A 72,089-nucleotide genomic window follows, 5' to 3' on the forward strand; every position below is an offset into this window, starting at 1 on the left:
ATACTATTAGAATCCATATTTAGCTAGTCTCTTTTGATCATTAAATTAATTCCAAATTAATTCTTGATCAATACTAATTAAATAATATGATTTCATATTAATATATTATAACTTATAATATATTAATAAACCATAAACATACTCTTCTCAAAAAAAACTATCCATACAAATTGTTCTGGTGAAGTCCAACAGTCTCCCACTTGGATAAGTCTGATAACTATAGTTGCAAGTATGACTTCAGAAACTGACCAACAATCGTAGTTGTTAAAACTCTGTCGAACTATGAAGTGCCATTTTAGATAAGTGATCATATACTCCTCCGTTCTCAAGATATCATCTGGACAAATACATGGAACAACATCGTACTTACTGTCCAGCAGTTTTTTTCCCGATTTCCAATTTGTTTGACATAGAACTTAATCGAACACATCAATTCAGTTTTGATCGGGCCCGGTACATAGGTCAAAACAAAATCATCTAGGGGTCCAAGATATCGCTTTTAATCCTCCAAGGACTAAAAGGAACAGATAAACTTCAACTCATATGATTTCACTAACTACTCGCTGAATAATACAAAATAGCACGATTTATAACATCATGTTACTGATGCGTTTTCATACTATCAATGTACAAGCAACTCATAGTCAACAACTCGTATCTCTAGGTTTAAAGACTTACATGATATTACCGTCTCACGATCACTCGAGATAAATTCCATGAAGTGATACAAGTGAGCGTGGGTTGAATCCAATACTCAGAACTTATGAGTACTCATGAATGTTGTAGCAACCATTGCTATGTCTAATACAACTCAGGCAAATCTACAAACCCAATTCATGACAGTCTTATTTCAATACTTACTTCCAAAGTATGATTGACTGTAGAAAGTTAGAATAATATAATTATTCTGGAAGTCAACACATGCAAAGTTGAAACAATAGTAAATGATTGACACAAGATAGTAACCTTACTTATAAATAAATAACAAATTTTATTTAATCATCGAATGTCAATTACATTTTACAAGTTTTAGAAATAGTTATCTAATTATTAAAACTAATATTGTCCTTCAGCCCGATGCTCCTGGCATGCTGCAAGTGCTTAACCCTAGTCAGTCCCTTCGTGAGGAGATCTACTGGGTTATCTTCTGACGATAGCCTCTTTGCCACGAGGAGTCCTTCTTCTATCTTGTGTATTATGAAGTGATACTTTTTGTCAATTTACCTGGATATGCCATGATCTCTTGGTTCCTTGGTTAAGGAATTCGTACTAGTGTTGTCACAGAATATCTCCATAGGCTCCTTTATAGCTGGTACAACTCCAATGTCTCCAATGAAGTTCTTCAGCTATATCGCCTCCTTCACCGCTTCACTTGCTGTTACGTACTCTGATTCACAAGTTGATCAGCTACTGTCTCCTTCTTGGAACTTTTCCAAGTAATTGCTCCTCCATTCAGGGTAAATACCCAACCCGACTGATAGCGGAAATTAGCTCTGTCGGTCTGAAAATTGGCATCATTGTACCCTATTACTCTCAATCCACCACTCCCACCAAAGTTAAGGACCTAGTCCTTAGTTATTCGCACGTACTTGAGAATATTATTTACCGCAGTCCAGCGGGCTTTGCCAGGGTTCCCCTGATATCTGCTAACCATGCTCAAAGCAAAGGCCACATCAGGGCGAGTACCAGTTATAGCATACATGATCGAGCCAACAGATGAAGCATATGGTAATCGACTCATCTCAGCTATCTCAGCCTCTATACTCGGGCCCTGAGTCTTACTCAGTCTGGCATTACTCTGTATCGGTAAGTCTCCTTTCTTGGAATTCTGCATGTTGAACCTCTTCAACACCTTGTCCAAGTAAGTTCTTTGACTAAGTCTAATTAATCTTTTACTCTTATCTCTTAATATCCTTATCCCTAGGATATAGGCAACTTCTCCAAGGTCCTTCATAGCGAAACACTTCCCAAGCTAGGACTTAACCTCCTGCAAGGTTGGGATGTCATTTCCTATTAGTAGTATGTCATCCACATATAGTACCAAAAAGCTAACTATACTCCCACTGGCTCTGATGTATACACAAGACTCAACTTTGTTTCTCGAAAAACCAAACTTTTTGACCTTCTCATCAAAACAAAGATTCCATCTGCGATATTCTTGTTTCAATCCATAAATGGATTTCTCAAGCTTACACACTCTATTAGGGTGCTTTGCATCGACAAAACCCTCTGGCTGACTCATGTAAACATCCTCAGCCCACTTTCCATTAAGGAAAGCGGTTTTGACATTCATTTGGATCTCGGTGTCCATAGCCTCTTTCCATTTAGCAAACTCAGGGCCTGCCATGGCTTCCTCAAAGTTGTTAGGTTCATCCAGATTTACCAGTGTACTATCACTAATAAATGTATCACCTTCCGCAGTAATATGGAAATGATAGTAATGCTCAGTTGGATTCCTAACTCTGGTGGAACGCCTCAGAGGTACAAACTCGTCAGCAGGTTCAACAGGAGTTTCCTCCTCAAGTTGATTGCTAGGGTTCGAGGTTCCTTCACCTCTTGACTCTTGAAGCTCTTCAAGGTCAATTTGCCGCCTACTGTTTCCTTGGCTTATGAATTCTCTCTCACTAAAGACTCCTATCCTTGCCACAAAGACCATATTTTCACTGGGTCTGTAGAAGAGGTAACCAAAGGATTTATGTGGGTAGTCGATGAAAATACACCGCTCACTATGAGGTTCGAGATTATAGTGAGTCCTGCGCCTCACAAAAGCCTCACAACCCCAAATCTTGATTTGGTCTAAAGTGGGAGCTTTCCCAATCCACATCTCGTGAGGTATTTTGACAACCTTTTTAGTTGGGACTAGATTAAGGATATGGGCGGCAGTCTCGAAGGAATACCCTTAAATGGAGATTGGTAACAAAGCTCAACTCATCATGAAACGAGCCATATCCAACAAGGTTCGATTGTGCCTCTTGGCTACACCATTAAGTTATGGTGTCCTAGGAGGTGTCAATTGTGAAACAACTCCACATTCCTTAAAATAGTCAAGGAACTCTATGCTAAGATACTCACCACCTCGATCGGATTGAAGCATCTTAATGTTCCTGCCCAGCTGATTCTCCACTTCTTATTTAAACACTTTGAACTTTTCAAAGGTCTCTGACTTATGCTTGATTAATTAGATATAGCCATATCTACTATAATCATTAGTAAAAGTCACATAGAAGCGGTTAGCATCCCTAGTGGCAGTTTTGAAGGGTCCACACACATCTGTGTGTATGAGATCCAACAAATCCTCACCCCTTACACAAGTACCAGTGAAGGGTGACTTTGTCATTTTTCCAAGCTAATAATACTCGCAAATATCATCCGAATTTAAGTCAAATGATTCCAAGACTCCATACTTTTGGAGTTGGCCTATGCGCTTCTTGTTGACATGTCCAAGATGACAATGCCACAAGGATTCCTTATCCAAACTAGTGGAAGGATCAATATGCAATACGTTATTTCCTAAGTTATCTACAACATTCACAGCTTCATATACACCATTGCAAGGTAATGCTTTAAATTAAAACACATCATCATAAAAAACATTAATAGCACCACATTCATTATCAAATGAAAAACTATAACCTTGTTTGTACAAGCCATGAAAAGAAATAATATTTCTCGCCATTTCAGATGAGTAACAACATTTATTCAAATCTAATGTTAACCCACTACTTAGCAATAAAAAGTAAACTCCAATCTTGGTGACAGGTGATGCTTTCCTATTTCCCATGATTAAGTTTATCTTCCCGTGCTCCACTTCCTTACTTCTTTTTAGTCCCTACAAATCAGAACAAATGTGAATTCCACACCCTGTATCAAGGACCCAAGAATTACTATGTGGTGAGTTATTCGACAATATAGTGTAAATACCTACAAAGGAGGGCTTGATCTTCCCATCCTTTGTATCTAACAAGTACTTCGGGCAGCTCCGCTTCCAGTGCCCCTTTTCCTGATAATAGAAACATTATGCATCTTTTGGGTTGGAAGAGGGAGTATCAGAACCACCTTTGGTTCCACTTGAAGAGGGGCCATCAAGAGACTTTCCCTTGGTTCCCTTTGAAGGGATCTTCCACTTTTTCTTTTTTCCTTGCCCGATTTCCAGAACAAGGGCAGTAGTAGGAGTAGTAACAACATTATTACTTTTGAGACTACTTTCAGTAGTTCTCAAAAGTCCCTGAAGTTTTCTAAGCGTGACTTCCTCTTTGTTCATATGATAAGTCATACGAAACCAATCATAACAAGAGGGTAAGGAGTGTAGAATATGTCTATTGCTAACTCCTCATCAAAGTTAACATTCAGCTAAGCAACCGGTCCACAAATCTTTGCATTTTCTGCAGGTGGCCCACAATGGACTCTCCATCCTTCATCTTAGTTGGTATCATGGAGGTAATGATTTCATACCTCTCTTGACGAGCACTCTGATGGTACTTTTCCATCAGATCCCGGTACATCTCATAGGGGTAGAAATCCTCATAGGATTTTTGGAGTTTTGTTGTCATGGTCGACAACATGATGCAGGATACCTTAGTGGCATCCTTCTCATGAGTAGTGTACTCAGCAATCTCCTCTGGAGTAGTAGAAGACTCATCAATAACTTTCAGCTCCTTGTCAAGGACATATCCTTGGCCTTATAACGAGTGACCATTCTGATGTTCCTAATCCAGTCATTACAATTAGTTCCATCAAAAATGACTCTCCCACAAAGGTTCATGAGAGATAATGAGCCTGAAGGGTTTTAGCTAGAAGCGTTGTTGGAAGACATCTGAAAAGAAGAAAAGATAAGTTTAGATTAGATCAAGATTCCTTAATAAGACACCCAAATGCAATATAAACGCTAGGACCCAACACAATATATTATAACTTGGAAGAGGGATGTCGTAATCCAAGCTACAAAATATTTGAACATAGATAAATGATGATTTACAAATTTCCACCATGAAAAACGAAAACATAGATTATTAAGTTTTGAATGAATTAAAATTCCTATATTCTTTTGAGATTCATTGAACTTTTCAATGGGATGTTTAAATCTCGATTGTGCCATTCAAGTTTGTGACTGGGATGCCGAGGATCACAAAACAAGGTGTGAATAATCATGCAAATTAACTTGATACTCTTAACTTTATCACCTAATCAATGTGCTGGTTAACCACACGCGCTCCACCAATCTATGATAAACATTAAGCTATCCTTTGACACTCTTACTAGTCCATGTTAGTGTGTCGGTTAACCACACACGCTCCACTAACGACTTGGTAAGGTACAAAGTGTAATTTCATGGGTTAGCACCAAATTCACATTTTCCTAAAATAACTAAGATTGGGAATTTATAAAACATTTAGTTACTTTATAGTAATCATTATACTTAATGAGATTTAGTGTCCTATCCTACCCGTTCGGCTAACGACCCTCCACCAGTCAAGGAAATGGTAGGTGAGAGTGGACACCCATTAAGCTGCCATTTTATAGGAAACAACCTTATACCCCCCTTATAGGCAGGCTTCGTGAATGAGGCCTACTAACGGTAAAACTAACTTATCTTATATATATATATATATATATATATATATATATATATATATATATATATATATATATATATATATATATATATATGTATATATATAATTAAACTTTTCATATTATAATAGTATAAGGGTTGAATTTTAAACTTTTAAAATTCTAGGGATTGGAATTAAAGTATTACTGTGTGAGACTTTAAAAATTCCAAAACTTGAGGGAAAGTTTTGAAACTCTTCAAAACTTTTCAACTTCATAACTTGTGAGTTTCATGGCCTATTAAAAATGAGGACTCTTCGTTTCTATAACCTATGAGTTCTTAACTACTCTTTTAAAGAAAAGACTTTTGGTAATCCATAACTTGATATGCACTCCATCAAAACACATGATCATATTCGAACTCATAGAACAAAGAAATTCATATCATCAATCTTCAAGACATTTAAGCATAATCATATTAACTAATTCTTGAAATTATGACAATTACCTTGTAATTAGATTAGGATAAACATTACCATATCATAAAAGACAGTTCAAATGATTAAAAACAGTTATAGGTAATGATCATAACCCAATTATGGCCAAAAAACTCAAAAAGCTTGATGTCCGCTCATTAGACTCGCTGAGTGCAAGTCCAGACTTGCTGAGTCCAAGGCTAAAAGCATCAACTCGTCGAGTCTGTTCATGGACTCGCTGAGTTGAGCAGTCAGACAACAAGTCCAGCTTTACAAAATCACATATAAGAAACAATATAGTAGAAAACAGGCCTAGTCTCTGATACCACTGAAGGGTTTTAAGCATCCTAACAACCTTGAGGTGCATATACAACCCTAGATACTTTGGAACTATGTTTTCTCTATTAATAATCCAAAATTAATTTCCAAAGCATTGTCCTATCTAGCATGTTATCATATCATAGGTACTTGTACAAATAAAACTAGATAGAAATACATACCTCTTATTGTAGTTGATTTCTTTGAGCTTTAAGAGCCTAACACCAATAATGTGAATGCCTCAAGTGGAATCCCAAATCACCACAACAACTTGGAAGACTTGAGATAATATGATGCCCTCTTAGAAATCGACTATCCTTCCTTATCTCACACAATAGTGCCAATTTCTAGAGCCTTGGACTTCTTTATATAGTATGGAGGATTAGGTTTACATCCATGTAAACCTTAATACCCATGACCTTTCACATACCTAGGATCCATGTGTCAAAAGCTCCATGGACTATCCATGGACTTCCATGCAAGCTTAGCCCATCCTAAATATTCAATTGGCCCATACTATTAGAATCCATATTTAACTAGTCTCTTTTGATCATTAAATTAACTCTAAATTAATTCTTGATCAATACTAATTAAATTATATGATTTCATATTAATATATTATAACTTATAATATAATAATAAACCATAAACATACTCTTCTCATAAAACTATCCATACAAATTGTTCCGGTGAAGTGAAACCCAAATGGACCATGTCAGGTCGGGTCAAGTACATACCAAATATATTTATGGACTTAGACACCTTATCCAACACTCCCAAGTATCCATCACATAGGCCATAAACCCAAAACATCCTTGCTGAAGATAACGCCTGGCCCTGGCTGGCGAATAGAAAGTCATCCCATATAAAGCACCCTCACTGTGGATCAGCAACTCTCCCCCACTTTGGGTCCGAACACATACCAATTGTAGCCTGCAATCAATCATCTCCGCATTGGGTCTCAACAAATCCATCACCACAATGACCTTGCTCCTGTACAGGGGAATCAGAACCAAATCAATCAGATATTTCTCACTAAATAACTCCAAAGTACATCCCCAGTGAACCTTCGACACTCACATCAGACGTTCATCGACAATCTTAACCTCTAGTGGATCATCCAACTCTCCTGTAACATCATCAAATCTCTTGCTAAGCGCAAGGGATACAAAAGATAGGGTAACCCCTAAATCGAATAAGACTAATGTAGGAATATCGTTCACAAGGAATAACCCTAAACATCAATACAAACACAAAAGCATAACACATAACATAAAGAAGAAGGTAAGGATAAGATACATACCAGTGACTACATCAGGTGTTACACGAGCCTCCTCAGTTGTCAGCTGAAATGACCTACTCTGAATCACTGGCGCCTCTGCCTTGCCCTGGTGATCACCAGTGATCCTTAGAGTCGCTGAAGCAGGTGCTTCTACTAGTCCTCTTGATGCTAAACTTGGGTAGTTGTCCTTCTTCTGGATCCTCTAGTTGAAATGGAAGCAAATCAAATATGATGTTTGGGTGGTGGTGGTAGTAGCAGTGTAGTCCCTGCTGAAAATCCCCCATCTTTCCGCACTTCTATCAGCTCGAACCACCCACTTTGCATACCCCACCATGTGCCTTGCCGCACTTACCACAATGGATTTGTCCTTACTAGCCCTTCTATCTATAATCGAACCCTTGGGTTTTTTCGCCAAAACCCCAGTCGTATGCATGTGCTCTACTTTCATCTTCCCTATGTGCTCCAAATCAATCTCCTATTCCCAGAACCTGGATATCATATCGTCCAAATTTGGGCAGGTGGAAAAACTAACAAACTCTCTGATATCATATCTTAGCATGTAATGGTATCGGCTCTTCCTCATCCCCTTATCTGCCATATATTGGGTTACCAATAGATTTCTCTCTTTGAACTTGGTGGTGATCTCCGCCACGGTATCAATCGACTATCTCATATCCAGAAACTCCCTAGCTAGTTGTTATACCTCAACAGCTAGTGCAAACTCTGCTCGAAACCGGGTCACAAAATCCAACTAGTTCATGGCTTCAATGGTTGGGGCTCCCAAGCTATATCCAAACTCCTCCCACCAATCCTGATCTCGCTCCCTCAGATATCTTGTAGTGAACCTCACCTTCGACCCCTCAAGGCAGAAGCTCATCATCTAGACACACTTAATATCTACTAGCCAACGCCTGGCAGAAATGGGGCCCTTCACCCCGAAGAATTCTGGTACCCTTACATCCACTAAAATCCTTGAAGGAGAAAGCGCAGGCCCCAGATAGGCTAGCGGCCAAATCAACTCTGAAGATACGAAGGCGATCCTCCATCAACTCCATGATTGACCCAAACGTCACCGAGGTCGCGTCAAGGATGCCTCTAGTAACCTCTGAAGCATTGAACTCACGTAATCCCTCATCAACTGGTTCGGTTCCCATGCCCGAACTAGATCCAGATCCTAAACCCCCTTCTCCATTGCGTGTCACCACCATGCTAAAACATAACCACATAAATAATCAGTAAATACACAAAGAGGTTTACACTCTCGAGCTTCCCAGAATCATCGTGGTCTTCTTGGTCTCGGGTATAAATCATGTGCTTTTAGTAGTACGGGCCCAATACTACCTTTAACACCTATCTATGCCTTACTCAAGGAATACACCGACTCCACCAAGTCACTCCTTCATATCTAATCTTCTCCTCATAGTCTAAGGCCTCCTACATACCAATACATATTACAAGGACTTCCTTGGGTTCCTTTCCTCACCATTCTCTGCTATCAGTTGCAGAAGGAACTCCTACTAATACCATCTAACCACCGCACGAATACAATTATATACTATCAGTACTAGATAATTCATTGAATGAAAGATCCCACACTACTATGGTTGGACTCAAGCAAGAGTTGCGCAATAGAGTTAAACTTATCCTTCTAAAATGTTCTAATCCCAAGAATATGTAATCAAACACATTCATCCACTAGTCATATGGTACTATTAAAATTCCTAAAAGCATAAAGCACGCAACATTTGAGCATCAAGCAACTCAAATCAGAACAAAACCTGAATAGGCCATCCTATTAGATAACTGATCTCATACTAGCATGTAATCTATAAGCTCATACGATAGGAAAAAAAGTCATCTCTCCTAGCATTCTATCATGCAATAATAAGCATATCCTTAGACCTAATCTAGCATGTAATTCTTATATCATAGCGTAAAACATATAACATCTATGGGTATTGTGGGAAGACTTGCTTGAGCTTGGCTAATTGCACGCATCACACCCCTTTCTTTAATTTAATATTCCTTAATTAAAATCTTTCTTTTTATAGAAAATCTGTCAAATCCTCAATTTGAGTTCGGGCATACCCGAGAGTATGCACGAATCCCTCAAACCAAAGCTTTGATACCAACTTGTAACATCCCAAAAATTAAGATAAAATTTTTGTTTTAAAATTCATTCCAATCGTACATTAATCACATCAAACTGTCAAAAGTATGTCATAATAAAATATTATCAGAGTACAAAATCACATGATACAGAAAAACATAGGTGGATGTAGTGCGATCAGGCCAGACACTTCCCTTTCGAAGTGAAAGTATCTGAAACATAAACTAAAAACCGTAAGCACGGTGCTTAGTGAGTTCCCCAAAAATACCCCATACCATACATATATAATAGTCAAAAACATATTGGGTCTATTTCACCCCCTTTGGTATCTTTCAACCGGTACTAGGTCTATTTCACCCCCTTTGGTATCTTTCAACCGGTACTAGGTCTATTTCACCCCCCTTCGGTATCTATCAACCGATACTAGGTCTATTTCACCCTCTTCAGTATCTTTCAACCGGTATCAAATCTATTTCACCCCTACCACTAACATATATAATCATAACAATGAGTCATAGAGACATCAAGCAGATACAGACATAACAGGTAATTATCATACTACAAACATAATCTAGTGGGCCAACATTTGTGCCTTCGACCCACAGATATAGTGAAGTAAACTCACCTAAAACTAAAGATATCGAATCACACTCAAGCTTTTGACTCGTGAAATCCTCTTACTAAATCACAAGTAAAGAAACCCTAATTATAACTTAGGTTAATAATCCAACCTGCAAGTCCAAACCCTAAATCCCGACTTCAAATGTAAAAAGGATGCTTAATCCTTGCCTTATTGGGCCTAACCCACCAAGTCCCAAATACAATTAGTCCCAAAGCCCAAAAGATAGACCATATCTAAAATGGGCCCAAGATCAACAAGGCCCATTACTGAAAAGCTTGTGGCCCAACAAAGGCCCAAGTCCATAAGTCTGAAATGGCCTAAGGCTAAAAATCCCAAAATCCTATCTGATGAGTACGCTCAGCGTACCAATAGTACGCCTGACGTACTTACAACCCTTGTACAGTCGGGACCTCAGACGCGTACATGTAGTGCACGTCTAGGAACGACCGGCGTATGTTGCAGCTGGCCAAATCCACCTTCTAAGGTCTTAATCAATTAAGACCTAACATCCAATTTTAGATCCAAGTTTATTAGAGTGTATTAAGCCATAAATTTGAAACTTTATGGCTTAATGCACTCCAATTTTAGATCCAAGTTCATTAGAGTACATTAAGCCATAAAGTTACAAACTTTATGCTTTTGCATGACTTAATGGGACTCAAACCATGAATTAAGCCTTTTATCTCCCTTAGGTGGTCACCAACTCATGCATGGTTGAGTTGTAACCTCCAATATCTGATTTTTATAACTTCATGCACCCCTAAGAGCCCAAAAAGACAGCTCAAATGGTTTGGAATAGTCCATACTCCATGAGACCAAAGTTATGGGACCAAAATATGCTAAGTTCTACTCCAAACTTAGATCTAGACTTAGAATGAACAAGTTTCAGACTTTATACCTCCAATTAGCTAAAATGATGAACAACCTCTGGATCTACAAGCACCTTCTTGTCCAATTCTTCTCCTCAAGATTTCTTCTTCTTCAAGATCACAATAAAACACCCAAAAACTCTTTGTAAGCTTAAGAATACTCTCAAGATGGCTAGGGTTTCGATATTAGCTCAAAAAGGCAATGAGGGCTGACAAGGTAAAGGACTTAGGGGGGTTAATGAGCTTAAATATGGTGCAATCCCTAAAAATTAAGGTTTTCCCCTGGCTTGTGTACGCATGGTTATGCCCATCATACATAGGGGACATCCCCTCTTCGCGCATGCGTAGGAGTATTTCGTGCATACCTTTTGTACGCCCAGCATACTCAAGTCTAGTCCCAGAATAATTGAAATAATTGGAAGAGTTTTTACTTGGCAATTCGGGTGTTACAAGGAAGCAGAAGCATCAGCTGGAGTAGACATATGTAAAAGGAAGGTAATTTTAGTTAGATAAGAATAATCCTTAAGATAGGAACCCAAAATAAAATATTAAGGGTAGGACGCAACTATATAATTCACAACTTAGAAAATGGATGTTGTAATCTAATTGTAAATTTTATAAAGGTAGGTAAATGACGATTTACCAATTCCACCAGAAAAGAAATGAAATTAAGGGAAATTCCTAGGTCTTTTAAGATTCATTGAAAAATATTCAATGGCATATTTAGTCTCAAATTATGCTCTTCTATTTGTGATTGGGATACCAAGGATCACAAACAATATGTGAATAACCATGCAAATGTGTTTGGTAACCTTATTTTCATTTATCATCCAATTGATGTGTTGGTAAACCACACATGCTCCATCAACAATGATTATTTATGAGATACCCATTACTACTCTTTATTAGTCCCTATTAGTGTTCTGGTTTCAAAACCCTAACCATAATTTCGAAATCCAAGGGGAATGGGCTAGGGTTTCGAAAAAACCTAACCCTAGTCGAAATTCTTGACATTTTAGGGTTTAATTTCTATTAACCCTAATTGATCTAATTCAAGAATTATATATGTTCAATTAAAAACAAACTGAACGCTCTGATATCACTGATAGGTTTTATGCAAAACAAATAAACTTAAAACCCTTAAGTTCACATGCAACCTAAGGATATATGTTTTCACTATTGAAGCAATAACTATGAATATCAAATAAGAAACCCTAGATGATATAGGCTATTTTCGAAAATACCAAAAGAAGATTTAGAATTACATACCTTATTGTTATTGTAGTAAATAACAATGATCCTTCACTTGTAGATCTCTTGGAAGTTAGCACCACAAATGTCGTGCCTCTAATGAAATCACACCCAAGCTAGTAAGAAGACAACTTGAAGGACAAGAGAGAAGAATAGATTTTCGCCCAACCCTTGGAATAATAGAGTGGCTAAAAAAATGAAGGCCTTAGGATCTTATTATAGTGGGAATAGGAAACCCTAGATAATTCTAATTTAAATATTTAATTAATATTTTAAATTTGGTCTTTATCTACCTCCTTATTGTCCACATGAGATATTCTAGAAACCCTAAAATATCCTTAAAAACCATCCAACCCTTAAGATGAAAGGTTCTGAAATATTTTGCTCAACTATTGAATAATTATACTTCAGACTTTATATTTTTAATTAATTTTATTAATCCTAAAATTAGTTTTAATTAATTTCTGATCAAATTCATTAAATAATAACTTTTCTAATAAATATATTATTTTAATAATATATTAATAAACTTCTTATTTCAATTTATTAATCAAATAATAAATTAATCTCTCTCTTTAAAAGTCATCATATCCAATTGTTAGGTTTAAGGGCAATCTAAAAAAACTGTACTATTATTAATTTAAGTATATACCAATTATTGTTGTGAGCTTAAATACCTAATTCAACAATTTAAATATCATGATATTTTTATTAGTTAATCAATTGAATTAATTAAAAAATAAATATCCTATTTAGCAAGGTTACATAATTTAAAAATAGTTGTCAAAATTGTCAAAATTAAAAATATCAAATATTATAAAACATTTCGGTCACGTAATACTTTAGCATTTTTATAGCTTTATAATCTTCTATGGTTTAGAAAAATTATCAGACAATGATAAATTATAAATTATACGAGATGGTTTAATTTAACATTCAATATGGATAAAGGATAAATTATTTAGATTGAGAAAAAACTTACATATACTAAAAGCTTTTTATTAAATAAAAGTTAATAAATAAATGATGCGCCGAAAATAATAAATCTTTGTGAGCTTAACAATTGGAAATTCTATAAATATAGTTGTGCTTTATAATAAAATATAATTTACATTTTAACCTTTTAAATTTGACCACATTTAAAAAAATATTTTCTGAAATATTACAGAAAAAAATAGCCATATACATATCATAATCTTTTTCATAGAAATAAGTTACTTATAAAACTAAATTAATAACCAAAAAATAAAATTATATATAAAACAAATAATAATAATATAACAATAATAACAAAAACAATAAATATAAAAATAGCCATTATTATAATAATAATAAGATATTATTACTATTAAATAAAATAATACTACATTTAATAGTAATACTAATATAATAAGTAAAAATAAATCTAAAAATAATAATAATAGTTAATGTGGATACAATTAAGATTTCAAGGGGTTTACTTAATATTATATTAATAGAACATTTAAATATATTATATAAAATAATTAAAAATATTATGAATAAAAAAAAGGTAATCTGTTACAATATTTTCATACAATATTTTCACAGGATCCTAATAATTAATTGATTGACTTAATTTGGGCAGATCTTGTATAAAAGGGAAATTAAAAGCAGGACAAACACATAAAATTAAGCTGACTTTTTTGTCGATATTTGATTCCTCTTCTCCTCATAACCATTTGAGTAGATATTTCATTGCGATCATACTCTTCTTCAATATCACTGTTTTAGCAAAACGACAGTAACAGATAGTATCTGAATCCAACGGTATATATACACACTATGCCGGCCTTAAAAGCTGGAAGCCGGCCACCATGGGTGGGTATTGCCGCCGCTGTTTGGGTCCAGATGGCCTCCGGCAACGCCTATGCCTTCCCTCTTTATTCTCACACTCTGAAATCTGTACTGGGTCTCTCTCAGCAACAGCTTACCATTCTCGGTGTTGCTAATGATATCGGAGAAAATGTTGGTATACTTCCGGGCATCGCATCTAATAAGCACCCACCGTGGGTTGTTCTTTTGGTCGGTGTTCTTGCTTCTTTCTTCGGTTATGGTGTCATTTGGCTTGCTATCACTGAGACTGTTCACAACATACCTTACTGGGTTGTAAGTTTTTTTTTTTTTTTTCAATGTCGTCTTTAAAAGTTTCACTTCTTACCTGCCCATCTTGATCGATTTGTGTTTAGAAATTTATGATTCTTGACCTTAAAAAACGGTAGTTAACGTATCTTGATTGCATGCGTTTCTGCTTAATTATAATATTCATTTTATCCCACATTGCTAAGAAGTTGGATTCATATAATACTCCTCGACCTAAGTTATGGTTTAGTCAACGTTGTAACAAGTTAATCCAACTATCCAGAATGGGTAGTTGACCTTTTATATTTTATGCTATATTTCTAACTCGAAAGTTCTCGATGTCTTGCAACTATTGGGCTTTTATGATGTAGTTTTTACGTATATGCGTGTGTTCCTTCGTGAATAGGGTTATAATGTGAAAATGATATAAGTATTTATAAATAATTGATTTTTTTAAAGCTAGTCCTTCCATTAACATACACAAAAATTGTTTAAGCGAGAGATGATAAAATAACTTATATATATAACTTAAAATTAGATACTTGGACTTCTAAATATTTATAAAATGATCTTTGAGAATCTCTGTCTAATGGACCGGATTGCATTTCGTACTATTCCCTCACTCATTTACATCCCTAAATCCTCGAAACCTACTCATTGGTTATCATGCTTACACAAATGTTGTAGGGATGAACTGGCAATGCTCTCTCTCTCTCTCTCTCTCTCTCTCTCTCTCTCATAAACAGTCAATGTAGAATAAATCTCCAAGGGATGCAGTGCGATTAAGATGATCATTCCTTTTGAAACCAGAAGTACCTGAAAGCATTTTAAACATAAACGGTAAGCACGAAACTTAGTGAGTTCTTCAAAATACCGAATATCATACATATACGTTAGCTCAAGCCTGTATCGGGTCTATTTCACCCCCGGTTCTATTTAACCCTCGAGTCTACTTCAATTTAAATGTCAGCTCAAGGGTGTACTGGGTCTATTTCACCACCGGGTCTATTTCACCCCCGAGTTTATTTCAACTAAATCGGTATTTTTCAATCGTAAGGGCCTATTTCACCCCACATACATATAGCAAACAGGTATAAAAGCATACATCAAGAGTCACAAAGACAATAAGCGCATACAACACCTAGTGTCCTACAATATAGTAAGAAGAATCACCTCAATCTAGAGATAACCAAACCATACGTGTTGCTGCTACCGGGCTCTTCATGCTGAACACATCCAAATTATCCCTAATTAATAACTAAGGCAATTACTCATAGTCCATAGTCCAATTCATACTCTATCATATCAATGGGTAAAAAACTATTTTACCCTACCCGCATTTGACCCAAAAACTCCTGGCAAACATCCCAAATGACCCAAGGCCCAAAAATGGCCCGTTATGGCACCTTGGTGTGTACGCCTTGCGTACTAACCCAATACGTCCGACGTACGATGCTGAAACCCAAAAACTCCATTTTTAGGTCTTATTCTTTTAAGACCAGATGTCGACATCCTCAGGTTCAAGCCTAATGGACGTCTAGAGTCATAAAGTTCCTGACTTTATGACCTAACATGACTTAATAAAGCCCAACACCAAACTTAAGCTTCTTAGCATAACAAAATGACCAAGGATTCACTTAAAAGGGCTTAATCCTTTAAAACTTTACATCTAAGGCTCAATATAATTCTAACGTATATCTTAATTAATAAAGTCATCAAGTTGATGCCTTTGCATGGCTCCAAGAAACCCAAAACCCAAATCTAGTCTACTAGCTTCACCAAAAGGTCAACAACTCATGTATGATTGGTCCACAACTATCAAGATGCAAACTTTATGAACAATGGACCTCAAAACATCAAAATACACAATCTAAAACTTCTGGAATGGCATTTATTCTCAAGAATCAACTAATGAGACCAAAAAGCACAAAAAACCCACTCACTAGCAAGATCTAACAAATGAACCATCAAGTTTGATACTTTTTACCTTCAGAAGATGCAATAAGGAGAACCACGCTAGGATCTACAAGCTCTAAGCAATCTAACTCTTATCCAATGAATTCTTCATTCTTAAAGTGCAGCAAAACACCCAAAAAGGTCAAGAAAGCTCTCAAAGGGGCTAGGGTTTCGAAATCATAGGTTGAGAGGGATAAAGGCTGAATAAGGGGAGGGTTTCCATGAGTTAAGATGTTTAAATATGTCCTAAACCCTAAAAATTAAGGTTTGAGTCTGGCGGCCATACGCCAAGCATATTAGGTTGGCCACAAGAACCTAGTACGCCCAACGTACTTGACTAGACCATATTCTTCCTATATTCTGAAAGTCATAACTTCTTCGTCCTGACTCCGATTTCGGCATTCTTGGTATTCTCGAAAAGGTAATGAGAAGCGCTACACTCCTATCAACTCTCCTTTACCTCAAAACCTTTCGAACTTAAATCCTTTATACATGAAAGATCTGAGCCATCACTTTTACCATTATACCCTTGGGCTCCAAAGCACAAACCGAACTATTGGATCACATAATCTACGTTAGCCACATCCAGATGGGTCTAAACCTCTCTTTCTCAATTCCCAAAGCCTTACGACAATTGATTTTCGAGTCACGACCCCAAATTAAAAAACAACTTGAAATAGAGTGTTACAGTTTCTGGTTATCTTTTGCAATGTTCTTTATTTGGGAGACGGGAGGTCATTCCAAATCACAAAATGCAAACCCGACACGGGATGATACAAACATAGATGAAGAAGTACAAGAAGATTTGTTTAAATGTAGTCACCGCCCCTGCCTTGAAGTCGCTAAAAATGGTAATCAAAAATTGAAAATGGATAATAAAATATAAGAATATCAAAGTAAAGAAGGTATATATGAATAATAATAATAATAATAATAATAATAATAATAATAATAATAATAATAATAAAATCTCTAGTCCTACAACAACACCGAAATCGGGTGATTGATCGACTTCTAAATTGAAATCCATATAAGAGGTAATTATGAGGCTGAAATTGAACGATAATTAAGAAACAATGAGAGATTTTGGAAAATTGTTGAGCAAATTAATGAGATATAAATGGAAACATGAGAAAATAAGGATTTATAAAAGGAGAGTAATTTAAATCCAAAATCCGGATTATACACCTTTTAATCAACATAAATTGTTTAAAAAAATTAAAAATTATGATAAAATGACAAGTGTCAAAAGTACACATGTCATTTTTAGAGAGTATAAGAAAAAAAATTGAAAATTATGAAAAAATAACAAATGATTAAATTATTTTTATTTATTAAAGAGGATATACTTTTTACAAAATCCTAATAAATGTATTTACGAAATCATTGTCCAAGAAGTATTTCTTTAATTTGGGCACAAGTAGAAAAAGGGAAATTAAAATCATATTCTATTACTTAAATAATAAACCATGCATATATATATATGGCTCTCTATATGTACAATAAAAACCATAAAAACTTTCCAGCTAATGAAAAACAACAAAAATCATAGATATGCAACCACAACGGGCAAATGTTAAACATAAAAACCCGAATAGATTTATACACTATATAAAAAACCTAATCAAGAAAGAGAACAATAACCAAACCATAAACGTAAAAGTTGACCATTCTGTCAACCACACTATACTGGTACAATTCGCGCTAAAACAAGGCAAAAATGGATGTGATCATTACTCCATCAACAAATAAGATATTTGTGGTCTCTTCATTCTTTAGAATGAGAGCAAAAAACGATTTGCATGAGCATAATAATTTGGCCAATGCATGTACAATTACACTGGGAGGCTCTATATAATCATTATAAAAATGTTGTGACACATATATGATAAGAATCAAATAACCCCTAAGCCTATTGTTTGGACATTCAACCTCGTAAACCTTTGCTTATGCCCATGTTAGAACTTGTTAGAGCTCACAAAAACCGATCTAACCAAATAATTAGTGGGCTTAATTGGGATTTCAAACTATTTAACTAAATGGATCGATTCGTTTAACCCATTTAATTAAATGGGTTGGATTACAATTGAAATTGGTTGAAAATCCCAAAGAGATTAACAAATCCATTTAAAAACTATAAATTCTTCTATGTAAAATTTATCAAATATTACTATTAATTAGTTTATATAAAAAAAATAAAAAATTAACCAATTTTAGAAAAATAATATACTTGAGGCGACTATTACTCGTTTAGATAGTAACCCTAAACGTTGTGGTCTCGAATTCTTCTCGAAAATTGAAAAGGAAAATGAAGAAAATGAGAAAAAATGAGAAAAAAAAAATAGCAATTCTTATTTTTTTAATAGAAGAAAGCATAAAGAAGACAAAAAAATAAAGAATACGGGTAATCTTCTACCTAACTTTCCTTTCATAATAAACAGGTAAGGAATAAAAAAGCAATCTCATATGAATAATGGCTTTGCCATTTACCGATTTATCTTTGAACCTAAGATAAAAAAAAATTATATAGCCTATATTTTATTTTTATTTATTTATTTATTTAAACAACAAATACAAAATATTCCTAAACTACTCCTAAATTTATCTATGTCTCAGACAAGATTCAGAGGTCGTTTGATAGTTGTTAACTGAGTTAAAGCTGACTGGGTTAGAAGTTGAATGAGTTAGAAGTTCTAACGACCGGGTTAACTTCTTACTGGAATTTGTTTTTTATTTTACATATAACTGACTATACAAAATACTATATTACCCTCAAACAACTTTTGTTATAATGATTCTGTTATGATCCACCATTTAATTTACAAATGGTCATACAATATACATCACCAACTTCCATTTTACAACATTTTCCCCCCTTTTTGGTAACACATTGATTAGTGTTTCACATTTTAGATAAAAAGCAATAAACATTGTATAATTATAATTACAAACTATGAAGGCATAATAAGGGTAGTTTAGTTTTTTTTTTCCTTTCTCGGCTAAGAAGATGCAATAATCCCCATCTCCTCTAATAATGCTTCTATCTTTTTTGTCTTTCCCCCAATCTGATTACACAGCAGAAGGGCTATAGCAGAATGAATTTGTAAGCATAAATGCATGTAATGTGTCATTGAAGTGAAAATAGAAATCATAATCAGAAGATTCATGGTATATCAACAATTTAAAACATATATTAAACATAAAGTACCCCTTCTAGAGCTCCCTCGTCCCCCAAAACACCTCTACAAAACCAAACTCGTCCCCAACAATCCTATTTCATCAGCATCATCACTAAACCCCATTTCAATTCTTCAAGAAGAATCACATCTTTTTTTTTCTCATTTCTTCATAAATATGCCTCCTATTTCACAATCAGGCCCTCTCTTCTCCAATCTCTTCAGTTCTTACGATCAAATCCCAACAGAGACCCTGATCTTTTCTCAATCCTTCTTTTTGTTTTACTAATTGGTAATTTCTCAATCCAAGATATCATCTATGGAGTAGAGTTTTACAGGATTGATCGTAAGAACTGGCCTTTGAATCATAAAAAATCAATTTCAACACAGCTTAAAAATCGATTTCAACACAGCTTAAAAAATCGATTTTGCAGAGATGAGAATCGCAAACCTGTAAATTAGATCAAATTGGAATAAACAATTGTTGAAAGAGGAGCGATGTGGAAGGCCAGAAGGAACAGAGTGTGAGGTTGAAGGAAGAAAATGTTTGCAAGTGAGAAGGGCAATATAGGAAAAGAAGGGTTTTGTCTCGGTCAACCATTATTTTTTCACGGACTCGGTAAGCCATTGATCAACCATCGATTGACCGAGTAAGAGAAAATATTTTTTTATCAAACGGGTCGATTCGGACCGGATCAGATAAAAGCTCTGAATGGACCTAATCAGAGGGAAATCAAACAACCCCTTATACCCTCAAAACCTTAAGAATAAAAAACAACACCTCATACTAGAAGTCTTTTGATTATGTAGCCTATATAATCATGTAAATGGCGCTCGTGTTGTTTTGTCGATCATCAAACTACTTCAATCCCCTCCCTTTCTTTGAACAGTGAAATATAATATATGTTTACATTCTCTTTTTTTTTTTTTTCGTTATTAAACTCGGGAACAGAATGTAAACCCCAGTCGTCTTAAGCCTTTTACCCTTCTCCTTTTCTTTCATTTCACTTCCAAACCACTATATTCTTTAATCTTTAAATCTTTAATGTTTAATCCATTATTATTTGGGCTATTGAAAACATATAAAATCAACCCAGCTTCAACCCATTTAGTAAATAGTCGGATTGTGTATTAACTTTTTTTACTTGTTAAAATGTTAGACTGGATTGAGATTTTCAAACATATTTAACATGACGAACAATGTGTTATTATGCATCGCATATAGACTTTTTCTTTTATGTATTATTGGCTCTTTTTTATTTTGTTTTTTTTTATACTTTAATATTTAAATATGTGGAAATGGTATAGAAAAAACCGACATTTTTCGTTGTTTTTTTCTTTTACCAAAAAAAGTCACGAGTCATGACAACAACGCACATTATATGGTTTTTAATTTGATTTTTTTTTCTGAAGATACGTATTGGCATAAAAAAAATCTAAACTAAAACTTCAACATCAATTTATAAATAACTTTAGCAGATATACGGTTTTAAGAAATACACAGAACTTATTGACTACCATATTGTTGCTCTATCAACTATGTATCTTTATTTATTTTCGAAGCGTTTTCGACAATATTTAATTTTTTACATAATATTGTGTGAATTTTAAAAAAATTCGTGACTTTAACAAGAATTATTTATGCATTATTTAAATTGTCACTGTGTGTTTAATTTGGCTACAAAAAGAATTAGTTTTCCCAAATTGTTAAAATTAGCTCTACTCCATTAAATTTTTTATAAATACATAAAATAATTTTACAAATAAAGATAGTGCTACCTAATTATCTTTCATTTCATCTTAACTAAATGCTTGCAAACTGCAAACAATACAAAAGTATTTATATTATTTTATTAAATACTTTTATACCTATTTTATAAAATAAAAAAAAAAAAAAAAAAACTTGTTATTAATAATTTTTTTATAGCTAAAGTATTCACAAATATTCTTATCTTAATTATTATAATTATTTTTTATGTTTTCTACATTTTAAATGATTAAATTTCATAAAGTAATATAATAATAATAAAGTAATATCTTTATTAGTTACAAATTTACAGAATAATAGTAATAAATTAGTTTGCCTTTTTTGTCCAAATTCCAAACCACAGACCTTCCTACCATGAATCTTTTGAGTTTTGATAGCTATTTCTTCACAGATCGAAGTCGACAATTTCATCACCTTTGTACTAATTAGGCCCTTACCCACTAAATCAACCTTTATGTCTGTCGTTCATCTTCTCAATTCTCATCATACCTGATTATGGTATAGCTCATGTACACCTACTACCAAATCGATTCTCTATTCCAGTTCCTTGTCACTGATTTAGCAAACATACAGTATCTGAATCAAACGGCGAATAAACACTATGCCGGCCCTGAAAGAAGGAAGCCGGCCGCCGTGGGTGGGTCTTGCCGCCGCTGTTTGGGTTCAGGTCGCCTCCGGCAACTCGTACGCTTTCCCTCTTTACTCCCCCACTTTGAAATCTGTACTGGGTCTTTCTCAGCAACAGCTTACGATTCTCGGTGTTGCTAATGATTTTGGGGAAAATTTTGGTATCATTGCGGGCATTGTTTCTAACAGATACCGAGCGTGGGTTGTTCTTTTGATCGGTGTTCTTGCTTGTTTCTTTGGTTATGGTGTGATTTGGCTTGCTGTTACGGAAACTGTTCATAACCTGCCTTACTGGTTTGTAAGTTTTTTTTTTTTTTTTTCTTTAAAAAACGTATATTTGATTTTTATTTTTAAAAATTAACTTTAATGATTATTTTATTTTATTTTATTTTTTTTCACGTTTAATCCCTGTTAATTTGAAATAACTATATTACATTTATCAATTCCTTTTTTCATTTATTTTTATTTGTAATAGTTGATATTAAGGTTGTTAATATATATATATATATATATATATATATATATATATATATATATATATATATAATATTTGTGTTAAATAATAAATCATTAAGTATATTATACATATTAATCACATCGTTTCAGTAAGGGTCAATCGGTAAAGGGCCTACTAAAGAGAACTCGACCAAATAATCGACCAACTCGACGAGTTTTACAACGTAACCGGTGGACCGCCAGATAAACATTGTTGGTGATTCACTTAAGATTTTCCAAAGATCCCTCACTCTTTATTGTTTCTCACGTCTAACCACCATTGAACCCATCCCACCCTTTCCTCCCTCAAGATCCAGTGGCACCCCAAAAATTGATCAACTAAAACTTAAAATCAAACCTGAATAAAGTGATTCACAGTCAGCGATGATCTACGTCAAACGCTTTCGATCCCATTGCTTTTCGCGATCTGTGATATCGTATCCATTACCAGCGGCGATTCCACTATGGTGCCCATAGTGGCACTAGCGACCCTTGTTGTTTTTTTGGACGTAGTGTAAAAAATTCCGAATTTTTTGTTTTTTCTACTATTGTGTCACTACGTACAAAAAACGTCATCAGCAACACCTACTACGAAATCATGTGTCTGCTCCTGTGCACCACACTTTTGTAGTTACGACATTGTATAACTGGTTGGGTTCCTTATAGTGGCATCGATCCCACCGACGATTAATCTGATACCCATCTTTTATAATTGCATTCGGACCTTGATAAGTTCAAGCGAGTGATTTGAACATCCGACTACGATTGATGTTATTCCTCATTCAACAAATCATTTCCATCCTATAATCACTTTGAAAATCAAACCTTAAACCAACAAATCAAACCTAACTAAACCATAAACCTGCAAATTAGAACCCATAAGGTGCAGGAGAAGAAAGAAGATTATGATTGACACTTATGGTAGTTGTGCCGACAGAAGAAGATGTTGGATTTGTGAGCCATACAAGAAGATTCAAATAATCCTGCTCCACTATAAAAGTATCCGATGATGTTATTTTTTCGACGACGGGCTCATGTAATCCACCATGATGTCACTGAAGATGTTAAAGTGAACGAAGAATCCATTCCACTCAAGATTTTGGTTTAAAGAATGATGAGGATTATGGGAGATACACTGAAAAGGAGATTGTTGTGGGTCGGTGGCCGCATTTTGATTTTATGGGGAGTGAGTTCGTCACCAAGATGGATAATATGGAAATGGAGATAAATGGGTGGGGTAGGTAGGGCGTGATAAGTTTAGTTGTTTAAAATTTATTAATAAATGTGAAAAATGGTATGAATTTATTTTCTATTTTTTAATAAATACAAAATAAAGCAAGAAGGGTAATATAACCATTTTATGTAGGGCAAATGATGATTTTTGCAAATTTAAACTAATGAGAGATGAAGCGTGCAAATTTAAAACAAACGAGGTACAGTTCAAATTATTTTTTGAAAAACAAGACTGAACATTTTTTTTGATACCTGCACGAGAAGCAATTTACGTAATTTACTCTTTACCTTACCTGCATCTTTGAAAAACTTTGTTCTTACTTACCTACCAATCTTGATCGATTTGCCTATAGATTTTTAAAAATATGATTCTTGACCTTAAAAAAATTTTATGCATCCTGTTGCTTTCTATAATTCAAAATGTCTAGATTGTCTTGCAATTCCTGGGCCCTATGATGTAACTTTCAGTTAAATTTGTATCTTCTTTCTTGGAACATGATTTTATAATTAAACTAAAATTATATATGTTGTCCAAAGTTTCCTCCTAAAAAAGAGCTCTGTTAAACTCCAACATACACAGACACATTGGATATGTAGAGTCATGTGTAGCTGATGTGTGTCAATTAGGTGAAACACTTAATCCGGACATCTATACATAATTGTTTTGTTTTTATTTAACTTAGACAAAATATCTTATTGGTTTAAGCAAAAAAACCTTGTTTTATGTATTAAGACACTAACACTTACATATTTTACTTTTTCCCCTCTAAATTTCATTTGCGACAATTATTGTAACTAGTGTTTTTTTTCCTAGAATATAACAGCAAAACGGTAATTTACTCTCATTCATACGTTTTATATATTTGGTCAAATAAAAAGAAAAGAAAACATTATGTATATAACAACATTTTATCATATCACTAGCCATTCAGCCACTTTACTGAACTTGATGGAAAAAAATACATTGATATATCTTAGTCATATTGTCTGAGTGTTAGATTTTCTCTCCATTAGACAATGCAAGTTTACATATAAATCTTTTATTTATTTTTGAAGTGTTTTCAACATTATTTAATTTTTTACATAGTATTGTGTGAAATTTTAAAAAACTCAGCGACTTTTAACAAGATTCTTTTATACATTATTTTAAATATTCACTAGGTGTTTAAATTGGTTACACAATGGATTAGTTTTCCGGAATTGTTAAAATTAGTTTTCATCCTCTAAGCTGTTATATAAACACATAAAATAATTTTTTGATTAAATATAGTATTACCTAATTATCTTTATTTCAATTCAATACTTGCCAACTGCAAACAATATAAAAATATTTACATTATTTTATTAAATATTTTTACCTATTTTATAAATCAAACTTGTTCTTTAGTCATTTTTTATAGTTACGTATTGAGGAAATATTCTTTACCTTACTATTATTATTTATTTTTTTACATTTTAAATAATTAAATTTCATAAAGTACTATAATAATAATAATAAACTATTGTACTAATTAGTTAAAAATATACAGAATAATAATAATTTAATCTGTCTATTTTGTCCAAATTCCAAACCACAGACCTTCCTACCATGAATCTTTTGGGTTTTGATAGCTACTTGTTACAGATTGAACGATTGTCGACAATTTTATCACGCCTTGTACTAAATAGGCCCTTACCCACCCACTAAATCCAACCTTTCTGTCTGTCGTTTTTCTTCTCAATTCTCATTATACCTAATTATGGTATAGTTCTTGTACACCTACTACCCTAATCGATTCTCTCTTCCAGTTATTTGTGACTAATTTAGCAAACATACAGTATCTGAATCAAACGGCGTATACACACTATGCCGGCCCTAAAAGCAGGAAGCCGGCCGCCGTGGGTGGGTCTTGCCGCCGCTGTTTGGGTTCAGATCGCCTCCGGCAACGCCTACACTTTCCCTCTTTACTCCCACGCTCTAAAATCTGTACTGGGTCTTTCTCAGCAGCAGCTTACAATTCTCGGTGTTGCTAATGATTTTGGGGAAAATGTTGGTATACTTCCGGGCATTGCTTCTAACAAATACCCACCGTGGGTTGTTCTTTTGATCGGTGTTTTTGCTTCTTTCTTTGGTTATGGTGCCATTTGGCTTGCTGTTAGTGAAACTGTTCACAACGTGCCTTACTGGGTTGTAAGTATTTTACTTTTTCTTTTTTACCTTCATCTTTGAAAGACGTGTTCTTAATTACCTACCCTTCTTGATCGATTTGCCTTTAGACTTTAGAAATATGATTCTTGACCTTAACAATGGTATTTTACTATTTTTATGCATCTTGATTTTTGCAATTCTTATGTTCTATGATGTTCATCAAAATACTAAAGAGAGAGATGATAAGATACTTATAGTTAACTAAAATTAGATACGTTGGGTCCTAAATTAATAAATTTTCTCTTGGAAAGAGCCTTGATATTAAGGCTGTCTTTCGCTCTCCACAAATAAGCTGGCTTATTTTTTGAGGGTTTATAGATTGGTAAGCCAAAAAGCTAGCTTTTTTAAAAGATTAGTTTTTTATGAGTATTTTAAAAAAAATTTCAAATACACACCTTAATTAATTATAAAAACACATAATCTTACACATCCTTTTATGTAATTTTATACATTTCAGCTAGCTTTTCAACTAGTTTTACCGTAATTTTTTATCAGCTAGCTTTTCAGCTAGTACGCTAAACATAGCCTAAGAGACGGATTAGACAGGTAGAGTCGTGTCTACCTGATATGATGTGGGTCACTAAGTTAGTTACTTAATTAGTACAGCCATACATCACTATTTTTTTTAGTTAGGGTTGTGCTATATATACTCTTACTCACATAAATAGTCATCTCAGAATATACAAACACTATTACACGCATAGAGCATACATACATATAGAAATTGCTTACCCCTTAGTTTTTTTTTTTTTTTTTTTTTAAATATTTTTTTCCACTTGCTAACTCCTTTTGCGATAAAATTGATGAATGTTGTACTTTTGTTTTCTAGAATCTAACTGTAAAACACTCATTTAGTCTCATACTCTCATTCAAGCGGACATCATTATCAATTCAACCACTTCATCTATATATGACTTAATGGAAAAAAAAAACACTTAACTTGCTCTGATACCATATTAGTAAGATATGTTGAGTTTTAGATTTTCTCTCCTTTACACAATACAAATATACATATAAATCTAAAAAGAAACATAACCTTTCATACTATGCAGTTATGGATCGCGCTTGCTGTTGCCACCAACAGCAGTGCATGGTTAGGGACAGCTGTCCTCGTCACCAACATGAGAAACTTCCCTCTAAGCAGAGGCACAGTTGCAGGCATTCTCAAAGGCTACGTAGGCCTAAGTGCTGCAGTTGTCACAGAAGTTTACACCATGGTGCTAAAAGGATCCGCATCATCACTACTACTCTTCTTAACACTCGGTATCCCATTCATATGTTTAGCCCTAATGTATTACATTCGCGCATGTACTCCCTCCGAAGCAGACCCATCAGAAAACGCGCATTTTCTCTTCACCCAATTAGCAAGTGTTGTGCTTGCAGTCTTTCTTCTCACAACCACGATACTAAAAGACGTTGTGCATCTAAGTAACACGATTTCCTACACTTTTATTGGAATAATGGTGGTGCTTTTACTAGCACCTCTTGCAATTCCAATTAAAATGACTTTGTTTCCTAACAAGAAGCTTACTCGGCCTGGTAGTTCTACGGTTTTGAATGATCCGTTGTTGACATTGACACCATCGAATTCTGATATGAATCTTGAGAAGATTAATGATGGTGAAGATATTTCTGAGGTGGATGCGCTTCTTGCTGTGGGGGAAGGGGCTGTGAGAATTAAGAAGAAGAGAAGGCCGAGAAGAGGGGAGGATTTTACGTTTCGTGAGGCGATTGTGAAGGCGGATTTTTGGCTTTTGTGGTTGGTTTATTTTTTTGGTGTTGGATCTGGTGTTACTGTTCTTAATAATTTGGCTCAGATTGGTGTTTCCCTTGGGTTTAATGATACGACTACACTTTTGAGTTTATTTAGTTTCTGCAATTTTCTCGGCCGGCTTGGAGGTGGCGTTGTTTCAGAATATTTTGTAAGGTAAAATCTTTTATCCAAAAGGATAAGACTCCTTTTTGCATATTAACTGTTGCAGATGAGACTGTGTTTAGCTGATGTTGGACATTGACATTTACGGTGAAAGCAGAAATTTGTTGTGCTTTAAGAATAGAGTTGGCAATGGGTTGGGTTGGATTGGTTCGGGTTGATACCAGTTTTTTCCAACCCAACAAAATAATCAGGTTGAGTTATTTTAACTCAACCTGATCCGTTAGATAAACAGGTTAACCCAAAGGTTAACATGTTTACTTTTTATCCAACTTGGATAAACAGGATAACCTGGGTTATCCCGTTTAAAATTTAAACTTTACTTAAAAATAAGTTTCGACTTGGTTAAATACGTTATAAAACCAAATAATTATTCAAAGTTTCAAAACATGACTACTAATTAAATGTTACATTAAAAAAATATCTATTATTAAACGAGTTGGCCGATTGATTTCATGTAAAAAACTAACAGGTTTCCTCAGATTACTCTGTTAAATTAAACGAGTTGAAAATCTCAATCCAACCTGCTAATTTTTTTTTTCAGGTGGAAGACGATTCCACGAACATTTTTGATGATGATAACACAAGTGATAATGGTGATAACATATCTTCTATACGCATCAGCTCTAAAGGGAACACTTTATATTGCAACAGCCTTACTTGGAATCTGCTATGGTACTCAATTTGGTGTTATGATTCCCACATCATCTGAGCTTTTTGGGTTAAAAAACTTCGGTTTAATCTTCAACTTCATGGGGTTAGGAAACCCAATTGGTGCTCTTTTATTCTCAGGAATGCTTGCAGGTTATGTTTTTGACACAGAAGAAGCTAAACAAGGTGGGTCCACCTGCATGGGTCCCAATTGTTTCAGGCTCACGTTCCTTGTTCTTGCTGGTGTTTGTTGTATAAGTACAATTTTGAGCTTGATTTTAACCATCAGAATTCGACCCGTTTACCAAATGCTTTATGCGGGTGGGTCGTTTCGTTTGCCTCAAAGTGCTGGACATTGAAGATTAGGGTTTAATCTGAGTTGACATTATGTTTGCGCATAGTGATTGTGAAAGTTACAGGTTAACCTAATCTGAGTTTAATATTTAATGGTGATGTATAATTGAACAACTATGTTTATTTTGTAGTAGTGATGACATATAGTCATGTAGCATGAGCCCAATTTTAAACTGGGTAAGTGGTATGGTGTTGTGTTTAATTTGGGGGTGGGGGGGTGTTGAAGTTTGATTGTCCCCTGTGCATCAGGGATTGTAATTTGATGTGCAGTTTTGCATACGGATGCTATATATATAATATTGTTATTTTGTGTTGAATTATGAGATTTTAAATTAGGAATTGATGGGTAGCAGCCAAACTTCCATGGCTGAAAGGTAAAAGGACCCCATGACTAATAAGTATGTCTACCTCTTGCCCTTGGACCGGTGTAATTTTAATCATAGATTTAAAAGCATGGGTTGACTTGACTAAATTGTATAATCTCATTAAAGTATATGAGTAACTAAATATATCATTTATGCATCATTGTTTGTTATTTTATTAAATGGTAAACATAGGCATCATATTAGTTCTATATTTATTTATTTTTTTGTTTTCATTAAGACTTGAATTCTCAACATTTGGCTAATGGATAAATTTCCACCAACACTGTTGGACTATAAGCTCTTTGGTCGGTATATGATATTGTCGGGCTCTGGCAATAAATAACCTAACAATGCAACATTGTCGTCTTTAATTTCCTTAAGTTGAGAAAAAGGAACATGATGCCATATATTGAGTTCTAAGTAAAGGAACATGTAGGATGTTTGGGTTACAATGACATGGAATATGGGAAATGGTTTCAATTGGGTATATACCTTTTATATTAGTGAACTTCTTCGAGAAAAATTAGTGAATTAAGTGGTTATTTTGCGACAGTAATTAAAACTTTGTGTTTTGGGTTCCAATTTAGAGTCTATAACCGGTTTTAAGGCTGACTTGATAGATGCAGCCATTCTTGCAATCGCTCTCAACTTCATTTAATATTGATAAAACATATTTAAGATTTCTTTTTGATTGTTGGATTGTTTGGGACAAGGTTCTTCTCTCGTAGGATTGCCTAGTGATGGAAAACCGAAAAACCGGTTATAGCTGATAAATGGGTACATCATAATAAAAGATACCGACTTTATAGAGCTCGGAGATTCAATAAAAACATTAGCCCAGTGTTATGCAGATGACATAGTGTTACCCATATATGTCGTCATTAAATTTTATATCAAAAGATTCCAAATTTAATTAATTTGATACAATTTTATTACATAAACTATAACCCTTTATCAATCCCAAGAATACCCCCAAAAGGGTTAGCATGCTTAACTTTGCTAAAAGTAAATTACGACTTTCACCAGAGAAAAACAATTCAGAGCTGTACTTTTCTTTCAAAGCAAGATTTCACACTTGACAGTGGTGGAAGAACATTAAAAAATAGCATCCATCTCACCATTAACTCTTCTAATAATTCATTTTAAAAAAAAATACAGAAAAGAAAGAGGGTAATAGGGGAAGAAGATGATTGCTATTAGATCTCAAGTAGGTTTCAAATTCTGAAACATGGTGTCCCATCTAATCTCTTGAACACCACCTCCACCCCCACCTCCAGACCAGTAACCACCATCGTCTTCTTCATCATACTTCTCATGATCATCGCCATCGTAACCATCATTTTTTCCTTGATCATACCGGAGATCATAAACCAAAGGACTCGCAAAGTTGTTGATTCTAGCACTATCGGACTTATGGTAGCTATTAGTGAGCAAAAGAGTAGGAGGAGTAGCTTGTTTGAAGGTCATCGATCTCTTGTGTCTTCTCAACATCGTACCTTTCCAACCATAACTTTTACTAACGAGAACCAGAGCTGACTCATCCCGGCGAACCCATGTCTGGATGTAGCTAGCCAAGGTCCTTTTGGTCTTTTTCATGGCGATGATGAGCTTTGAAATTGGGTGTGTGTGTGACCCAAGTGAACCTTTTTGTTTTCTAGCAAGTTTCAGTATTTCTAACCTGTGTTTGGCTATGGAGATCCCCATGCTTTGAAGGAATTCATGGTTGAAGTAAGTTATGTCGCCTTCTTCAAGCTCGTTTCGAGAGAAAGCCATACCATATTCGTAAATAAGTGAAGGTTCAAGCCCGGATTTTGATAGCCAAGAAAACCAGTCAATGGATTGATGCATTTTTGTCACTGGAATGAACGTGTGTGATGATTTTGAATGGAAGATGAAGTTATTTATATGAAGAATGAAGTAGAGGGGTAATAAGGAAGGGGCAAATATGACATTTGGTAGTATTGAGATGGTTTTAAGAGGGAGAAAAAGGACAATACGAAGAGGGTTTGTGGGGTATAGCACTATAGCCAAAGTGAAGGGGAAAGTGTAGGGGTGTAAAGTGTATGTGTGTGTGAAGTGAAGGGGAAGAAATCTTGATGGGGCAATTGGCATCAATCACGGTACCATGGGTCACGGGACATACCCACCACCACTACCCTACGTTTTGTTTGGATCCTTTCGGCATCAATTTCATTCCATTAGTTGACTATATATTTTAGACATAATAGAAGACTAACCGTTGAGTTGAAGTTTATAAAGCTATTGGATATGGAATCCATGTTGTCTAATCATAATCATCTTCACCTTCATTCAACCAACACCGAGGGATGATGGTCTCTTCCCCCCACGTCGTGAAGAAGCATCAAACAACAGAGATGCACACTTAATATTTATGAAGAGGGTTGATCGTTCAACCAAAACACGATATTTGGGTCAAATTTTCTTATTTATATATTTATGAATTATCGTATCTTAAATATTGTAGCAGAAAAAATGTGTGTGGAATGAAATCTCTCTCTCTCTCTCTCTCTCTAGTTCCGCAGTAGATGCAACATATCGCAAGATAGTGTGAATCACTTAAATCTCAGTTTTTTATGTGTTTTGATTTTGTTTTTCTGTTTTTTCATATTCTTCAGACCTATTTCTGTTTATTATTTGTTTTTTACCTAACAACTGGTATCAGAGCTATGACTGAAGACGGGAAGGTGAAGATCGATAAATTTAAAGACCATGATTTTGGATTCTGGAAGATGCAGAGTGTGGATTACTTATATCAGAAGAAATTATACTTACTGTTATCTGAACATAAACCTAAGAAGATGGATCTGGCCAAATGGAACTTTCTGGACTGATAGGCCCTTGGTGTCAGATTATCACCGGCGAAGAATGTCACGTATAACATCGTCGATGAGAATACCATGTTTAGATTGATATAGGCGTTGTCCACCGTGTATGAAAATTTATCTGCAACAAACAAGGTTTTCTTGTCAGACAATTGCTAAACACAAAGATGAAGGAAGGAGCGTTTGTGACGGACCACACTATTGAGCTCAACTCGATAATATCCAGTTTAGGATCTGTTGAAATTAAATTCGAAGATGAAGTCCAGACTTTATTATTATTATCTTCATAGCCCGAAAGCTAATATGGAATTGTTACTACAGTCAGTAGCTCTTCAGGAACTACGAAACTCACATTCAAAAGCATCAGAGATCTGGTTCTTGGTGAAGATGTTTGGAGAAGTTTCCACTAGTTTACTCAATATGGAAGAGAGGGGCAAAACAAAAAATAGAAGTGGACATGGAAGATGTCACACCCCGACCTAGGCAGAAATCGCCGGGGTTGCAACGTTATAACAATTGGATCACAGTCAACCATATATATCGTACACTTAACATATTTAAATCAATATATTACAAACCTTAAAGTGTTGGAATTGGAATTATATATTCATAGTTTAAACACACAACAGTAAATAAAACAGTTCAAGATTATCCCCAAAAGAAAGGAACTATAATTTCCTTAGAACCGATGTCCTACCTCTGGCTCCTTAATTACCTAAGAATGCACATTTTTAAAATATGTCAACAAAAATTGTTGGTGAGTTCCACAGGTTTTGACTCCGTGAGTTTCATAAAAAAAATTATAAAACGTGGAATGTTTAACAAAATAAGTTATGCAGAACATGGTTGATAATATTACCGACATGCTTCGTGTGAGAGCCGATACTTGAAATCTAGTATGAGTACCCATGTTACCTGCTTACAATAAAAGTAAAATTTTAACATATTTTTGAGAAGCAAAAAATATTTAGTGTTTGTATAGATAGACACTAACAATCATTTTAACAATCTACAAACAGTATTCATACTACATACAACCTCATCCCAGTGTGTATTAGCATATTTATATTCGGGACTTCGTTATAATTCCCGATTGTTTTGATTTAAAGACTTTCGTTATTAGCACCCCGACTGTGAGTGACCAAAATCGACATAGTCCAAATCATCATATCTTATGAGGTTGTCAACATGATCATATTAGAAATACTTGTTATAATTTACACTTTTGTAACTATTAAAGTATGTGTGAATTTAAACAATATCATTATTTATGTATTTATGATTTACAACAAAACTTTGTATATGCATTTGAAAGTCAAACAACAAGATAAATCAAAAGGGCAATTTTTTCCATGTTTTTAGAAAATCATAGAAAAATCATCGTAAGTCGAAATCTGGATCCGTAAACTCTCAAAGTTTAGAAAATGAGTCTACTTAGTTCATAATTTTTATCCTGACCTTAAGTTGTAACGTCCCAAATATCATGAAAAAAGTTTTCTTTTTAAAACATTACTAAAACCATATTTATAAAAACCGTATCATAAGTCATAACATAATTTCATAGCATTAATTCGAAATACAAACTTATTATCAGAGTAAAACATCCCAGGCTAGCTGACTATGGTGTGTGCACTGCAATCTTTCCGAGCTCCTCTTTTGAAAACTGAGTACCTGAAACCAAAAACTGAAACTGTAAGCACGAAGCTTACTGAGCTCCCCCAATCTACCACATACCATACAATAACATATAAAGCACATACTGGGCCTTGCCCACTGCATCGGATCGAGGTCCGGACTAACTGGGGCCTTGCCCCCTACATCGGACCGAAGTCCGGAAACTGATTGGGACCTTGTACCCTGCATCGGACCGAAGTCCGGACTAACTGGGGCCTTGCCCCCTGCATCGTACCGAAGTCCGGAATAACTGGGCTAGCCCCCTGCATCGGACTGAAGTCCGGAAACTAACTGGGACCTTGTCCCCTGCATCGGACTGAAGTCCGGACTAACTGGGGCCTTGCCCCCTGCATCGAACCGAAGTCCGGAACTGACTGAACATAGCATAACATAACATATCAACTAGTATGAACACATATACTGCATACTGCATCGGGCCGTAGCCCGAAACACATAACACATAACACATAAATCCTGTCTGAGCCACGAAGGCATCAAACATACTAACTACTACATCGGACCGAAGTCCGGAAACTACTGCTAACTGAACAGGCCGACATTGTGGCCTTAGACCCGTTCCTACTGGAAGGAAACTCACCTGAACTGCTGAATTCCACTGGTAACCCTCGGACCGCTAACCCACCACCGTTTGAAACGCTGCTCCTCTAACTCTCCGAGCTACCAATAACAAAGCGACACTTAGCCTGACAGTCCTCTAAAAGTCAACTAACTCAACCCCGATCAAAGTCAAAGTCCTGGCCAAAGTAAACCTTCCATGTTGACCCTACTCGCCGAGTCAGTCTACTGACTCGCCGAGTTCACTGATTTCCGAGTTCTATCCTGTCCAACTCACTGAGTCCCCGCGCAACTCACTAATCTGAGCCTTGACTCGAAGGGTTTGGGGTTTCGCGACTTGACTCGCCGAGTCCAAGAACAGACTCGCCGAGTCCAAGGCAATCTTCAACAGACTCGCCGAGTTGTTCATCCAACTCGTCGAGTTCGCCTCCATCTTCATACTACTCGCCGAGTCCACTCAAAGGACTCGCCGAGTCTATTCAGTCCTAAATCCATGCAGTGGATTTTTCGAGCCAAACAGGGCTTCCAACTCATAGATCCATACTTCTAAGGCCTATCCCTCACGTAAAGTGGCAAACTTTACGTGTAGATAAAGAGATCTAGGCTTAAAACAATCCAAACTAGGGTTTAAGACAAATAGGCTTCACTATCAACCCAAGAACGGATGCTTTATGACTTTCTAGGCCAAGATACACTCAGATCTGAAGTAGCAACTTCATATCTGGGCTTCTAACTCGAAATAGTTCTTAAGCATGGCATAAAAGCCCCAAATCTCATAGCCAAGGTTGATCTATTAAACAAAAGAGGGAAGGTAACGATTTATTACCTTTAAATGCTCAAAAATGTTCCACCAACTCTGGACCCAAGGCCCCCTTCTTGCTCCACTATGACTATCTTCTCTCTTAAGCTCCAAAAAGCTTCACCAAGGGTAGATCTTGCTCCAAAACGATTATGGTGGCTAGGGTTTAGTGTTCTGAGTTAGAGAGGCAGTAAAGGAACCCTAGGGGAGAGAATGAGACGTTTAAATAGGCTCTGTATCCTGGATTTATGGTTTTCCTCGCTCAGACCAGACTCGCCGAGTCACCTTGGCCGACTCGCCGAGTCGGTCGCTTACTCCTCGACCCGGATCCTGCTCGAACTCGCCGAGTCCCTCCTTGGACTCAGTCTCCCCTTTTAATTGGGGTTTTCTTTCTTTTCTTGGCTTTCCAAACTTTGGGTGTTACAACTCTCTCCCACTTAAACTAAACTTCGTCGTCGATGTTTGCTATGATCCACCGACTGCGATCTGCCTCCAATACCCCACCGCTTATTCTAACACCAGCTGCCTTCCTTCGTTGGCCTTCCGCTCAGTCATTCAGACCAATGTCAATCCTTACAGATAATAATCTCGGGTCCATCCTAACCCTGAACATTCTGGAAACGCAACTCACTCAACCGAAAATCTAATGGATACTCTCCAAATACTGCATTGACCCGTAGGGGTTCACCCCTTCTTTCCTTACACGATTTCCTTGCCTTCCCAAGGCGATGCTCCATAACCACCTATCTCCTCTGCTACTGTGAAGACCCTGTCTCCACCAAATCTATTACTCCCGCTACTCCCAGTACGGTCATCGTCGCCAGTATCCACTGGGCATTCTTTCTACTACCATTCGGTGTCGCGCACCCCACGAACAACTGACTGAATCCTACCATACGCTGCATACTCGCACTGGTACTGACTGAAAATTCTGCTATTCCATATTTGGCTTCCGGATGAACTGAGACCACCCAGGTCCAACTAATATGGCTGAACTTGCAGTCCGACACAAAATTAATACTACCTAATATACTACAACTATCTGAAACACTGAACTGCCTGAAACACTGAACTGCCTGAAACACTGAACTGCATGAAACACTGGACTGCCTACGACACTGAACTGTCTGAAACACTGGACTGCCTGAAACACTGAACTACCTGAAACACTGAACTGCCTGCAACACTGAACTGCCTGAACGAAACCTTTCTTTGGAACTAGTTTCCACTAGTCATCCTGTTACTGTGGCCCTAACGACCTCCCGATCCAACCGACCGGGTCCAAACGTCGAATCCAAACATCAACAAATCCAAGACTATAATGATGGCTCCCAAGCTAATGGTAGCCCTTAACATACATGAACCCCAATGGTTCACTGTTTCTATGATCTCATGACTGTGTTGACGATCCATCTGTGGCATTGCTGGCTCAACCATGACTAAACTCTGGAAAATTCGAAATCCAACCCATGGATTTCCGTATGCTCACTGCTGCACACAAACTGGTGGATACTACTGCTTCTCTCCTGCGTCCAAACAACGCGCTCATGCTGTCTACTAACCTGGCGAATGCTACGGCTACACCCGTAGACCTATAACTCCCTAATACTGTCTGGCTGCTAGTGAACGCTACGTCTACCCCCGCAGGCTTACATCACTCTACTACTATCTGACTGCTAGTGAACGCTACGGCTACCCCCGCAGACTTACAATACTACTACTACTATCTGGCTGCTAGTGAATGCTACGCTACCCCCGCAGACTTACAACACTACTACTACTATCTGGCTGCTAGTGAATGCTACGGCTACCCCCGCAGACTTACAACACTACTACTACTATCTTACTGCTTACCAATCACTATTCCGAGGACTTCCTGACTATCCCTGGTTCTGCTAGCAATTCCTCATCCTGACTTCTCAAAATCAGTCCTCAATCATCGGATGCTACATCAACCTCGACATCTTATATCCTTGATGAAATTAGCGTTCCGTCGAGGAATTCTTTGACTGGGTTCCCAAACCAACCGTCTACTAATCCAAAAACATGAAACTAACATTGGGAAGTTTCCAAACTTCCAACTCCTGAATCCACACAACCCTACATGTTGTCTCTACCATTGACTACTAACACGAAAACTTCTCTTGCTAACCATTCTCACGATCCTCCTTCCGACTCAGTAGAGTCCTATTGGCGGTCCTCCAACCTGGATTCCCAATCAGCTAGTGACCATATCGATTACATGAACTAACTGCTGGGAAGTTCCCCAAACTCCCAATTCTGAACTCCTTGATCCACCCATTGCTATGCTACTATCCTTTATTCTCAAGGATTGCGTACTCATTCCGGGTCAGCGTGCTCTTTCCCTCGTATACTTGTAGGGTTCTCCCCTACTTGGATCCTGCTAACTCCTTACTGCTCACTGGTCAAAAGGATTCCCCAACCTTCCTTCCACTAAGGGCGATTTGCTGCCCGCCATTATCTCTGACGACACTCCATCTGACCTTTACCAGATCTGAACCATTCTTGCTAACTATCCGAGCACCCTTCAGTCCTTTATTGTACTTGCTTTAGTGACTGCACCCTGAGAACCTACGTTTAGGGTGAATATCTCCAACTCACTTCCTTACTGACCACTAGCTACTCCACTAGAAGCTCTAGATTGTCACTACCGAGGATATAACCGATCAGTACTCGAATGACACCTTCCGAAAGTAGCGAGACACTTCTGAATATTACACATACATGCCGCAGTTACTATATCCGGAGTAGCCTGTTCTAGAGGGGCGACCCCCAACTATCATTCTAACATCCAAGGTATGCAATGACATATAGCTCAGTCGCAAACAGGTAATATGATACCCCAATACATACGCTTATAAATATCGCTGCAGCAACATAACAATAATATCATGAATAATAATTGATAGGAAGGCAAAAGATACATACCTCCAATACCCGGCGCTGCCCGCACCCTAGCTGCAATCAACCGGTACAATCTGCTTCAAGCCGTGGGCGCCCTTGCCCGGCCCCGGAAACCGCTGGTGGTACTCAAAGACATAGACGCAGGAGCTATCACATGCTCTGCTGCATACACACCTGGACAGTGGGCCTTCTTGTGGCCTCTCTGACCGCAATGGAAACATATCGGGTCAAGTCCCTGGGCAATGGTAGTAGTACAATCCTTGCTGAAATGACCCATTCAGCCCATCTGAAGCAGCCCAAATCACCACCACTACCACTCCTGCACGCACCCAATTGCGACCTACCACACTTCCCGCATCCACGGCGGCTCTGATAGTACCTCGATCTCCAATCCGACCCTTTGGGCCTTTTGCCCGAACCTGTGGCTACCTGTGTCCCATCTGTTTTCCTCTTCCTTTCCGACTCCCTGCCCGTCTCTCGCTCCTGAGCTACCCTATCGACCCCATCCATCATCTGAACAACTGTTGTCTGATCATGGAACTTCGTAGTCAACCTATCAATAATCCTCACGACCATGCCGGGCAACCCCTCGTGAATGGCTCGCGAAACCTCCTCAACTATCCAATCATGCAGAGGTCTCTCTTGAAGACATGGTGCCTTACTCACTCTTGTCCCTTGATGGAAAAAGCTGGAAATGGGATTTCCCTGATCCTCATAAGGATCGGGCTCTAGACGAGCCCCAATCTGCCCTGAAACCACCCCAGCCCTAAAGGCCTCAAGATGACTGTCCATAAGTTCCATAATGGCCTCTTTAACTGAACCGAAAATCACTGGAGTCTGATCGATAATGTTGTGCATAATCTCTGCGGAAATGAAATCCTTCATCTGATCGTCAAGTTCCCCGGCTCTAGAGCCCGAGCCAAATCCCTCCCTGGTACCTAAACTGCTAACTGGTATCTCGCGCAAAGTCACCATGCTGGAAAATATAACACACTATTGATCAATATACACACTGCTGCTGAGGGATCTCTCACACACTCTACTAGTTCCCTGGTTTTGTCTCGGCCCCTCCTGAATCGAGTACGGATCCTCTGCTTTCAGTAGTACGGGCCCATACTACCTTCCACATCTATCCGTACTTTCCTCAAGAGTTACCTCAACTCCACCAAGTCACTCTACTGCTACTGATCTCTGCTACTCTCATCCTAGGCTTGCCCTAGGGAACCTCTAACTTCACCCAAACAGTCCTCAACTGTTGAAGGTCTCCTTGTAATGCCAATTAGTTGTTACCTGAATACCATCACATGTAACGAGGCTCGGGTAAGCCTTCGAGTAAGGGACTCATCCCTACAACGGTTAAGACTCAAACGAGAGCTGCGTAATAGGGTCAAATCTATCACTTTGAGATTATCCAATCCTGATTACATGTGACTTAACGTATTCACCTAACAGCTAACTCCCATTACTTGGAATCCCACAAAGCACAGAGCAAGCAGCATTCAGACAAGGAAAATACTCCAACAAATCTATTCTCATAACCAAGAATCTGTACTAGCATACAATGCTATGCTCATACTATCAGGCATAACCTAAACAGGCTATCCTACCACTTTCTACTCAATACTTGCATGCAATTCTCATAAGGCTGAAACACATAAAGCAGGCACATAAGACATCCACCCAGATCCTTAGTCCTATACTAGCATGTTGTTCTACTAAAACTGGAACTGAAACTGGAACTGAAACTGAAACTAATAATCATCACATAAACTTGCATGGGTAATTTGGGAGTACTTACTTAAGCTCGGCTGATTGCATGCACCACACCCTTTTCTCTTTTTAAAGTTCTTTTCTTTCTAAAATTTCTTTTCGCTTTTTCAAAACTCTTCCTTTTCTCAAAAAATTCTTTCGAAAATGTTTTTCTTTTGAAAACCTTTTACCATTTCCTTAGTTTGAGTTCATACACACTCGAAGTGTATCCGAATCCCTCAAACCAAGGCTCTGATACCAACTTATAACGTCACAAATATCACAACAAAAATTTTCTTTTTAAAACATTACTAAAATCTTATTTATAAAAACCGTATCATAAGTCATAACATAATTTCATAGCATTAATTTGAAATACAAACTTATTATCAAAGTAAAACATCCCAGGCTAGCTGACTATGGTGTGTGCACTGCAATCTTTCCGAGCTCCCCTTTTGAAAACTGAGTACCTGAAACCAAAAACTGAAACTATAAGCATGAAGCTTAGTGAGCTCCCCCAATATACCACATCCCATACAATAAGATAAAAAGCACATACTGGGCCTTGCCCACTGCATCGGACCGATGTCCGGACTAACTAGGGCCTTGCCCCCTGCATCGGACCGAAGTCCGGAATCTGACTCGGACCTTGTCCGCTGCATCGGACCGAAGTCCGGAGTAACTGGGGCCTTGCCCCCTGCATCGGATCGAAGTCCGGACTAACTGGGGCCTTGCCCTCTGCATCGGACCAAAGTCCGGAAACTAACTGGGACCTTGTCCCCTGCATCGGACCGAAGTCAGGACTAACTGGGGCCTTGCCCCCTGCATCGGACCGAAGTCCGGAACTGACTGAACATAGCATAACATAACATATCAACTAGTATGAACACATATACTGCATACTGCATCGGGCCGTAGCCCGAAACACATAACACATAACACATAAATCCTATTTGAGCCACGAAGGCATCAAACATACTAACTACTGCATCGGACCGAAGTCCAGAAACTACTGCTAACTGAACGGGCCGGCATTGTGGCCTTAGACCCGTTCCTACTGGAAGGAAACTCACCTGAACTGCTGAATTCCACTGGTAACCCTCGGACCGCTAACCCACCACCGTCTAAAACGCTGCTCCTCTAACTCTCCGAGCAACCAATAACAAAGCGACACTTAGCCTGACAGTCCTCTAAAAGTCAACTAACTCAACCCCGATCAAAGTCAAAGTCCTGGCCAAAGTAAACCTTCCATGTTGACCCTACTCGCCGAGTCAGTCTACTGACTCGCCGAGTTCACTGATTTCCGAGTTCTGTCCTGTCCAACTCACTGAGTCCCCGCGCAACTCACTAATCTGAGCCTTGACTCGAAGGGTTTGGGGTTTCGCGACTTGACTCGCCGAGTCCAAGGCAATCTTCAACAGACTCGCCGAGTTGTTCATCCAACTCGTCGAGTTCGCCTCCATCTTTATACTACTCGCCGAGTCCACTCAAAGGACTCGTCGAGTCTATTCAGTCCTAAATCCATGCAGTGGCTTTTTCGAGCCAAACAGGGCTTCCAACTCATAGATCCATACTTCTAAGGCCTATCCCTCACGTAAAGTGGCAAACTTTACGTGTAGATAAAGAGATCTAGGCTTAAAACAATCCAAACTAGGGTTTAAGACAAATAGGCTTCACTATCAACCCAAGAACGGATGCTTTATGACTTTCTAGGCCAAGATACACTCAGATCTGAAGTAGCAACTTTAGATCTGGGCTTCTAACTCGAAATAGTTCTTAAGCATGGCATAAAAGCCCCAAATCTCATAGCCAAGGTTGATCTATTAAACAAAAGAGGGAAGGTAGCGATTTATTACCTTTAAATGCTCAGAAATGTTCCACCAACTCTGGATCCAAGGCCCCCTTCTTGCTCCACTATGACTATCTTCTCTCTCAAGCTCCAAAAAGCTTCACCAAGGGTAGATCTTGCTCCAAAATGATTATGGCGGCTAGGGTTTAGTGTTCTGAGTTAGAGAGACAGTAAAGGAACCCTAGGGGAGAGAATGTGACGTTTAAATAGGCTCCAAATCCCAGATTTAGGGTTTTCCCCGCTCAGACCAGACTCGCCGAGTCACCTTGGCCGACTCGCCGAGTCTCCCCTTTTAATTGGGTTTTTCTTTCTTTCTTGGCTTTCCAAAATTTGGGTGTTACATAAGTGGTTCCTAACCAAAGTGAAAATGTTCATTTTTACAGACTGGTCCGAAAATGTTCTGAAATGATAGGCAGTTTTGTAAAAATCATTATAAATTGTAGAAAAATCGTATGAATGTGTGCGAGTAGTCATTGGAAAGGTATAAACCTGAAATATTTCCATATTGTATAGTTTTGAAATCCATTAAGTTTAAGGAGGTCAAAACAGTACATATACAGACCTAAACTTTACTGTGAAAAGCTGAAATTTAAGCTTAGATATGTTTAGTGACATAACTTGCATTTTTTTAGTTAGAAAAGCCTTTAAATCTTTCAACTATAAATTTTTTAGTGTGTATTATCCCCCAAAACTTGTAAAATATAACAAAGGGGCCGTAGAAAACTCACTTTTGTCGCGTAGAGTTATTCGGGTTGAGAATGGTTCGTGCGGTTTCCGGTTCCACTCATGTTTGTGATTTGAATATTCTTTTGGATGTCTTAACACATAAATACATATATTTACATGTATTTTATACTTCTATCATGTCTTAAAAAATTTAAAATAAGTGGGTTTGATGATAAAAAGAAAGTGTAGAAATGAAGAATATACCTAGCTTCAACTTGGATCAAAAGTACGTTGCCAAAAGGTGGTGGAATAACACAAGCTTTTAGAGAGATAAAAGGTAACATTCTCAGGGGTTTTAAGTGTTTGAAAGCAGCTACATATGGTGAATTTTAAATCTCGAAAATGGGCAGAAAGATGAAGAACTTTTGGGTGTTTGTTTGATGCTCCAAAACAGCCACTGTTTTGGCTATGTTGCTGTCATGAAATCTTCAAAGCAAAAGGGTGAGAAAAAGGTAGTTTACTCATTGTTTTGAATCTATAATTTTGAGTAGCATAACAACTAACTTCCAAGGGTATTTGGTGGTAAAAATATCAAGCCAAAGGAAGGTGTAGATGGGTGAAATGGTGGCTGAAACACAAAAGGGACATCAACCCTTTAGTTCACAGTTTTAATGGCTTTGGAAGGAAGTTCTTGTGGTTGAAAATGAGATGAAGGTTGAGAGTAATTCCCTAGACTATTGACTGGTGAATTGAGGGTAAAATGAAGAGGAAATTTCGTGATTATGAAGGAGGAATGGGGTGGAAGAGGATAAGGGGACAAAACCTAGACTAGCTTGTGATGGGATGTGAGTTTATGAGATGTGATGTTGCCTAGCCACTTGCTTGGTTGGTTTGTTAAGGATATAATTAGTTAACTAACTAACTACTAGTTAGTTAGTTAGTTAGAAGCTCTAGTTATGGAGAGGGAAGGTGTTAATATCAAAAATTAGAAGAGGGATTTAAGAAGTATTCTTAGTAAAATGTCTTAAGTGATTAAGCATTTATTAGATAAGTTGGCACTTATCTCAACCATTTATCTTGTCTTCATTGATTTAGACACCATATTCCTCACATGAAATCACTTTAAGTCATAACTCATAACTAGTCATTCACTAGATAATAATACATATGTACAAATGCATACATGTATACTTAGTATAAAATAACAATGTGGTTTTTGTGTATTTGAACTTAAATGTTTATTTCTTATTCTTTTTATTCAAAAACACTTAAATACATTCTAATTATGCCTTATAATAATTCATTTTGTATTTTTATTTATTTAAATATATTTTCGTAACATTTAACCGGTTAACCATATCGTTAAACACGTTCCGTCACTATGGTTCGTATATTTGTCAAATTTATATACTTCACAACTATTAACCACACGTTTTACATAGAGTTTAACTTACTTATCAACTAGAGACATGTTGATACATAAATTAAGTTTGTTGCATTCAAATAATGTTATATGCTAATTTTCACAAACCGGTGATGGTTCGTAGTCATACGTCGTAACGAAATTTATCATTAGTTACTTGTTTTATATTTCACAAAAACTTATCTAAATAAAACAGGTTAAATTCCTTCAACCATTTTTCGTAAAATACTCATATTGCTTAATAATAAAAACATAGCATCGTACGACCGTTCCTATTTTTATCAATTGTTTCTGAAGAAAAAGATCAAAGTCAAGGAAGATATGACTATGGTTGTTCACTATTTGGATAAAACCGAATTATCCAATTGGACAATTTGGATTGAACAATTTAATTCAGATATTCGGATTGGATTTCACCAAAACCAAATTATTATTTTGGATTTCGGATTGATGTTGGTTTATAAAATAAGAACTGAATAGTCCAAAAAAACCAGATAACAATTTATTATTTATTTATTTTTAATATATCTATAATTATTTATTAATTTTATAAATTATTTTTTTCAAAAAAGTTCAAAAGGTTTCACCTAATAAAAAAATTAATATGCATTTTCTCTCATAAGTGTTTTTGCTTCTTCTATGAAAATTGGATAATATTATAATTATATATCGTTTTAAAATGTTATGCCTTTTGAAAACCGAATTATAGAAACCGATCCAACCGAATTGTAATTTGATTGGATCCGATCCGATTTGAATTTAGTTTGGACAATTAGGATCCATATTTTGAAAACCAAAATCAATTTGGATTTACTTAATTGGATCAGATCGAATCGATCCATCCAAACGAACACCCCTAGAGATGACAGTTAAGAAGTAGAAAATAAATTGCCTACTGGAACTGTAATGAAATAGGACATTTCAGAAATAAATATCCTAAACCTCTTGCAGATAATGGCAAGAATGAGATGAATGTCACTGAAGACTACCATGATGCACTTATTTGTTGTATAAAGAATCCAGTCGAGTCTAGGTGATGGATTCAGGAGCAACGTTTCATGCTTGCCATAATAAAGAAACCATTAGAAATTTCAGACCTTACAACGGTATTGTTCGTCTGGCATATGGTAAAATTTCAAAGACCACTGGTATTGGACATGTAGCATTAGAAACTTCAATGGGTACTACCTGGATTTTGAAGGATGTGAAATAGATTCCTGACCTAAATAAAATGTTGATCTCAGTGTGACAGTTGGATGAAGAGGGACATAATGTAAAGTTTGGAAAAGGTAAGCGGAAGGTAATTAAAGGAACTTGGTCATTTGTAACATCCCGAAATTTCTAGGTATCATATTTGAGAAATTCATGTTCCTTAGCAGAGTAACTCAACGAGTTGGATGCCCAACTCGGCGAGTGGAGTCGTTTTGGTCGCGTCGGTTTAGTGACCAACTCGACGAGTAGAGAGACCAACTTGGCGAGTTGGAGCTATTTGAAGAAACCCTAATTTTTCTGGGTTATTGTAATATTTAAAGGGCCTTAAACCCTCATTTCTAAATCCCTTATCTCCAGAGAGCCCTGTGAGAAACCCTAGATCGGTCCCATCCATTGTGAGAGAGAAAGAGACTATTTTGGGTGTTCTTATGCAACTTAGGAAGAAGATTTGGACAGCATCTTGGCTTGGTCCAGGGAGGGACGTTTGGATCCAAAGATTCTTCAGTGGTTAGCTTCTGTTGGAGGTAAAAGATGATAACTTGATCATTCTTTGTGTAGATCTTGGTTTGGGGACGTTTTTAGGGTTTTCTCCCATCCACCTTGTGTTATTGAGTGTCATGAGCATATCTTGAGGTTGAAACCTCATATCTGAACTGTAGGAGGTCTTGTGAGCCCAAAGACCCAAGCTTTATGGAGCTAGAGGCAAGCTTTTGAGCGCCAAACCTTGTAAGAGCTTGTATTAGCATTATTGAGCCAATATGCCATGCGTGAGCGTAAAGTTCCAAGCTTTACATGATATTCGAGCTTTAGGAGGTTAGATCCAAAGTATGGAGTAGCATTTTGTGTCTTAAATTGTCTGAATGAGAATTTGACTTAAGCGACTCGACGATTCGATGAGCCGACTCAATGAGTCGGTTAGGGTTTATCCCGATGAGTCTGAGCATGATGTAACCCGACGGGTTGATGGGTCAACTCGACGAGTTGAGTTGGTTTTCATGAGGCTTCTGAGGAAACGAGGGGACTTGACGAGTTTCTTTGATGCACTCGATGAGTTGGGGTCAACATGGACTGTTGACTTCTGTTGACTTTTAGGGGTTTGACCAAATGTGAGTAATAGAGACCATAGAGGGTGTAGAATGGTCTTTTACCCTTCCCATGAGTTAAAAAGGGGCTAGTATGAGTTTATTTAGAGTTGTGATTTTAATTAGAGATAATTATCATATATGTTAGGCGGAGGCTAGATCGGTGGTTCGTGTATGAGCTGTATTTGCTTGCTTGCTTCGAGGTGAGTCTTCTCACTATACTTACCATGAGTGGTATCTATGTATGACCGGAAGGTCTTTTGTGCTTAATTGAGTTACATCATATTATGTATTTTGTCTGTATGATATATATGTTATATTTTGTGTTGTACTAGAATAGGGCTGGAGGGTCCATACCGAGTTATCGGATCGGAGGGTTCCACTAAGATAAGACCGGCGGGTGCAAACCGAGTTGTGGGACCGCAGGGTTCCACTGAGATAGGAATGGAGGGTCCACACCGATCTGTGAGACCGAAGGGTCCTCACTGAGACACACGACCCGAGGGTCCACACCGAGACACATGAGACCGAGGGGGGGGGGGTCCATGCCGAGTTATAGCCATGAGAGGCTTATTATTTGTGTATGTGGTATTTTAGGGAGCTCACTAAGCTTCGTGCTCACCATGTTGTGAGATATGTGTTTCAGGTACTTTTCAGGATCGCAGGAAGGCGCCAGCTTGATTGTACACATGAGAGAAAGAGTTATGTTTTGAGGATCCCGGATTTTTAATCAAACATTTATGGAGTTGTGTTTTGATAATTAGATACTTGGGATTTTTGTGAAATATGTTATGAGAATTATGTGATTTTAAAATGAAAAAGATTATTTGAAAATTTATGGTGTTACATCATTGCTCAAGAAAAAAAGAATGGAACTTTATATATGTTGGAGTTTACCTCAGCAAAAGCAAATGCAACTATTGGAGATGGAAATACTTTACTTTATGACACCAAAGACTTGGTCATATGAGTGAGAAAGAAATAAAGATGCTTGTTTCAAAGGGTATAATCCCACAGTTGAAGAATATGACATTCTACTTCTATGAACCTTGCATACTCGGTAAACTGCAAAAGAGTTACTTTCGTGAAGACGGTTTAACCACCAAAATTTGAAAAGGTTGAGCTGATACATTCTAATGTCTTTGGTCCCACATCAATTTCATCAAGAAGAGGTTCCTGGTATTACGTTACCTTTATAGATGATGCTACAAGAAAGGTATGGGTTTAATTTCGAAAAAGTAAATCTGATGTTTTGTGTTCTTTTAAAAGGTTCAAAACTGTTATGAAAAATGAGATGAATCTGTAGATAAAATGTATTAAGTTGTATAATGGGGGTGACTACATCAGCAAGGAGTTTACCAATTACTATGCAGAACACATAATCAGAATGTTAAAGACTGTGCCAGAAACACATCAACAAAAAGATGCTTGCCGAGAGGATGAACATAACATTAAGCAAGAGAGCAAAGAGCATGAGGTTACATACATGGATGCCAAAAATGTTCTGGGCAGATGCAGTGAGCGCAATTGCTTACCTTATAAATCACGGACCCTCAATCCCCATTAAGGTTAAAATTCTAGAAGGGGAATGGCAAAAAAAGGAAGTATCTCTCTCACCTTAAAGTATTTGCTTGTAATGCTTATATCTAGATTAAAAATGCAATAATAATAATAATAATAATAATAATAATAATAAAACAAAAAAAAACAAAAACAAAAACAAACAAACAAACAAACAAACAAAAAAATAAACAAACTTGAAGCCAAAGTTAAGAAGTGTATCTTTATCAGGTACAAGATGGATGATATAGGTTATAGATGTTAGGATAACCAAACCATGAAAGTGACATGGAGTAGAGATTTCACTTTTAATAAAGATTCATATTATAAAGACGATCTAGCTACAACTTTGAGCAAAAGCAAACAAAGTCAGAAGGCGGTGTTCGAAGAATTGACAGATGTTGATGTTTTATAACCTGAAACAGGTAAATGCTCAGAAAAAAGTGGGAGTACTTAAGAGACAGTAAATACTAAAGTCAATTGGAGATCTAAAGATGATGAAGAATAAAAAAAACTAGAATCCCAGATCGGTCAAAAAATGAAACTCCAAATTAGATAAATGTTGAAACTCCTGGTCTTAGAATATCAAATAGAGACCAGAGACCCATTAGCAAATATTCTCCACCAATTAATTACGTATTATTGATAGAGAGTGGAGATCCAGAGTCTTATCTAGAGATGTTGAAACTGAAAGACTATAAAATGGAAGAAATCCATGAAGGAGGAGTTAGATTCACTTGACAAGAACCATACCTGGTCCTTGCTTAAATTACCAACTGGGAATAGAGTTTTTTAAAATAAATAGGTGTTTAGAATGAAGGATGAAGTTGATGGTAGCAAGAGGTATAAAGTCAGATTAGTTGTAAAGGATTTCTAACAGAATGAGGGGGTTGACTATAATGAAATCTTCTCGCCATTTGTGAAGATGACTACTATTTGACCGGTCTTGAGTATTGTGGCTGCTAAAAATTAACATATTGAACAGTTGGATGTTAAGAACGAATTCTTACATGGTGAATTTAGTGAAGATATTTACATGTCCCAATCAAAAGGTTTCCTGGTGAATGGTAAGGAGAATTTGGTGTTTAAACTGAAGAATAGTTTATATAGACTGAAACAAGCCCTGAGGCAACAATATTTAAAATTCGAAAACTTCATGCAAAAAAGTGGGTATAAGAGATGTGAGATGGATCATTGCTATTATCTAAATAAGTTCATTTCATCTTACATTATTCTTTTATTATATGTTGATGATATATTGGTTGTTGGATCAGACATATAGCAAATCAACAGACTGAAGCAGCAGCTCTACATAAAATTTGAGATGAAGGGCGTGGGAGCTGCCAAATAAATTATCCGGATGAGCATAATTATTGAAACTTTGAAACTTTTACATCAAAAACATATCTGAAAGGACAGATTTGTTGGAAATTTGAAACTTTTACATCAGAAACATATACGAACAGTTCTAGAGAAGTTCAACATGACTGATGAAAAACCAAGAAGTACACCTTTGGGAAGTTAGATAAAACTTTCCAAGAAACAGTCCCCAAATAGGGATGAAGACAAAAAACAAATGGCCAAAATCATGTATGCATCAATAGTTGACAGCTTGATGTATGTTATGGTGTACACCAGATCACCGGACATTGCACATGCAGTGGGAGTTGTAAGTAGACTTAAGTTAAATCCGGGTAAAGAGCATTAGGAAGGGGTCAGGTGTCTGATGAGTTACTTGAAAGGTACTTTTGAAGTAGCTTTATGTTTTAGAAAAATTAAAGTGGTTTTGGAAGGTTTTTTAATGCTGATTTAGGGGTGTGTGGATTCAGGAAAAAAAATTAATGGGTATGTTTTCACTATCGGAGGTACATCAGTAAGTTGGATGTCCGAACTTCATAAAAGTGTTTCCCTTTCAACTACTAAGGCAAAATATATGGGCATTTCAGAAGCAAGAAAAGAGTTGATATGGTTAAAGAACTTTCTGCCAGAACTGGGAATAAAAAAAGAAGATTGTGTTCTTCGCTATGACAATCAAAGTGCAGTACATCTCGCAAAAAATATGGTGTTCAACAACCGAAAGAAAGACATAATGATGCGATATCATTTCATATTAGAATTGATAAATGATGGTATATTAAATCTAAAGAAAATCCTTGATACAGAGTCTAACTGGTATGTTTACTAAGGTGGTACCAACTAATAAGTTGAAGTTATGTTTGGCTTCAACTAGGCTTCTAGGAACTTAAAAAAGAAGCAGGGACGAGAGAGAGAGAGAGAGAGAGAGAGAGAGAGAGAGAGAGAGTGTATGTGTATGTGTGTGTATGTATGTGTGTGTTACAGAGAACACAAACTTGGATGACAACTGAATGATGATCAAGCCTCCACGTTGGAGATTGTTAGATATGGAGACTTATCATCAGGACTGAAATTTAATGACTGGATATTTTTTCTATTTATTTTGGGTGCAGACCACAATATCTCGAGCATGTCCTGGGTGGGCCAATTTCTTTTCCCTTTTGTTTTCAGCTAGGCTTGGCCTTTTAAAAGTTTAGATCAAACTTTATCGTTAATATACTTATGAAGGTCTGCATTTATAATATTGAAGCATTAAAAACGCGTGTGGAATAAAATCTCTCTCTCTCTCTCTCTCTCTCTCTCTCTCTAGTTTGACATTGGATATAGTCTAAAACAAGATAGTGTGAACCACTTAAAACAATGTGTTTTGTGTGTTTTACTTTTGTTTTTTCTGTTTTCTCGTATTCTTCAGATCTATTTCTGTTTGTCGTTTTTTCTTTACCTAACAATTCTAAACCATTTCCACAATGAAATGGGTAAAGGTCTTTATTGAGATCTCAATGTGATTTCATCAAAATGGCATGATATAAGGTTACAAAATAATTAAATTTAATGATATCTACAACCAGCTCAAAAACACACATCTAAATAGGAGTAATGACTCTAAGGTCCTCTATCCGACATTCAAACAATATTAAGAATCCCAAAACATAAATATTTCCCCTATATCAATGATTGGTATGAGTTGAAAAAATCTTCAAAATCATTTTTTTACACCGTGAGGACATGCAAATCTTGAAGATGAAAATTAAATTGATGTAATCTTTACTATTTAATTTTCATTTTATTTAAATAATGTATTTTTTTTATAATTTTATTTTTATTTAAATTAATATAACATTTTTTTCCTTTTTTCTGTAACATCCCGATGATAAGGTATTTTCAATTTTCACCATAAGCATGAATAAATATTGCATTTTAGTCCATGTGCATAAGAAAGAGTGCAAAATGGTCCATAGTGGTTTTTTGGTAACTTCTGGCCGGAACTTAGTACGTTGGGCGTACTCTTCATACACATGGCGTACATGCGAGGGACTTAGTATGTTGGGCATACGTGCGAGGGTTCCAAAACCTAAATTTTAGGGTTTGAATCTTATTTAAACAACTTTATGGCCCCAAGACCTTCACCCTAACCAACCTCCAACTGAGAATACGACCCTCTAGCAAACCCTAAGTGAGAAGAGTGCATTTTGAACTCATTTGTGTGTTTGGTGGTGTTCTTGAAGAAGAATAAGTTGGTGCAATGACCTTGAAGCTTGGAAGCAACTTAGATATGGGATTCTCCACTTGCTAGCAACCTACAGGAGGTAAAAAGCATCTAACTTGATCATCCTATCTTGTAGATCTAGCAATTTCTTCATTTAGGGCATTTTTGGTCCCAAATATGGCGATTCTTGAGCATGACATGCTCTTAACCAAATAAGTCGTCCTTTCAGACATTGTGAGGGGTCTTGAGTCATAAAAATGTGGTCTTGATGCTTAGTTTTTTCTCCATGTATGTTTTACAATGTCTTAAGGCATTACGATGTTGATATTTTGTGTATTAGCACTTAATGACATGCAAAGTCATAAAGTTGGAAACTTTATGACTCTTAGTGGTATTTAGCCTTGGATCTGCAATTGGACGTATTAAGTCAGAGTATTAAGCTCTTAATAGATTAAGATGGAAATTGTAGCGTATGTTGGGCGTACCAAATGGTATGTTGTGCGTACACAGATTTGGCACCGACACCTCGGACAGCTAGTACGCCCCCGCATACGCCCCATACGGCTAGTACGCAGATTTTGCTCCATTCTTATTTTATTTATTGAAAAATTGAACATACAAATTAAATTGATGATGTAGAATGATAAATATACCAAATAAATGTGGTGTTGATGTAGTGAAGAGATAAAGTGATGTGAAAGTGAGTTTTTATATGATGAATATACCCTATTGACTAAAAGAGATTTAAAATTGACAATATATGCACAATTAGTTGGTTGTGCTCCCAATTTACTTCTATGGAGTTGTTTTAGATCGTAGAAAACAACCTCTGTTTATTGCGGTTTGTCATTTTAAACATATATTTAATCTTAACTTGGTAGTTTATTGTGATTTGGAACTGGTAGTAAGCATTTAATATGCATTTAAGTATTTAGATCAAAACAAAATGGATCTTTTATTAAATTATTAAATTAACTTTGGTATAACATAAAACAATCCAAACCATTTTTTAGAATATATATATATATATATATATATATATATATATATATATATATAGGAAATCATCATAGAATGTCGGTTCCGGAACATGTGAATATTCTAGTTCCTAAAGTTTGACCTTTCCGGTTCTGATTGAATTTCTCTCTTTTTGGAACTGGTACCGGTAAGACCGTTTTTTCAATAAAAATAATTTTTAATTAAGTATATAGTTACTTAGTTTGAATTCCCGCATGATACCTAGGGTTAGAAATGTTTGAGTTGTTTCCATTCCATTTTTTGTTTTGTCATTTACGGTATATTTTGATTTCTTACATAGTTTTAGCTTCTTTTTTTTTTTTTTTTTTTTTTTGTATTTTGTTTTTTGTTTTAGAACATCAATCAACCTTTAATTTAGTGTTGTCATGTGTATTAAAGAACTTCGATACATTTTTGTTATTAAGACCATGTTTGACAAATCAGATGAAAGCTAACTTTTAACGTGTACTAGTTTATGAATAAGTTATCTAATGTTAGCTTATCAAGAAACAAGCGCATAAGCTACTTTATAATTATAAGCTACCATAGTTTACCATACATCAAATTACAATAAACTAAATATTTTTGGCAAAGATATATTACAACATGGCACCTCACTTAGTGCGCCTTCTTAATATTTAGATCCTTCAAATTTTCATATTTAAAAAATATCTCAAAGCAATATCACAAGAAGATTTAATAACTTCTAGTTTCATCTCTCTACCAACTATAGGAGCCATATGTCATATTATCGAAAATTGATATCAAATTAACAAGCACAACTTGCATAATATCCTCATAAATAGTCAGGAACATCACACAAAAATTTTAACTATAATACAATACTACAAAAAATTAACGAGCCTTTACTTCTTATCACCCTTTTAAGTGGCGATAATTTATGATAACTTTGTAATATATATATAGTTTATTTGTGTTTTTAATAATATATATATATATATATATATATATATATATATATATATATATATATATATATATATATATATATATATATATATATATATATATATATATATATATATATATATGAACCGGGTATCAGGTATTGAAAACGGGTCCCACTACTTCCAATATTTAAGGAACATATATCACCTATATATATATATATATATATATATATATATATATATATATATATATATATATATATATATATATATATATATATATATATATATATATATATATATATATATATATATATATATATATATATATATATATGAACCGGGTATCAGGTATTGAAAACGGGTCCCACTACTTCCAATATTTAAGGAACATATATAACATGATGTATCATCTGTTTATGCTAAACCTTAGTTAAGAAAATAAATAGAAACTACGAAATATAAATAAATAAAAAATCAAGCATGCAGAATCTACACTATGTCCAAATTTATAAATCAAACTTAACTTAAAAACAAAAATTAACTAAAAGAACGATGACAAGTAGTGATGTGGGACAAAAAAAAAAAATGGTCAAATCACTTCTACGAAATAGAGGGAAAACAAATACAAAAGTAAAAACATGTGAACTTCAAATGATCATAATTTTTTAGATTGTGAAACTACGAGGTATACATAACATTAGGCCTTGAGGTGTGTCGGCATATCACAAAGGTGGTGTGGTGAGGTCCCCTGCGCAAGAAGAAAGCACCACACCTTTTTTTTTTTTTTTTTTTTCATGATCTTATTACTGTATATTTTAAGAAAAGTGAGAGGTGACCATTTTGTATCGGTGACAGTGTGAGGGAAATGTAAGGTGGCGATAAGATTTAAGGAAAAAGTGAAAGCCGGTGAGAGGTACACCTATTTATGTGACATTTTGAAATTATTTTTCACTCTAAACAAGTGTTCCTCCGTTATTTCTTAAATATCTAAAACTTTTATAATATATCCAGTCATGCACATTCATTACCCCTTCTATCATAAAATTTAGTTACATCATAATAAAATAGACGCCCTCTCCTTCTCGTTGTTTATGGTACACGTAGATCTCGAGTAATGTGAGGACGACAAAGACACAGAGAAAATGTACAACCATCTTTGAGGCTATGCGTGTCATTTTTTAATAAAGCTATAGTGTTCGATATTTAAATTCGTATGACGTACCTCGAGATCCAACTTCCAACACCCTTTTTATACAAAAGATTGGATTCTCTTCATTTCCTTTCTATTTGTTTGCTATAATAAAATTGGAATAAGGGAAGTGAGGCCCCCACCAAATCGTGTTTCATATCTATGCACAGACTTAACATGCCAAGTTGCCAACTATATAATATAACCATCTTATCTATATTGTATAATATACCAACACGAGGTGGCGTGGGGTAGGAAGATGTACAAAGTAAGAGTGTAAGACCGATGAAATAAATGAGTACCGAAATCTAAGGTCGTGAAATTTGATCCCAATCATTGGATAATACGATCCTAAAATCCTAAAGATCCTAAAATCCTAAGTATAAAAAAACAAGCAAGCCGGATTTTATTTGAGGTAAGACAAGATCGTGGGATTATGGGTAGGATCGTAGAATTGGGATCCGATCCGATCCTACCCTCCCTTAAAAGTTGAACATACGACTTTATGATATGTAGTCTTTACCCCTTCTCCTTGTCAATTACTCAGATTTACTGATCAAAAATCAATCAAAAACATGGAACTCAAAAGTGTAACCTTGGAATTGTCATACCTCGTTTCCGTTCTTCCTTTCATGAAAACCACCATGAATTTTAATATTTTGGAAATCGATTGGACTCATTGAAGTATGAAGCATACCGTTTAAAGTTCAGAACCACTAAATTGATTCTAAATAGTGGGAACAATTATCAACAATCAAGCAACAGTTTAGTATCAACTGCCAATTTGTATGATATTTTTTATTTTCGTTTGCTAGAAATCGACCTCAACAGTAGTTTCTGAATTCATTTACAAGTTAATGGTCATGCATGCGTTTTGATTTTCTCCTTTGCAATATTGATTTCTTTTCTCCTATGCAATCATGATTTTGCTCATAAATCAACCTCGTTGTAAGGTGCAGACGCGTAATTTCATAGTAGGGGAGACATGAAAATTTTAAATAGTGGTTGTAGGTGACACTACGAGCACCTATACAAAACCAACCCTTCTCATTGTACAAATTTTTCTCATAAATCGACCTCGGTATACATAATTTTGTTGTCTCGATTTGTTATATTTTTTGTCATGAATGTTAATGTGTGTTTTTATTGTAATGTTGTTGTATATATCCGACCCCCTCTGGTTTGGTTTGGATAACCTTTTGGGCCATTGTAATTGTATATCTATCCACCCACTCTACGTCCATTTGTGCCCGCTCTCCCTCATCACTAACTGTACCGCTTATGATTAGTCTTCTCCAACAACCACCATGTTAGGCGACACTGATTCTTCCAAGTAGACAACCACCATAAAGAAGCCCTACGAGATCACTAACATGAAAGCCTTCATCCGACTTAGGCTTATTTTTTACTGTGAACATCTAAATAACGATTATTGGAGAGAGCTTTTTAAAAACCGGTGCATTGGGTTTAGTGGCATTGACCACATCGATGGTTCAACTGATGCACATATCTTCATCCTAGTCGATCTAGAATGGAAAATTTTTGACTCTTGTGAAACTCTAGATCTATGGCATTATACCACAATCCATTTTTCATATGATCCTCAAGTAGAATTCTAATGTTCATTTTAACCGGCCTAGCCTCGAAAATATATGTTGGGTCAACAAGGATACAAAATCATTGCAACTTAAAAACAATCTTTGTAATATTTCTGCTATTGATGATACTATATTTTCTTATTGCACACAAATCATATCTTTCTTTGACCTTGTTAATATCAAATGTTCAATGCTCGAAAAGAATATTGTGATGTATATGATCAATAGATTGATGCCTAAGTGTGACTATAATGTGTAATATCCCAAGACCAAAAATTTCATTTTTGATATAACGATCCATAGAACAATTTTTAAGAAAACATCATCAAGTTATTGCATATCATAAAACCCATAGATTATATGTATCAAAAGCATGTCAAATAATAGTAACAATGTCAGAGTACAATCCCAAGAATCTCATATGCGGAAAATCATGTGTGTGATGCGCTACTACCGTCCCGGCTCCTTTCCCTTCGAAGAAGAAGGACCTGAAACAAAAACTAAAAATTATAAGCACAAAGCGTAGTGAGTTCCCCCATCATACCACATACCATACAACATGCATACTGTCTAGCATATCTAGGTATTGTACTACCCATTCGGTCTCTTTCAACCGGCAACTGCCTAACATATTAGGGTGATGGCCTACCCCTTCGAGCCTGTCGACTAGTATCTAGCCTAGCATATTAGGATGCTGGCCTACCCCTTCGGTCCTTTCAACTGGTACCTCGCCTAACATATTAGGGTATTGGCCTACCCCTTCAGTCCTTTCGACCGGTACCGGGGACTATTTCACCCCCTACTCTACTACATATCATCCTAGTGCATGCACATATAAATCATATACTGCCTAGCTTATCTGGGTGTTGGCATACTTCTTCGGCCCTATTGACCGGTACTGGGGTCTATCTTGCCCCTCCTACCACTATCACATAACATTATAGCATACTAGCACATAAAACATAACAGATAATTATCAAAAAGACAATCATCCCTACTATAATCCTTACTAATGGGCCAGCATTGGTGCCTTTGACCCACTTCTACTGGAAGGTACCTCACCTTAATCTCGTGAAGTAGCTGAGCTGTCCTTAGCTCTGGGCTCAACTCTCCTCAAACTCCTACACATAACATCTCTTTTAATTACTCTCTCATACTTATAACCCCGTTAAGGGTCAACACTGGTCAATGGTCAAGTCAAAGGCCAACACTCTGGTCAAAGCCAACCTTCGTGTCCAAGTCAACATTCTGGTTGACTCAAATCTCCAACTTGTCCCATGAACTCGTCGAGTACCTGGGTCCATAAAACTCTGGAGTCTCGATCCTACTCGTCGAGTTCTTCCATGAACTCGTCGAGTTCCCCTTCATACAATTCGGGGCATTTCATTCATAACTCGCTGAGTTCATCCTTGAACTCGTCGGGTTCCTCTTCATATCAGTTGGGACATTTTTCTCACAACTCTTCGAGTTCATCCTTGAGCTCATCGAGTTCTTCTTCATATCATTCGGGACATTTGATCTCAACTCGTCGTGTTCATCCTTGGACTCGTCGAGTTCTTTGATCTTGAAATCCATAAACACGTCCAACTCCTTGAGTCATCTTCTAGACTCAATGAGTTTGCTCGGGAACAGAAAAGGTTGGGGGACCACGACCCAACTCGCCAAGTCGTATGAATAATTCACCGAGTCCCCCATAGCCCTAATCCATGCAATCGATTTTTGTTGGGCTTAATTCATCCAAAACGTAGATCTGGTTCCCTAGGGTCGATATATCACATAAAGTTTCTAACTTTACATGCATGCATGGGTTATTTAGCTTAAATAAACCTAAAAAGTGGTTCATATGATGCATGGGACTCCCATGGCCATAAAGTTGGCACCTTTATGCCATAGAGTCCCTCAAAGGCTCTGGATTTGAAGTTATTACCCCAAAACATGCTTGCATCCATGAATGGTTCCATATTATGCTCCATATGGTCCTAAACTACCCCATGAAGAGATCTAGTAAACAAATAGACTAGGTATAGACTTTATACCTCAAATGAATTGGAAATGGAGTTATTTTTCTGGATACAAAGCTCCTTCCTTTAATCAAACACTTCTAGCTTCCACTCCTTCAAGAAAACACCAATGAATCACTCCTTTTTCACTCACACACACTTACAAAGCTCAAGATCATGAATTAGGGTTTGTTGGACTATAGGAGGTGATGAGCGAGGCCACAATGGGGGTGTTAAGGTCTTTAAATAGAGTGAAAACCCTGAAAATTAGGGTTTCATTATGGCAGCCCTACTCGTAGAGTCGAGACTTCTTGACTGGTCGAGTTGACTTCAAGTCCCGCGTCCAAAATCCCATTCCTACTCGATGAGTTCAGGGCCTCCAACTCATCGAGCCCCTTTGCAAAAATGAATAATTCTTTATTAAAATACATACCAGAAACCGGGTGTTAGAAATCTCCCCCGCTTATTTTAGACTTCGTCCTCGAAGGCTGCTGCATCTAAAAATAGCTCAGGGTAGTGCTCCCTCATCTCTTCCTCTGGCTACCAAGTCCATTCTGAGCCCTAGCGATGTTGCTAGTGCACCTTCACCAACTCAACCTTCTTGTTCCTCAGATCATTCGTCTTCCTATCGAGGATGGCTACCGGCCGCTCGACAGTTCAAACTGTCGTCCACCTGAATATCCTCTAGAGGTACCACCGTAGAGCCATCTACCAGGAACTTCTGCAACTAGGACACATGAAAGGTACTATGGATATGACTAAGCTCGGCCGGCAGATCCAGCCTATACGCCACCTTGCCCACCCAGGTTGCAATGATGAAAGGAATAATGTACCTGGGGTCCAACTTTCCCTGCTTCTTGAACCGGATGACACCTTTCCAAGGTGACACCTTCAGGAGAACCATATCCCCAAACATGAACTCCAAGTTCGATCGGCGTCTGTCGGCATAGCTCTTCTTTCGACTCTGAGCAGTCTGAAGCCTTCTCCTGACCTGTTGTATCCTCTTCGTCGTCTTGAATACCACTTCGGTACTCCTCATGACCCTTTGTCCAACCTCAACCCAACATATCAGGGTTCTGCACTTCCTCCTATAAAACATCTCGAAGGGAGGACAGTCAATACTCGTGTGGTAGCTATTATTGTAGGAAAACTCTGCCAAGAGAAGATAGGTATCCCGGATACCACCGAAGTCGAGGACGTATACCCGCAGCATATCCTCCACAGTCTGGATGGCCCGCTCACTCTGACCATCCGTCTATGGATAAAAGGTTGTGCTAAAGTATAGATGAGTACCCAACTCATCATGAAATTTCTTTCAGAATCTGGAAGTAAATCACATGTCTTGGTCAGAAATCATGAAAACTGGCACTCTGTATCGAGCTACTACCTCTCTGATGTGGATGTCGGCCAAATTCTCGGCCGAAATGCTCTCCTAGATCAATATGAAATGGGCACTCTTGGTCAACCAATTCACGATGACCCAAATCAAATCCACTCCCATTCGGCCTTGAGAAGCTTCGTGATGAAATCCATAGTAATATCCTCCCACTTCCACACACAGATGTCCAACGGTTGTGTCTTGCTATTAGGCCTCTGGTGCTCTGCCTTGACCTTCCTACATGTCAGGCATCTCTTGACGTACCAGGCTACATCCCGCTTCATCCAGGGCCACCAGTAGTCAAGGCAAAGATATCTGTACATCTTCGTTGCCTCGGGATGGATGGAAAATATGGATTTGTGAGCCTCATCCATCAGAATATGCCATGCTCCGCCCCAGTATGGAACCCATACCCTCCCATGCAAGGTCAGCAGCTATGGTTGTCATAATCAAACAAGGCCACCTGGCCTATGATTTGCTCACACTTTCGACACTCCTCCTTCATACCCTCAACTTGCACCTCTTGGATCCACTCCAAAAGTGGTTTCACCACCGTCGTCCTCAAGAAAATGTCTCTGATTGGGTCTGGATTGCGGCTAAGTGCATCGGCCAAAACATTGGCCTTCCTCGGGTGGAAGAGGATCTTAAAGTCGTAATCCTTCACCACATCTAGCCACTGACGCTGCCTCATGTTCAGATTCGGCTGATCCATGAGGTACCTTAAGCTCTTGTGGTCCATGTATATGGTACAATGGACCCCATAGAGGTAATGCCGCCAAATCTTGAGGTCGAAAAGAACTTCCCCCAACTCCAGATCATGTGTCGAGTAGTTCACCTCGTGAGGCTTCAGCTGCCTCGGCGTAAGCGATGATGTGCCCCTTCTACATCAATACTGCACCCAAACCCGAGGTGGACGCATTACAGTATACTACAAAATCCTTCATGCCCTCTGTTAGGGCTAAAATAGGTGCCTCGCACAACCTCCGTCTCAGAGTCTCGAACGCTGCCTTCTGCTCAAGCTCCTAGAGAAAGACAATGATCTTCTTCGTCAGCTGGGTCAAGGGTACTACTATCTTGGAGAATTCCTGAATGAACCTCCGGTAATAGCCTGCTAATCCAAGGAAACTCCAAATCTCAGATGGAGACTTCGGAACCTCCCATCTCATCATGGCCTCCACTTTGGCAGGGTTGACCAAAATACCGTTCTGGTTGAGAAGGTGCCCAAGAAATTACACATCGCACAACCAGAATTCACACTTGGAGAACATGGCGTACAAGTTCTCCCTCCTCAGGGTATCTAACACCTCTTGCAAGTGCTCCTTATGTTGCTCATGCGTCTTGGAGTAAACCAAGATGTTATCAATAAAGACGATCACAGACCGATCCAACATCAGTCTGCATACGTAGTTCATGAGGTCCATGAATGCGGCAGTAGCATTGGTGATCCCAAAGGGCATCACCATGAACTCGTAGTGGCCATAGCGAGTCCTAAAAGCAGTCTTCTGTACATCCTTGTTTCTTACCATCATCTGATGGTAGCCTGAACGCAAATCTATCTTGGAAAACCTTGATGCCCCTGTAGCGAGTCGAAGAGATCATCAAACCTCGGGAGTGGGTAACGGTTCTTCACTGTTACCTTGTTCAGCTCCCGGTAGTCTATACACATCCGATGCGACCCGTCCTTCTTCTTCACAAACAAGATTGGGCTCCTCAAGGAGAACTTCTAGGCCTAACTAATCCCTTGTCTAACAACTCCTACAGCTATGTAGACAACTCCTGAATCTTAGGAGGAGCCAACCGATATGGTGCCTTGGCTATCGGAGCCGCACCAAGGACTAGGTCGATCATGAACTCCACCTGCCTCTCTGGAGGCATGCCAAGTAGCTCCTCTGGAAATACGTCTGGGTACTCTCGCACCAATGGTACATCAGTCATAGTTGCCTTACCCGCCTCCTGGGTATCCATAATATAGGTGACATACCCTACGCAACCCTGCTGAAGGTAGTGCCTAGACGTCGCTGCCCAACACATAGCTGGTCCACGCTGTGGCCTATCGCCCTGAATCACCAGCTCTCCCCCACTTGGGGTCCCGACATGTACCAACTGCTACGCACAATTGATCATCGCCCAAGTAGGGCTCAATCAATCCATGCCGATTATAACCTTGTTCCCACGCAACGGAATGGGAACCAAATCCACGAGGTAACGCTTGTCATACAACCTCAAAATGCAATCTCTGAAAACCTCTGATGTCGAGATAGATCGGTCGTCAGCTATCTCGACCTCTAAAGGACAATATAACATGCCTGAAGACTCAAAAAAACCTCTTGCTAAGAGCAAGAGAGACAAATGATCGGGTAACCCCCGAGTCAAATAAACCTGTACTGGAATGTCATTCACATGGAACGATCCTAAACAAAACACATAAACATAACACATAAATATCATAAACAACATATAATAAGAGTCAGGGAGAAGAAAACATACCTGTCACCACATACGGTATGGCTCACGCCTCCTTGACAGTCAACTGGAAGGCTAGGATCCTCACCACTGGAGCATCCATCTAGCCCTGTCAGCCATCCGTGATCCGCAGGGTCATTGGAGCTAGCGCCGTAACTGGCACTCCTAATGTCAATCTCGAGCAATTAGCCTTTTATAGCCCTTGTGATTGCAATGAAAGCAAATCAGGTCTGACGTCTGAAGGGTGGGGGTTGGAGCAGCACAGTCCCTACCAAAGTGCCTAAGCTTGCCGCACTTATAGCATCTCGATGATCCCAGTCTACAAACTCCCTCATGAGTGTTTCCGCATTTCCCATAGCAGCTTCCACACTGCTGGCCCTTCGACCTAGTGTCGAATCCCTTGGGTTTCTTCCTTGAAACCCCAGTAACCTTCCCAGCTATTGGTTTTTATGTACTACAACATCCTATAGTGCACATACAACCCTAAATGCTTTGGATCTAAGTTTTCTCTAGTTATACATGCAATAAATTTTCCAAAGCATGAAGCCTACAACTAGCAGACAATTTGGCATATGAATCATAAAAGTAAGTTAGAAGATTACCTCTTATTGTAGCTTGTTGAATTTTGGCCTTTAAGAACTTAGCACCCCAAGTGTGATGCCTTAAACGGTTTACAACACACCATGAACAAATGGAGAACTTGATTTACATAACTAGTCCCTGTTAATTTAATTAGCCTCTTTTGATCACTAAATTAATTCCAAATTCAATTTTTATCAATACTAATTAAATATAATTTCATATTAGTATATTATATTTATAATATATTAACAAATCACAAGTAACCTCTTTCTCAAATATCCATCTATCAAATTGTCCTGGTGATATGCAACCTGAAATGGACCATGCTACTCTCGGGTAAAGTACATACCAATTACAGTTATGGGCTTAGACACCTAATCCAACAGTCTCCCACATGGATAAGTCTAATAACTATTATTGCAAGTACGACTCCAAAATCCTGACTAGCAATCGTAGCTCTTAAAAGCCGCTATCGAACCCTGACCTGGTCAATGACACGTCCATTAGATAAGGGATCATATATTCCTCCATTCTAGATATCATATGGAATGAGACATGGATTATGATCATTCTCTCTATCCATATGTTGTTTCCTGATTTTCGATTTATGATGACCGACTAATTGAACAAATCAAATCAGTCTAGGTTTGCTCAAGCGCTTAGGATTGTCATCACTAAATCATCTAGGGGCCCACATATATCGCTTTCATCCCTATAAGGGTAAAAGGAACGGATAAACTTTGACTCACATGCTTACTCTATTTACTCATCAAAATACACACAACGATATGTTTTACAACACCAAGTTACTGGTGTGTTTGCATTTCATCAATGCGCAATCGACTCGTAAACTGCGACTATACGTCTCCATTTCAAGAGTATAAGATACTATTGTCTCACTAATCACTTGTGTTAAAATCCATGATGTGATTCAGATGAGCGTGGGTTTAATCCAATACTGAAATCTTATTACAGGTGTACTCATGAACACTGCAACAAACTTGTTTTATGTCTAAATACTCTAGACAATCTACAGTCAGATTCATGTTAGTCTTGCTGCAATACCTACTTCCAAAGTATGATCGAATGTGGATGGTTTGAATAATTTTATCATTCGGGAAGTCAAAACATGCGAAGTGAAACACAAGAATAATCGAATCCAATATGGTCTCAAAACTTTTGAATATAAATAAAACACCTCTTATTTAATCACCATATTAATTACACATTATTCATTGTATAATGTTTCGATTGATCAACTTAATACTTGAATTTAAACAATAGTTATCCCAAGCTCCAAGCATGCACACTATGTTTACCTATGGTTGTTACTTTGAGAAATAGTTCAATTGAAAATATTTCAATGATACTCATTTCACAATTCCAAATCCTTACTGTAAGAACACCTAATTCTTACCACTATCATGCAATGATCCTTTTGTAATGTCGAGGTACAAAAGTCACAGAGACTTTGCCAATAATATTACAAAGTATTCCTTTGGAGATTGATAACAAAACAATTCCAAGGAAGCGAAGTCTCAAATTCAAAGTACATTCCTTTGAACATCCTTCTTGCATAAATAGATGCTTAATATCAATCTCCTATTATGGAAACATTTCCATATATCCCATATGACAACTCATTATAAATTGAATCTTGTCTGTTCATAATAATGTCAATATGGTCCATCCATTACTATACTTCCAACTACAAGCAATCAATCCTTAGTGAACCTTAGATAGTTCTTAATAGTTGTTTAATAACTTTAGTCATATCCGGTTCTAGTCCTTTTTCCCTCTTAATGCCCTAGGCATTTGGAAAATTAGAACACGTGAATATTATAGCATATGCAATCGATCCTATTCCCGAAGCATATGGGATACGATTAATACTTCAATCTAAACTTTTAGATTCGAAATAATGTATAAGTATTCTCTCCCTTATTATAGCGAAACAACTTTTCAAAATTTGCAACTTTGCAAATTTGTAACCTTTGTTTCCTATAACTAGTATTGCTAACTTGCAACACTTTGCATAATAATCATGCTCCCACTATCATGATAATTATTTTCTTCCTAGCATAACACTTATGCTCCCACTAGCTTTGACATGTACTTAGAAATCAATTGGACTTCTAGAAATCAATACTTATTCAATTTCTTTCGAAAGTTCATATTTTTGATACGAGGTGCTTTGATAAGCATTTATCTAAGCTTATACACCTTTTATTAGAAAGCTTGTTTGTGTGTCCAAAATATTTTAGAACTTGCAACAATGAGTCTCGAATGTTCAAACTATTTGCCACTTCTCATAATTCAAACTATGAATAGGGATGTTGTAATCATTATTGGATTTGAGAATGCAATTAACACAACTGTTATCTCCTCAAATCTACTTAGTGAAAGCGTGTCCTCACAATCATTTTCATGAATTTGAGAGAAACCTTATGTCATTTAGATTTAATGGTGTATGTGTTCCTATCCATGTGAATATGTCATTTCCAACCATTATTATAAGACAAGATCTATGATAAATTCAAACGCATATGGAATGAACTTGTTCAGTCTTAATTTCTTGCGACTTGGCAGCATAAGGGCCTACCTTGTCTTCCAAGTTGTTCAGCAGATCACCCTTACTTATCAATGAACTTTCACTGATCAAGGTACTTTGCCCTATTTAAAAAATTGAGAACTCATAGATTCACATACATAGTCAACTTTAACTAGAATAGACACAGAAACAAGAATATGTCAACACGATATGTTACAAACCTCAAGTAGTGTGCTAGCGATAAACAATAGGTTTTATTCTGGATTAGCTCTTGAAATTTTCAACATCTTTTAAGACTCCCACTGACCTCTTGACATATAATACTCTCTGTCAAGAACCATTCCTTCACAAAAAAATATTCAAGAGTTAGTGCGGTTTCTTATCAAAATTAACACTTCATATAATTGGTCTTAGTTGGTCTTTGTCTTACCCAAGACATCATAACTACCAATCTCAAATATGCATGAGCAAGAAAACTTTTCTACTCCACATTTTATGATGTGTTATAAACCTACTTGGAATATGTCACTCATAACTCTAAAACTTGATTTTTGAACGAAGTATGATTCACCTTTTTGATTTAACCGTTTCAACAATTCCTGATTCCTCTTCTTAGCCATACAAATACACCAAGGTGTCCTTAGAGGGTCAATTGTGATATGGTTTTCATAATCATTAAGATGATCATAAAACATGATACTAAAAGTACTCTCCTTTCCTTTCAGATTAGAGAAACTTTTATCTTTTTGCCTAATTTATTCTTCTTATTCGTTCTGCTATACATTGAAACTTTTTCAATGATTCAGAATTATACTTCATCTTGTAAGCTTTTAGTAAATCATGATGAATAGTCTTATCGTTTTTTGTGGTGGACCTGACCAGTGCACAACCAAGTGTACCCGATCCCCTAGTCCTTCACTTGACTCACATCTACATGTGAACAAGGCATTAGTCTTAATTTCCCAAAGATGAAGGTTCTCATTCATCACACAATACAAGTAACATGATTCCATGTTTCTATCCAATTGAAATTTGGGTTATGAGAATCTTTCCTTATTTGGTAAATTTAGACACTACCACAAACGAAAGAATCAAATTAATTTTCAACATTGTTAACAATAGAAACATACAAACATCAATTTTCACAAATGCCACTGCAAGGAGATATAAGATAAGATAAAATCAAATTTTAATTTATTTATAAAATGTGGAAAAACTTCCTTACAATGCAATTATAAATGAAAACTAGGTTATTACATATTTCTAAGCAATTTATCATAACTCCTAAGCAGCAGCTCAAAAATCCGATCATCGAATCAGGCAATCAAAATCCATCTCTTCGCGATCAGATTTAGCTTACTCTTTCTTTAAGCTTCCTTTCTCTTCTTCGATCCTACAAAATAGCAAAATGTAATTACATTACATCATGTATTAAGAATATCCAAATAGGAACTTAATAATGTTAGATAGTGGACTTACCTGAAGCAGAGTCAAACATTTTGACTTTACCATCCTTGTGGTTGTTCAGGTAGATACAACAGCTTCGCAACCAATGCCCCTTCTCTTGGTAGTAGAATTTTTTTGGAATGGTACATGGGACAATCTCAGACTTAGCATTTCTCTTTACCATTAGGTCAAATGGTTTGGCCATGGTCGATCCCTTTCCTTTGGGAAGAGAAGACTTTTCTGGACTTCCAATGTTTCCATTGTCAATGTCCGTGGAAGTTTGGAGGTAGATCTTCCAATCAAATTTACTTGACCAGTGCGCCAAATCATTTCTGATTCAACAGAAATTAGCATATAGGTAAGATTAATAAGGGTTACGTCGCGGTTTGTTATATAGCAGTCTTTAACAAACTGACTTTACGACTCAGGAAGTAACTGAAGAACAAATTCAACAACCAACTTCCTTGACACAACAACTCCTAACATTCCCAGCCCATCAATGTGTGACTTCATCTCCAAGACATGTGCATACACATACCTTCAATCTTGGTGTTTGCTTGCCAATAAGGTTTGAGTAACCTTGAACTTTTCATGTCTTTGAAATTGTGGGCCACAGAGAATTATTGGAGGAGGTGGAGGAAGTGAAGTATAATTTCTGGGAACATCATCTTCACGAGCAAAGCTTTTTCCATAAGATTTAGGAAGACCATAGTTGTGTGAACTAGATATCTACAAGGGAGAAATTCAAGTTAAGTTGATTTAAGTCCTTAATATAACACCCAAAATGAAATATTAAGGCTAGGACCCAACACAATATTCTACAATTTGGAAGAGGGATGTCGTAATCCAATTGTAAAATATTTGAAAGGTAGGTAAATGACGATTTATCAATTCCACCACAAAAAACGAAATTGAAAATTAGGTTTTAAATGAATTGAAATTCCTAGAGTCTTTGAGATTTAATGAACTTTTTAATGACATGTTTAATCTCGATTATGCCCTTCAAGGTTGTGACTGGAATACCAAGGATCAAACTACCCTTTGCCACCCTTGTTAGTCCAAGTTAATGTGCCGGTTAACCACACATGTTCCATCAACGACTTGGTCAGGTGTAAAGTGCAATTTCATGGAATAACATCATTTTCACATTTTTCCTAAAGCAACCAAGATTGGGAATTTTATAAAACATTTAGTTACTTTATAATTATCATTATACTTTTAATGAGAATTAATGTTCTATCCTACCCGTTCGGCTAACGACCCTCCACCAGTCAAGGAAGTGGTGGGTTAGAGTGGACACCCATTAAACCACCATTTTATAGGTAGTATCCTTATACCCCCTTATAGATCGGCTTCGTGAATGAGGCCTACTAACGGTAAGACTGACCTTTTACTTGTACATATATAATATATTAAACTTTTAATATTATATAGTATAAGGGTGTATTTTAAACTTTTAAAATACTTTGTGGTTTAATCTATTAATTAAACTATACTCTTAATTTAATTAAATTTGAACCATGTGATTATGGATTTATTAATCTCTTTTAATTAAATACTTTAATTAATTAAATAAAATCCATAAAGGTGTACTTCGAACTAGTTAAAGCATCAAGGTTCTAAATATAAAAATTCAAAATTAAAAAACTATTTAATTAATTTTTAAGTTATAAACTTAAGAGTTGCATCTTTTGAAACCTTTCAGTTACAAGAGTTAATGTTTTCTTGAATGAGACTTCCCATATTTCATAACTTGAGGTCAAGTTATGAAACTCATGAAAACTTTTGGATTCCATAACTTATGGACTTAATTTTGTAACTCCTTAAAATCTTTTGAGTTCCAAAATTTGATGACAAGTTTCTTAACCTCTTAAAACATTTAGATCAAATTTAAAACTAATAGAAACAATCATATATTCGTCATCTTTTATCAATTTGACCAAATGCAACTCTTTAAAGCAATATAGTTTCAAACTAACAATTATCTTTAAAAAAATTGACAAATATCTTTTAGTTGTATGGGGATGGCCATTACCATATCAGGAAAAACAGATTTTATGATACAAAAAAGTTTAAGGTAATGATCCAAATCCAATTATGGCCAAAAACCCCGAAAAACTGCAAACAGACTATCAGACTCACCGAGTCAGATACTGGACTCGTCGAGTTCACTATGAAATCTCCGAGTTCATGAGTGAACTCGTCGAGTCCCTCTTGCAGAGTGCAGTTTTTCGACTTTTCCGGCTTTGAACAATTAAGCAAGCATCAAATATAATAGAAAACAACCCATGACTCTAATACCACTATTAGGTTTTATGTACTACAACAACCTATGGTGTACATACAACCCCAAATGCTTTAAATCTAAGTTTTCTCTAGTTATACATGCAATAAAATTTCCCAAAGCATAAAACCTACAACTAGCATACAATTTGGCATATGAATAATAAAAGTAAGTTAGAAGATTGTAGCTTTTTGAATTTTGGTCTTTAAGAACTTAGCAGCCCAAGTGTGATGCCTCAAACGGTTCACAACACACCATGAATAAATGGAGAACTTGAGAGAGAGGTTACTAAGCACAAAATCGGCTATATGAACTCCAAGAACACTAGTCACCCATTTTAGGCTATGGGATAACATATATATATATATATATATATATATATATATATATATATATATATATATATATATATATATAGTGTAGGATTACAAGGGTCATGGGTAAACCCTTATCGATACACTTAGGTTATAATCCGTATCTCATCTAGGCTAACTCTTCATGGATACTTACATAAACTTAGCCCATCATGGATCAATAGCCCAAACAATATATATATATATATATATATATATATATATATATATATATATATATATATATATATATATATATATATATAGTGTAGGATTACAAGGGTCATGGGTAAACCCTTATCGATACACTTAGGTTATAATCTGTATCTCATGTAGGCTAACTCTTCATGTATACTTCCATAAACTTAGCCCATCATGGATCAATAGCCCAAACAATATATATATATATATATATATATATATATATATATATATATATATATATATATATATATATATATATATATATATATATATATATATCACTGATTTACATAATCAGTCCCCGTTAATTTAATTAGCCTCTTTTGATCACTAAATTAATTCCAAAATAAATTTTGATCAATACTAATTAAATATAATTTCATATTAATATATTATACTTATAATATATTATAATATATTAACAAACCACAAGTAACCTCTTTCTTAAATATCCATCCTATCAAATTGTCCTGGTAATATGCAACCTGAAATGGACCATGCTACTCTCGGGTCAAGTATATACCAATATCAATCTCCCTCTCTCTCGCCCTGACTATCATGTCCTCCAAGGTAGGAATGCCGAGTAGCTGACATGTTTCCAAATGTCAGCTCTCAACATATCATAGTATCGGCTCTTCTTCATCTCCTCGTCCCCCGCGTACTGAGGTACCAGTAAGTCCCTCTCCCTGAACTTAACGGTAATCTCCGCCACCGACTTAGCCGTCTGTCTCATGTCAATAAACTCTCTGTCCAGCTGCTGAACCTCCACATCTAGTGCAAAATCAGCCCTAAACCTGGTCAGAAAGTCTGGCTAGGTCATAGCCTCAATGGCTGGGGCTCCCAAATAATAACTGACCGCCTCCTACCAACCTCGAGCTCGATCTCTCAAACAACCCGCATCATATCGGACCTTTTACCCCTTAGTGCAGAAGCTCGCCAACGGAGTAGACTCAATGTCTGCAATCCACCTCCTGGAAATAATGGGGTCCTTCACCCCGTGGAATTCTGGCGCACCACATCCCCTGAAGTCCTTGAAAGAGAGTGTGTCCCTGACTGGCCAGATGCCATGTCACTTTTCTACTCCCTGAGATGCTCCTCCATCAGCTCGATGGTCCCTTCCTTGATCGACCCGAAAATCACCGGGGTTGCCTCAACGTTGCGTCTCGTAATATCAGATGCAATGAACTCGCATAGTCCATCATCAACTGGCTCGGAACCTGCACCCGAGCCTGAACCTGATCCTGACCCAGACCTTGAACCTCCAGCTCTGTGATGTGTCACCACCATTCTGAAATACAACACATAATCGTCTAGGTTATACATAACCCTGGGAGGTCTCACACACTCTACAAGCTCCCTAGTTCTTTCTCAGCCCTCCTTGACTCGAGTATGGATCCTTTGCTTTCAGTAGTATGGGCCCATACTACCTTCCTCATATATTTGTACTTTCCTCAAGGATTTCCTTGACTTCACCAACTCCCTTCGACTACTATTACTCACTATTCTAATCTCATCCTAGGCTTACCCTAGGGTAACTCTCCGACCTACTCTCCGTCATCAGCTACATGAGAAATCCCTGCTACCTTTACTTAACTAGCTTGTGAATACCATTACATATCGCTAAGACTAGATAATTCTTTGAATGAGAGGTCCTACCCTACAATGGTTGGACTCAAACAAGAGCTGTGAAATAGGGTTAGACCTAACCTTCTAAAATTATTTAGTCCTCGTAATATGTAACTTAACATATTCATTCACTAGTTACTTAAATATAACCAGAACTCCTAAAAGCACAAAGCAAGAAGCATTCAAGCATTGAGTAACAAAACCAAGCATATCCTATTTAGGCCATCATATCACTGACTAATCAATTCTAGCATGAATTTCAATAGGCACCTAAGGCATCTTCCTATAAACTTATCCCTAATCTAGCATGCAATTCACATACATATAACACGCATATAAGGCATCCTTCCTAGATCCTCAACCCTAATCTAGCACGCAATTCTCATAATCATATTGTATATCATAACAAACATGTATGGGTATCTTGGGGAAAACTTACTTGAGCTCGGCCGATTGCACGCATCACTTACCTTGTTCTTTCTCCAAAACTCCTTACTTTAAATTTTAGAAAAACTATTTTCTTGTAAAAAAAATATTCCAAACCCTCGATTTGAGTCCAGACACCCCAAAGGTGTGCCTAAATCCCTCAAACCAAGATTTTAATACCAACTTGTAACATCCCAAAAATACGGAACAAAAATTTCATTTTTTATATAATGATTAATAAAACAATTTTTAAGAAAACATCATCAAGTTATTTCATATCATAAAGACCATAGATTATATGTCTCAAAAGCATGTCATACAATAGTACCAATGTCAAAGTACAATCCCAAGAATCTCATAAGCAGAAAATCGTGTGTGTGATGCGTTGTTACCATCCCGACTCATTTCCCCCATCATACCACATACCATACAACATACATACTATCTAACATATCCAGGTACCGGATTACCCCTTCGGTCTCTTTCAACCAGTAACTGACTAGCATATCAGGGTGCCGGCCTACCCCTTTGATACTGTCAACCGGTACCTAGCCTAGCATATCAGGGTGTTGTCCTACCCCTTTGATCCTTTCGACTGGTACCTTGCCTAACATATCAGGCTGCTGGCCTACCCCTTTGGTCCTTTCGACCGGTATCGGGGACTATTTCACCCCCTACTCTACCATATCGCATCCTAGAGCATAAACATATAAATCATATACTACATGGCTTATATGGGTGCTGGCATACCCCTTCGGCCTATCGACCGGTGCTGGGGTCTATCCTGCCCCTCCTACCACTATCACATAACATC

The 72,089-nt window shown here is 36.8% G+C and overlaps 2 protein-coding genes across 3 annotated transcripts; one reads left to right on the forward strand and one right to left on the reverse strand.

Annotated features, from left to right (window-relative positions):
• The first annotated feature begins 21,804 nt into the window (after positions 1-21,804).
• LOC145042695 (protein NUCLEAR FUSION DEFECTIVE 4-like) lies at positions 21,805-29,276 on the forward strand. Of its 2 annotated transcripts, none has more exons than XM_078991158.1 (3): positions 21,805-22,403; positions 27,074-27,948; positions 28,499-29,276. In XM_078991158.1, the coding sequence occupies exons 1-3, from the start codon at positions 22,080-22,082 to the stop codon at positions 28,962-28,964; spliced, it is 1,665 nt and encodes a 554-aa protein (XP_078847284.1). In that variant the 5' UTR covers positions 21,805-22,079; the 3' UTR covers positions 28,965-29,276. The 2 variants fall into 2 exon arrangements, with proteins under 2 accessions (XP_078847284.1, XP_078847282.1); XM_078991156.1 differs by lacking the exon at positions 21,805-22,403 and adding an exon at positions 25,416-26,003.
• A 1,073-nt stretch (positions 29,277-30,349) lies between these two features.
• LOC145042696 (uncharacterized) lies at positions 30,350-31,224 on the reverse strand. Its single transcript, XM_078991159.1, has one exon. The coding sequence runs from the start codon at positions 31,170-31,172 to the stop codon at positions 30,528-30,530; it is 645 nt and encodes a 214-aa protein (XP_078847285.1). The 5' UTR covers positions 31,173-31,224; the 3' UTR covers positions 30,350-30,527.
• Positions 31,225-72,089: the final 40,865 nt, after the last annotated feature.

This window comes from Lactuca saligna, chromosome 4 (genome assembly GCF_052625555.1).
Source record: "Lactuca saligna cultivar CGN05327 chromosome 4, ASM5262555v1, whole genome shotgun sequence".
NCBI lineage: Eukaryota > Viridiplantae > Streptophyta > Magnoliopsida > Asterales > Asteraceae > Lactuca > Lactuca saligna.

Coding starts and splice junctions, on each gene's coding strand:
- LOC145042695 (XM_078991158.1), top strand. CDS start 22,080: ATGCCGGCCCTGAAAGAAGGAAGCCGGCCGCCGTGGGTGGGTCTTGCC. Junction 22,404..27,073: donor ATAACCTGCCTTACTGGTTT/GTAAGTTTTTTT, acceptor CATACTATGCAG/TTATGGATCGCGCTTGCTGT. Junction 27,949..28,498: donor GTTTCAGAATATTTTGTAAG/GTAAAATCTTTT, acceptor TTTTTTTTTCAG/GTGGAAGACGATTCCACGAA.
- LOC145042696 (XM_078991159.1), bottom strand. CDS start 31,172: ATGCATCAATCCATTGACTGGTTTTCTTGGCTATCAAAATCCGGGCTT.